We start from the raw sequence: 72,089 nt of genomic DNA, 5'->3' as shown, positions 1-72,089 counted from the left end.
AGGGAAACAACCTCTAAGCCCTGGGCAAATTTTGGGCCTTAACACCCAGGACATTCTTTTCTTTCAATGGTCTGATAAGGGTGGGCTCCATATCTACTTACCAGTAGGAGCTAGAAAAAAACCTTTGAGCTTTAATTGACACAGGAACTCAGCTGTCTTTGATCATCCTCAGAAATGCTAAGAAATTAAACTTCAGTTTTAAAAGAAAGAGAACCTAAAAGGGTTCAATGAACAAATTACCACGTTATACTGTCAAAGTCTGTTCATGGTTGCCTGAGGAAAAATGAATGACCTCATACACTTCTGCAATTGCAGTTCATGAAGAAAACATTTTAGGATATAATATCCTTAAAGGAAAAGTTTAGCAATTGCCCAACAGGAATGTCTGTTCATTTGGGCCCACAAAAGCTCCATATAGTACATTTTCTGGAAGAAAAAGAAAAATGAATCTATTAAAAATTGCTCCAGTTTTACCTGCTTCTGCTGTCACTAATATCAAGCAAAACCCTATTGTTCCTGCAGCCAAAAAAGGGGTAAATGAATAAATTAAAAATTTAGAACAAAGGGGTAATATATTTAGGACACATTCCCCATATAATAACCCTGTTTGGCTGCTAAGAAAACCAGATGGGAGCTGGCGCTTAACAACTCGTCATCAACAGCTCAATGCTAACACAGAAACACTCAGTGCAGCTGCCCCAAATATTGCAAATCTCACTGCTGCCCTGCAAGCAGCTGCACACAAACGGATGGCAGTTTTCAATGTAAAAGACATGTTCTTCATGGTTCTCCTTCAGGAAGAAGGCAAACCCAAATTTGCATTCACTTGGGAGGGAACACAATACACCTTTAATTGCCGGCCCCACTGGGTAAGTATTTACCTACCATAGCACTCAATGCTTTAGTTGAACTCCTTCAACAAATAAAAATCCTGGAAGGAGTACAAATATATCAATACACTGATGATGTGTTGATAGCAGGTGGAGAGGAAGATGCAGTAAGAACAACAGCACAGGATATATAGAATAAATCAAATGACAAGGGATGGAAATGCCTCTCCTAAATGCCAAGACCCTTCTAAAGAGGTAAAATTCTCAGGAACCTGGTGGGTTGCTGGTCAGGCTGCAATCCCATGTGGAACCATTACAAGATTGGATGCTATACCCACTCCTACTACTAAAAAGAAACTTCAAAAGATCATGGGTACTTTAGGATACTGAAGAAACGTTCCTGGATTTTTTATAATAGCAAGATGTTAATGAGGAAAAAACAGACCTGGGAGTGGCTTGATAGTCACAAACGGGCTTTGCAAACACTGATAGAAGAGTTAAAAACATATCAATGACTAGGTCCTGTTCATCCCAGTGGTCCTATAATAGTTGAATGGGGTTTTGCTGAACATGGGACTTATTGTAGTATGTTCCAGGAAAGTCCACATGGACCCAACCAGCCACTAAGGTTGAGCTCCACAGCATTGTAGGATACTGATAAGAGACATATTGATTGGGAAAAGGGATTGTTATCTCTGATCTGAGCTCTTAAACAAGTAGAAAAAGTCAACAGCATCAACCTTTGCAAGTCCAAGGACCTTTTAACCTGTTAGTATTAAGAAGGGCAGTGCTTCACCAGATGGGATTGCACTAAGACCAACAGTACACAAATGGTTTGCATGTCTCAGGACCCATGGATCAGATGGATATAACTGAAGGGACAACAAAACCTACAGAATTAAATAGCTGTGACCCCAGATATGCTGGCTTTGCAACAGCCATATAAACCTAGTCCTATACTTGGTGTTCCTGCATTGACATCAGACTCTGAAGTTAAAGATGTCTGTTTTGTTGATGTCTCAGCCAAATGCATTGATGGTAAATGGAAGTACAGAGCAGTTGCTTCTAACATTTAGACAGGAATGGAAGTAGTAGAAGAAAGAATGGGAAGTGCACTGGTGGGAATGTTAAAAGCTGTATTGCTGGCAGTAAGAGAGAAAGAAAGATAATATATGTTGACTCTTATGCAGTTTGGGCTGGTGCCAGTGGTTGTGTCAATGGAAAACATTAGTTTGGCAGGTAAATGGAAAAGAGGTGTGGCAGAAGGAAGATTGGAAATGGTCATTTTCACAGGTTCAGTCCCAACCAATACACATAAGATGGGTCAAAGCTCATGCCAATGGTCAAGCCTTCCAGGACAACCTAAAGGTGTTCCAACCAGTCAAGATCAAACTACCCCAAACTGGGACTGTACCTATGACTCTAGTGGACACTTGAGGACTGTTAGCCTGGGTGGCTACAGACTCTGATGGCCACTAGCACAGAATCAGTGAATGGATAATTCCCCCATTCTGAACTGACGAAATTAACCTATCCCATCTGGCACATCTGCCAAGATATATATTGTTTTATTTTACAGATCAATGGCTGCTCCTGGTCATCATCCTGATGGTAACACCTGGAACACTACAGTGGATAATATCCTTGGAGGCTGCTGAAGTGTGGACTTGCAAACACAACAGATCTCATGGGACAGTAGGTACCTGCCTACAAGGGTCCCTCTACAGCTTGAAGGTGGTGTTGTCATGCATCAGCACCTATGGGAATGGATGTTACCCTGGTTAAAAACTGTTGGAACATTCTGGTCTACACAAACTGGTACAGCTGAAAAAGGATAATCAAAAAACATTAATCACTGTCCATCATGATGTGGAAAATTCACTGTTGTCCTAGAGAGGGTGAAAAGGGATAGAGAACGTCACTGTGGGAGGACTTGTTTGGATGATCCCAAACCATGATGGGCATTCTGAATTTATTGTTACACCCTGTTATTATAATATTGTTATTAATCAGAATCTGGATTTTATATGTAATCATTTTATATATGTTTTATATATGAATGCGGTACCTAATCCAACAAATGAGGATACTAATGATTCCAGAAGTACATAAATTGAAATAATAACAGGGTTTCTGCCAGAATCAATAGCTAATTCTATAGTAGGCTCCATTTAATATTATTAACTAAATTCTAACATGTTTTTAATAATAATTTTGTATGTAAAAGTATAAGGTATGATTATAATATTGCTAACACTTTTTCAAACTATGTAAGTTAGGATAAAATAGTAAAACCTAGGAGATTGATTAATCTCAACATATTTAACAGTAATGTACACATAAGCAGTGGACACTTATAGCACGGAGGCAAGAGGTACCTGCATTACCACTTCATGAGGTAAAGATGATTGACTTCAGTCATGGGGTAGAGTGTAGCAGGATGCTCTGCCCTGGAACATGGTCAAGCAACTTGAACAATGCCCTATTTGCAAGGCTATCACTGGTGGACTGTGAGGAGGCTGCTTTTGGTGTTGAATTATGCTAAAACCAGTCTGACTCACCCTGATGCTGAAGTAAAAACCTGGCAGATATGGTAAAGCATCTTTATCTAAAAATGCTAAGCTGACACAGCTGACCTGGAGACATATGACTTGCAGTCTATCACTTTATACTATGAAAGTCTAGTCCCACTTGCAAAAAGGCAGGTTCTTCTAACATATTCCTCCTTGGAGTGTGTGGAGGTTCCTCCCTTGGGTTTTGGGGATGCCCACCAAGGATTCTCCTTGAGGTCCAGAGAAAGAGGTCTGCCTGTCAATATTGGTGAGTTACATCAATCTCTACTTAGTAGTTCTTTCTTTTTGCCAGCTTTAATATAATTGCTTTGACATAGTCCACCGTTATACTGTACACTACTAGTAGTTTTGGCTTTTATACTGTATATAATCCCAATTAACATCTTTTTTCTAATATTTTTTCATAACAATAATTAATTTTATGTAATGTATCTGATTTGACATCTTTCAATCCTGCGGGGGGAAAAAGTTACTTAAACTGTTGACAAACTCTGAGGCTGAGATTGGATCCAGCTGACCCCAGGCTCCTCTCTGAGAAGGAGTTAAGAAGGCAAGGGAGTCCTCTCTACATGTAGTGGCTCAGCAGTGGTACTGTGGGTGAGAGCAGCACAGGCCCCCCAAACTGGTTGCAGGTGGGTGTCAACATGGGCTAGCCCTTTTGGGTGGCCTGGGTTCAGGTTTTTCCCATTCATACAACACCAAATATCAGCTCTAGCTCACAGCTGAGTCTGGGCTGTAATGTGGGCACAAAATTGGGAACTAGAGGGTGGTTGTGTGTTTGTTCAAATTGCAGTGTGGATTCTGCTGCTGAGTAGCAGCTAGCATTTAAACTGTTGGTCTCGGTATTTCAGAAAGAGTCCATTGCTGTGCTTCTTCCTTTTCCTAATTTAGATGGCTGGAGGGTGCTAAAGAACAGCTCATTGGTGTCCCTGCAGCTCACCAGCTCCAGCCTGCCCAGCATCCTCAGCTTTTGCGCTTCAGGCACTGGCATGGGTGCAAGATCAATCAATCACCACAGCGCTGCAGAAAACAAAGGAGATCTCAGCACAGCAGGAGCCAAAGATGCCTGAAAAACAGTTGCTCCTTGTTCAAACATGCAGGCTGCATCCATGCAAGGAGTCAGACCAGCCAAGAACAAAGTCTTGAGAATGGGACAGGATCTGCATTAATCTTTATCTGATAGTAAGAGTGCCTGTTTCCTACAAGCTTAAACTCAGCATTAATTAAAATTGCTCACCTTCCTCCACAGAAATAAGTACACTGATACACAGCATGGGATTTGAGTGCAAGTTGACAGGCTGTGGTGTCTTGGGTGAAAGGTGGAGAGGCCTGTGGTGACAGGCAGCCTCTGCATCCAGGACGAAGCTCTGGGTAACTCTGGGGTGCCACAACAGCCAAAATGATGTGTGAAACCCCAGCTTCTATCCTGCCCTCAGTTCTCTTGGCTTCAACAGAAATACTCCAGTACTAGTGGGCACCAAGTCTTGTGGGAATTCACTGCTCTTCTTCCAGCTCTGAAGCTGGGTTGATAAGAGATTACCTTCAATAGAGGCCATCAAAATACCTCAATATGTGACTGTTCCACCACTGTGGGCTAAGAGTGGAGACACCATAACGTCCCTGGGCAACCTATGCCAGTGTTCAGTCAACCCCACAGTAAAAAAGTGTTTCCTAATATTCAGAGGGACCCTTCTGTGTTTCAGTTTGTCCCTATTGTCTCTTGTCCTGTCACTGGGAACCACCAAAAAGAGCCTGGCTCTGACATTGCAGCCTCCCTTCAGGTATTTATGTGCATTGATAAGATTCCCCTTGAGCCTTCTCTCCCCACTGAAAAGTCCCAGCTTTTCCTTATAGGAGAGATACTCCAACCCTTGATCTTTTTCATGAGCTTTTTTCAATCTCTCCAGTATGTCCACATCTCTCTCGCACTGGGAAGCCCACAACTGGACCCAACACTCCAGCTGTGACCTCACAAGTGCTGAGTAGAGTGGAAGGACCTTGACCTGCTGGCAATTCTTTGTCTAATGCAAGACCATTTGCCTTCTTTGCCATAAAAGTACACTCCTGGCTCATGTTCAACTTGGTGTCCAGCAGGACCTCCAGATCCTTTTCTGACAAGGTGCTTTCCAATGGGGTTGCCCCCAGCATATCCTGGTGCATGGGGCTGTCTCTCCTCAGGTGCAGGACTTCACACTTCTTGTTGAACTTCATGAGGTTCCTGTTGGTCCATTTCTCCAGCCTGTTGAGGTCTCTGGATGGCAGTGTGGCCTAGTGGTATCAGCCTCTCCTCACAGTTTTGTATCATCTGCAAAGTTGCTGAGGGTACACACTTCTCCCTCATCCAGACCAACAGTGAAAATGTCAAACAGGACTGGACCCAGTATAGACCCTATACTCCCAGTCACTGGCTGCCAACTAAACTTTGTCACCATCACCACCCTCTGGGCCCAGCCATTCAGCCAGTTTTCCATCCCCCTTACTGTCTGCTCCACTCACCCACACATCAACAGCTTGTCTATGGGCATCTAATGTAAGACAGCGTTGAAGTCCTCAGAGACATCCAGGTAGAAACTATCCACTCCTCTTCCCCCATGTCCACGCCAGTCATTTCTTCATAGCAGTTTGTAAAGTTGGTCAAGCATGGCTTCCCCTCAGTGGAAGTGTGCTGACTGCTCCTGGTGGCTTTCCTGTCATTCGTGTACCTGGAAATGATTTCCATGGATAAAGCTGAGGCTGGTCAGCTTGTAGTTCCTTGGGTCCTCCTTCCTGAAGATAGGAGCGACATTTGTTTCCTCCAGGCTTTGGGCACTTACTCATTTTATGGGAAATTGTGTCAGTCCTTAAAAGATGTGGTAAAACAGCATCATCACTGAAAAGTCTGCGTGTGAGAGAGACTTTCCTGGCCTGGCTGTGCTGGCAAACACTTCAGAGATGGAGGGTGCCTTGGAAACCAGAGGATTATTTTTGACACTAACCTGTGTTTCAACTCCATCCATGGATTCACAAATAACACCTGGCATGCTTCTGCTTAGGTGATCTTGTGGGCTATAACAAATTTGTGAGTGCAAAGACAGGGAAAAAGAAGTCCAAGTCCCTGTGGGCATCTCTCCCTAACGATTCACTCCTGGCATGACATGGAGCTTGCAGCACTCTCCATGACTGATCTGTGCTCAGGAGTCCCAGCTCTGCAGTGAACTGTGTCAACCATTCCCTAAATGGCAGAGGAAATGCCTTAATACTCACCTATATGGTAAAGGAAGTAAGAACATCAACAGCAAAAAGATAATTAGGGAAAGATATCCAATAGAGATGCAAATTAAGCTCTCTCCACAAAACCCTTTATAGATCCTGGGATTTTGTGCACATATTGCTTCTATTAAATGTGACATATTTAAAGCTTCCCTTTGCCAGAAGTGCTCTTTCACTCTTTCTCTCTGACCTCACTTAGCTAGTTCATGAACAAAAAGGCAGATTAAAGGGGAGATAAATACGATTTATTAAACACTTGGGACCACTGGAAAAAATGCCATGTATAAAACCTTCATGAAACATACAGTATTCTTTAACATTTTATTTTACTGAAGGTTTTGAACTATTAATTACCAGTAATGTTCCAAAGTTCAATGTTTCTCTACCAACCATTCCCTTGCTTGCAAGAAGCTTAACCAGCTACCTCCACACCACCCCTGCTGCTTCTCCTGTTTCCTCTTTGCATCCAAGCTTGTATCCACCACTGTTTGATCTAGGAGGAAAAAAAGCACTAAATATACCTCTGCTCTAGGTTACAGCTCAACAAAAAAGGGCTGTTATTTGAAAGAGGATAGGGTGTTTGCCTAAAATGGAAGGTCCCTGGCAAGCCAGCACACAGCCAGTGCAGTTTTTTGGACTGCAACACCAACATGCAAGCTGAGGCTCTGGGTGGAGGTCACTTGGGGCTGGGTCAGCTACTGGGAAAAAGATTTTGCAGAGTAAAAGTGGTGGGCTAAGCCCATGGGACAACAGCTGATTTCTGACTGACTTCTAATAGGGGTGCAATCTCTTCCCTCCTTCCCTCTGTGGCTTTGTCCCATTTTCAAAAATTGTCATTTGCTGCTGCAGGACCCCTGGGTTCCAGCAGGAACATCTCATCCTTATTCACAGCTGGAGCCGGGTAAAGACTGTGGTGGTGGAGATCTCTGGGGAGGCAGTGCCACCACATGGTGCACCTCCAGCAGGTGCAGTGATCCCACGTTCCAGCCCATGTGTCAAACAGCTCTGATGGCTGCAGACCAACATCCTCAGCCGGTGTGGAGTTACTGACACAGCTGAATGGCAGGAGACCTTGGTGATCACTGGCCAGCATAAGGCTCCAGTACTTGGCGTATCCATGGCAGGACACGGAGCTTGGCTGGATCCAGCATTGCTGGATGTGAGTGGAGACAACACCCTAAAATAGCCAGGGGCAATCATGGAAAGCATATTCTGCACGGAAGATAGTCAGACACGTTTGCTCCCACGTGCAGTGGGAGTTATGATGGCTGGCTGGACCAACATTTCAGCCTTCAGGAGATGTGAGGCAATCCAGTGCAGCTGTATCTTCTCTCCCTGCGAGCTACATGATGTCATACCCAACCTCTGCTGCCAGAGCCTCGCATCACGCTTGGGCACTTGCTGCTGCTGAGGAGCTGTGTGATAACCTGCCAATCTGCAGTCACGTGTCAGAGCATCTTAATGGGTGCAAATCGTGAGCAACTCCATAAAAGCTAATTACACTGGTGGAAAACATGGGCAGTGAGCCTTTTGTGCACTTATCAGTGAGGCTGGGCCTATTAGTCATGAATTACTCAAAACTGTACAGAGAAAAACAAATGCCTGGCTGGCACTATTGAAGTAACTGCTTCAAGTTAACATTTTTGGGAAATGGTCTGTGTAATGGGAAACAGCTCTTTCCTTCTGAGCTTACGTGCCACTAAAGAGTTTACTTTCTTCTGCATGTCCTCAACAGTCATCTTTTGTCATGTTGAGAATGTGTTGGTGTTATTAACATCCTTTGGGAAGTTATGGTTACTTTGGGAATTAGTTTATTTCAAAAGCATCCTCCTTGGGACTGAATCTGCGCAAAAAACTCATGTAGCATAGCAAGAAAAGAGGGAGTTCTGAGAACTGCCATGCTCTTCCCTCCCATTGTAACTTCCAGTAAATGCCCCAGAAAAGCTGCAGTCTCCAGGCTTGGCTTGGACCTTTGGGGAAGTCAACTTGCACCAGCCCTGGGTGCCAGGCACCAGCAGGACTTTTCCTGTGATGCTGTAATGGTCCTTTTTAGTAGATCCCTTGGGGTGGATTAGACTCAAATCACACTGAATGACCTGTATATACATACCTATTTTTTTGGTTGCAATGGAAAGGATGTATGTAGCCATTTTCATTATCATCTATAGAAATATAACAATCTACAAGTATAAAAGTATCATCTAAGAAAAGGAAAAGTAAGAAAGAGAAAGAAAGGACAAGAGTGGACAGTGGAGTGAAAGCTACCATCATCCATGGATTCAGAGATGAGATTTGATTGTTGCAACTGAGATGTCCATTGGTCAAAGTGATGGTTGCAGTCTTGATCTGTCAAGGGGTGGATCTGCTTCTTATCAGTCTTTTATCTGGCTCAAAAATCATCAAGTTGCTAGGCAAAGTTTGGTTTGTTATGGTCATCCTCCAGTGGTGGGCATGCACCCCCTCTGTACCTGGGCTGTGCTTATGCAGATCAGAAGTTTCAGTACCACGCACCCAACACCGTTCCTCCTCCCCTTCAGCTGGGCGTGCAAACCTGGGGTCAGCAAAGCACACCCTGCTGCTTTTGCAATGGTCTATTGTTTGAGCCATTAACCCTTAACATTTCAGTCTCTCACAGATGCCAAGGTGGTTGGTGGTCCTCGGCACACATCTGGCCCTGACGGTGTCCCCTGGTCTGGGGGCCAGCTCACACCATGGACCACTCCTACAACAGTGTGAGCCCTGTGCCAACTGGTCTTAGTGCTGGAGGTCCTTCAGGGAATCAGCTACCGGTAGGGTTGTCAGGTGCTTTTTAATAAACACCTGAGTATGTCCTGGGCCAGCAGAGAAAGGATGTGAGTAGTCTGTGACAAGAAGAGGTTAGGCAGCACTGCTGGGGGCCAAGAGGGATCGTTCCTCTCATGGCAAGAGGTACCTTCCACACCATGTCTGAGCCTTCCAGTGCCGTGTCAGGCTTTCCTCAACTGAGGCTTAGATTTCACCATCCCAGGTGGGAGTTCTGGAAAACGTATTGTTGAAATTATGTTCCCTGGGAGAGGGCAACCAGACCTGCTGAAGAAGATGTCCATGAAAAAGTGGCAGGAAGCAGCAGCCACAGCAGAGATGTTGACGGAGAAAACTCTTATTAGGTGGTGCCCTGCTCTGTGCCAGCACCTCTGCTGGGACACCTATTGCCATGGTCCCCAGGACACGGCAGCAGTGGCATTTGCTATCCCAGGGATGTGCTGATGCACCCTGGCTGTTCAGTGCTCCCCACCTCTGGACTGACATGTGTCCCAGGCCAGTCATGGAGCCAAGGGTTTTGTTAGCATCAGGAGAGACCACATTCATCTCAGCCTGACCTTTTCTCTTTTAAATCCCAGTGGTGGAGGAGTTACTCAGATTAGGGACAAAACTGGCAGATTGCAGCAAAGGTTTCTGAAAGGTTTCATTATCAACAGAAATTTCAGCTTATTGAAGCAATTTCCTGAGTCTTTTAACCTGAGTCTAAACCCAGCAGTTTTACCCTGAAGGGCAGGGAAACATTTGGAAACCTATTAGACTCTCTACTCTTAGCTGTTCTTATGGGAAAACGAGAGTTGGCTATAGGAGCAAATGAACAATAGTAATACCCAGCAAGTCATTCCTTGCCATTTTTACTGCACAACAGTACAGATCACACCTATTGTGTCTGTTCTATGTGGAACTCGGCACTGGACTCTGGCATTCCCCCAGCTTCTGTAATGAACAATATCTCAACACTCCCAAATACTTCAATTAAATTAAATGCCAATCCTTCCTATATGACATGAAAGCAATGTCAAATAATCACTCGAGGTACAAAAGCCCCAGGGTAGTAATCCCTTTAAGACCAAAATATCTGTGGAATTTTTTTTAAACCAGGCACAGGTTTCAGGTTCCTGTGACGATTCTGCTCCCATTTGCTGAATTTATTTCACTGTGGTGTCAGAAAGGCAGTAATCAAGTATCTGTGCGCCAGCTCATGTTTATGTGTGTTTAACTAGAGAGGGCAAGAAGGTCCTGCTGCCCACAGCCCAGCCCAGCACAGCATCACAAGGCCACATCTGCCCCACTGACCACACAAGCAGCTGCTTATTTCTGGTCAGTGGAACAAATTGTATTTAAAACATATCTGGGGAGGATATGTCCAGAGCTGTGCTTTATGTTCCAGGTCAGCAGTTAGGCAGCTGCTGGGGGAAATGTGCACAGCTGTGCCTCACTTAGGGGAGACAGACCTGTGCCTCCCTCTTAACAGGTAGATGCTCTAAGTGTCCACCCCAACACTTCTACAGCCCTCCCAGGGTTAGCATTTATGAAGCAATTTTCAAAGACTCCCTGTAAAAATGTACTTTTGCCAAAAGGCCAGCACCCAGAAGAAAGGGACAGAGCTCTGCTCCACAGTGAAATGAACCTTCATGGCCTGAGAGGAGCCAAGTCCCACCTGGGACAAGCCACTGCCTCTCCACTTTCCCTCATATACCCGCTGCCAGAGCATGCTTTGGCTGGCTTGTCTGTTAACAAGTGACCCCCAGCACATGTGCAGAAACAGGGCCAAAATCATGCCCGTGGCACGACTCCAGCTCATGGGTGCCAGCCTGGAATAGCCTCCCGACAGCCGGCTGCCTCCTCCGCTTACCGCCCAGGGACACCCCGCATGACTCTTGGGAGAAAGGCTCCTTGGGCTGGATCCCTTTCACCTAAGTTTAGATGCTCCCAGCCTGCAGCTGAGCGAGCTGGCCATGGTCCCTTGGAGAGGAGATCAGGCACTTTCCAGAGGGCGTGTCACCTCAGCCTGGGTTAGATGAAGGTCAGATGAAGCAGCCTGGAAACACCAGTTGTTTCATTGACTATAAAAGGGTTCTCAGCTGCCAGCTCTGGGATGGGATACACCATCCTCAAGGTTTTGGTCCTTTGCCTAAGCACAGATGTCCAATATCTGCTTGGCCTGCAGCTGCTGGCCCCCAAGTCTTTCTTGTCCCCAGCTCCAGGCTGAACACCACGTGCCACAGCCTGTGGCAGCAGGACACTGGCAGCCAAGAGATGTTCAGGTCTTGCTCAGCGTCCTCCTGCACTGGGCTTTTGGAGGAGAGATGTTGTGCCCACTAACTGGCTGCAGATGGGCACTGACAGGGGAGACTGCGTTCATGGCAAAATGTACAGAATTGCCCACAACATTCCAGTACTGGCAGTCTATACATTAGGGTTTTTTTCCTTTTTATTCTTGTTTTCTATTTTTTTGTCTTTTATCGTACAGATGAATTTCAGAAGATGTAGGCTTTATTTGTCTGCTTCTAATTAATAAACCAAAAGGAACAACTCTGATATCTGATTCCTCTGCTGATTCCCAAACCATTCTTTCAAGCTTTGAGACCATAAAGCCTTTTCACCCACGGTTTTAAGAAAAAATATAAGAAGAACTTTCTACAACTTCTTCATATGAAGACTGATGAGCTGGTTGAGTTGAAGTGTTCTTAATATCTGAATTTTTAATATCTCAACTGGAGCCAAATAATGGGGCATGTGAAATGTTATCCTGAACAATTAAAAGCTGGCAAAGTTTAAGGAACTAAAAACAGGAAAGAAAAACATAAAGGAAATCACTAGACATATTTATCTGCAGCAGGAATAACTTGCCACTTAATACTAATAAGAATCATGTTCATATTGATTTAGCCAGGTGCCAAATGGGATTATTGTCTCATTTGTGACATGTAATCAATAGGGAAATAATAGCAGGAAGTCTCCAGTGATTAGAAACAACTCAGATCCCAGGAGAGTACACTTTTATTCCTACTCCAGGGCCTCACTTCTCTCTCTGCCTGCCAGTCCCCTGTCCCTCCCACACGTAACAAGGTGTGGTGATGCCAGAAGCACCCATCGCCACCAGTGACCTGAAAGCTGCTGGGTTCAGTCCCTTCCCTGGCTTTCCCTTTTGGAGAAGTGCACAGTCACAGTGCCCCGCACTGTCTCGTTAGTCAGCATTCCCTCCCGCTGCAGGCATTCCCTCGGCCGTGTTTCCAAGAAGCAGGGCTGTCGTCACTGCGTGGCTTTCAGGCTGCAACAAGAGGACGCTCGCTCGGCTGATGCCATTTCCATTTCAGGCTCGGCTCCACCCTGCCCGGGCTGGAGGGGCAGCAGCTCTGCTCTGCTCTGCAGCTCCTGCAAAACCGCAGGAAAAGGGGCCTGTCCCAGATCTATACCCAGTACCTATTTTTTAAAGAGACCACAAAGTCTGTAGTGCTTCATCCTGGGGAAAGCCACTCAGGCAGCTTTCTAGTGTCTGTGCCTCTGAAGGCATCTCTGGGTTTTGCTGTCACAAGCTGACTATGAGTTTGAAAAAAAGTTTCCCTAAAAAGTTTTGTCTTACGGTGTTCTGACACCAATCCAGTAAAAGCTTTATTCACCTCGATTCTGAGCAGGCTGTGGTGTCTGAACAGTGACCAGTTCAGGGACTGGAGACTGATAGGGGAAAGAAGGGTGGTTTTAAAAGGAATTTAGAGTTTAGACCTGTTTTTCTGACATAATAAAGAAAACACTTAAGCTTTTCCTCTTTCATTTTTAAACATCAGTCATTTCCTTCTTATATTTTATTGGAAAAAAATAGGAGGAAACCCAGATTCTCACACCCTTAGTGTCAGGAAAATTCATTAGCAATTGTAACAAACATTGTTTTTCTCACAAATATTGTTCCATATTTAAAGTGAAATAGGAAATCAACTGGAAAAGAAATTAAAACCTGTAATACCAAAACAGATAGTTTTCCCTCCTTTTATCTGTCACAATGTGACCAGTTCTCTGTCTGTCATATGCCAACAAAGCATATTCCTGAATTTCTAACAAAACAGAAAAATGGCAGGCAAAAGTTTTTTCAGAGGGTGAATATTTCAGGTCATCCTTATGCACATCACAAAAATGTGAAAACAAATCAGAAAATCCCTTAACCCACAGGATTGTTTGGTTTATATTTTTAGTTTAGCCTTGAGGTTCATGGCCAAGACATGAAACCAGACAAATCTTTTGCTGGCTCTGCTACAGAGTCCCTCTTTAACTGTGGGAAGATTAATGAGCCTCTCTGATTTTTCCATGTTCTCATATGTACTATATACATCCATATTGTCAGACAGAGAGGAACACAGGGTCTATAAGTGACTCCAAAGTCTGAAATCCCAGTCTCTACTGAAGTGTCAAAAATAACTGAGTTGTTTTCATGAAATGGCTGTTATTAAAATAGCCACAGGAAAAGGGAGGCAGCAGGTCTCTGACAGTCACATGGGTGAATACCCCAACCCCAGGGCAGGGACATAGCGTCGTCACCTGTCCCCAGCACCTTTTGAAGTGTCCCTACCAAGCAGCACAGTCTGCACAGCAAGGCGAGACAGCAGACAGCAGTGGTACCTGCCACGCCCCAGGATCTCTTACTGGATTCTAATGCTGCCCTGTGTAACTCCCTGTGTGGATCTCTTGTAGAATTACATGGCATTCGTTATTCAAACATGGCTCTAGGGAAACTTTTCCTTTTTCCACTAAACACCCAATTTTTTCTTTCTCCTCTTATCCTCTGGCTGAACAAAAGAAACCCCATGATTTTCTTTTACACAGCTGGCAAATCAGCAGGTCAAATGGAAAAAAGAAATAGAAGAAGAAAAAAAAGGAAAATAAACAAAGAAACAGTAAAAGAAATGGGAATAAAAGCTGTGGTAAATGAAGACGTTGCAGATTTCACCTGCAGTAATTAGGGGAGGAGCCACTGAAGGTCAGTACCTTGCAGGGGAAGGCAGTCAGTCTGCTAATTACTGCACTAAATGGAAGTGGGTCAGCTCATGGCTACCCTACAAAACCCAGTCGTCAATGCACACACTTGCAAATAGGGGAAAACGGGAGCTGGTACTTCAGCAAGTGCAGCACTACTCAGAACAGCCTTTGCTTGTCAGCCTTAGCTGAAAACACACCTCTGGGCAGAGCCCCTGTCACCCCATTCAACCTGTGTGGTGCCAGCTTGGAAACAGCAGAAAGCAGCAGCATCTCCTAGTGACCCCCAGTGACCAGTTTTTAAGCCAGGCCTGGGACTGAGACTCCTGTCTTGTTACTTAAGAAAATTTTTATTTCTTCTAACTTTTTTCCTGATGAACTGGCCACTCACCCAGGAGGACAGACATGCAGGCCTTTTGCCTTTCTCAGCCACAGGGACTTTTGAGCTTCCATTTTCCATTTCTCCAGCAAACATGAATCAAGGCAGTGCCAAAACCATGCATTACCTTCCCAGCTGAAACTGGAAAGAAATAGGATTCCTAGAAGAAGAAACAGGGATTTTATAGCAAGTAGGACATCTATTTGAGAGCAGGAGATGTGGGAGTTTGTTTTCTTTCCTGTCATCTCCACACAATACAATTTTTTCCCTTAGTTGAGCCAATGTTTGCTTAATGCAACACTCATGAGCAGCCTGGAGAGCAGAGACAGATGAACAGAGACCAAACTGTTACAGAAGGGGACCTGGCTGTGTACTGTGAAACCCATTCCAGCACCTGCAGACCAGGGAACACCTGAACCTCCCTATGATTTTGTCCCTCCCTCCCTTTGCTCCCTCAGTACAATCCCTTACTGCAGAGGTGGCATGAAACTGGCTGAGTTCAGGTGGATTTGGGGCTCAATTTACCACCAAACATGAGCTGATGACACCAGCAAGTGCAGCAGCACAGTGGGAGAGGATGTGCAGAGTGAAACAACTGGTGGTGAGTCCCCACTGCACACTGTACACACCTGGGGGAGGTTATTTCTGTTTCTGGGTGGGTCCTCTGGACCCAAGTGTCCGGTTTGCTGCCATGGCTGCCATGCATTGACCCATAACCCAGAGTATGGTTAGGTGAGCCAACCAGAGGTGCTATGAAAATGCTCCCTTGAGCTAAACTAAACCACTTATGAAGACAACCTCATACTTCTTTTATCATTCCTCATGAAAAGGATGAGTTTTCCACATAATTTACATAAATGTAAATTAGTTTTGTTTCTTTGGGGTTTTTTTAGGTAGGCATTGCAGCTATAATTAGACAGTAGTTCTGGACATAAAAAATCCTTTTGGGGTCTGTACACAAGATTAAATATGTAAGCTATGAAAGGTTGAGACAGGGGAAGACATAAGTGGGGAAAAAAATCATAGTAGCCTGCAGATTTGATTGCTTAAGATGGGAGGGAAGCACTAGGTAGTTTTGATTGTCAGCATTCAGGATAAATAAATGATTGCTTTTATTCACAGTAAAAACTTGTTAACATACCCAGACATTACCAAATGGACTATTTCTGTAAGCTCTTCTGAAGTAAAATCAGTATCATTAAATCATTATTGCAAAAAAAAAAAAAATCGGAGAAGTTTGTGATCATTAGACAAAATCTCTGGGTGAACTTAAAAAGCATATAGATTAGCAGAGAAGTAAGAAAAGTGCTCAGTAATTACCCCAGGAATTTTATAATTTTGTTTTGTTTGCTTTTATGTTCATTTGAAAAACCACGGAGCTCCTGTCACCAAAGAACCTCTAAATGAATTGCTGATTTCAGCCCTACAGCTGTGATATTTCAGGGGAATTGAATGGCTCTGGAACTGTGTGTATAAATCAGGCAGATGCCTTCTTTCATTCTGTCCTGTCTCTCCTGTTTCTCAGTGGTGCTCTCCAAGCCCGTCAGGCTTGTCAGTGGTGTCACATCCTATTCCTTTACCTCCTCTTTCCAGCATCAGCACGACCAGGCTTCCACTGATCTGCATGAGGTTTTGACAGCTTAGATTGAGAGCATGACCCTCACAGCAGCCACAGGAAGCAACCTTTCAATGACATCAATGGCACAGAAACATTGCCTTTGGCAGAAAATAGCTAAACTGCATTCTGACAGTATTTAATGAATTCAATGAGAGACTGGTTTGCATTTCTTTTACCAAAACCCAGGAAAATGATGGGGTTTCATACATTGTTATGATTTTTGGGTGACTGAAGGACCACAAGGAAGATGCCACAGTGACCATAATGCTACCCCATGGCAGGAGCACCTTCCACTGGACCAGGCTGCCCAAAGCCCCATCCAGCCTAGCCTTGAACACTTCCAGGGATGGGGCACCCACAGCTTCTCTAGGGAACCTGTTCCAGTGTCTGAGCACCATCACAGTAAATAATTTCTTCCTAATATCTAATCTAACCCTACCTCTACTTTGAAGCCACTTCCCCATGTCCTATTACTACAGTTCCTGAAGATTCCCTCTCCATCTTCTCTGTAGCCCCCTTCAGATACTGGAATGTTGCTATGAGGTCTCAATGCAACCTTCTCTTCTCCGGGCTGAACAGCCCCAACTCTCTCAGCCTGTCTTCACAGGGGAGGTGCTCCAGTCCCCTCATCAATTTCATGGCATCCTCTGGAGTTGCTCCAACAGCTCCATGTCTTCCTTATATCAGGGGGACCAGAACTGTGTGTTGTATTCCTGATGAGGTCTCAGTAGAGCAGAGGATCTGGATCTGGAAGAGCATTCAAGAATCATTGAAATCTTCCTCTCATACAATCTGGACTTTTACTGCTCACTATATGTCAAAAGCAGCTTTTGAAAAAGTACACATTGCAAATCAAAATTTGCACTGACTCCAGGAATCTCTCCTGAGCAAATAGGAGAAACTGCTTTGTTGTTGTAAGGCCAGTGGAGGGATCTTATGGAGGGTACTAGGAACCAGGGTGATAAAGCACTGAGTATGTTCTGTTCTCTCAGTCACCAAATCCTCCCTGAGTGACTCATTCTGTGTGAGTTTTGGGTTAGCCCAGAACAGGATTCCTCACAACAGCCAAAAGAAAATCACTCTAGAGAAATATGACAATACTTGGCTGTTGAGTATTTCCCTTGTTTCCAGTAACTTGTAGCTCAAGGACTTTCCAAGCTCTAAGTGGCATAACCATCGATTGATTTCTCTTCAATGAATCTAACTGGTGTGTCCTTGAACCCATATCAATTTTAAGCATCCATAACATCTTGGTATGAATAAAGCTTAGTCCCTAAATATCTAGAACTAATCAATCCTTTAAGCAGCTTCACTGACTTCTCAACTCTCACAGCAGCATTTAATTTGACAATTAATTTAATTTACCACCTTCCAGTGCTAGTATCTTCACTCAAAGCAGTGCAAACCATTTTTCCATCACGTGAATTCATTAGGTTCAACACATGACATGAAATAACAATACACAGGAGGCTGTAAAAGAAGATCAGTGATACGGTGAGGGCTGAAAATAATTGGATTGGGGGGTTTAAAGATAAATTAAGGAGAGGGCACAGTACAGAAAGTGAGTGACTTAATTTACTCCAGTTGTTGATGTTGAGATGAAAAGTAAGAATACAGATATAAGAAGTAAGAATATAGATAAAACTTTACAGTAAAAGCCTTCTCTCTTCTTGACCCACAGAGGTTTAAACTCTCACAAATGTGTGATCAAGTCCCTGCTTTCTGGTACTCTGTATTAAATCTAACAGCCTCAGGGATTGCTCATTTAGTACCTCATTTAGGCACTAGGTAATGCCTTAGTGCCCCATGAGCGTGCTGGATTTTCATGACCTTGCTGGATTTTCATGACCTTCAATCAGAGGTTGACTTGTGTATTCTGCTGCAGGAAACTTGGCTTCTTTGCAGAAGCTAACATCTGGGCAAAAATTAGCAAAAATATCAGTTTCAATTAATATATTGTTTTACGACTCAACCCAGATTGTCACTGACAGAACTAGGCCTTAAGTGCTCTGTGGGAATTAGTTTACCTAAAACTTCAGCAACTGAGCAGACCTGAGCAGACGACCCACAACTCATCTGTGAAATACTCGGCTTGGTGAAATAATTTGTTAAACTGTGACCCAAATAATGAAGTATACAGTCTTAGTTGTCAATTAGTGCTGTACCACAGAGCAAGCAGAATGTTACACAAAACAAGAAGCTGCTTGTAAAGCAACAGAGATACCTATTATGAGTTCTAATCACTAACCTCCCCATCTCTTTTAAGGGTTTAAATATAACTCTTGCTTTTCAAATCTTTTGATGAACTCTATTACTAATGCTGGAAGGTGATGACTGTCAGCCAAGAACTACATTAGAGTCCACAACTGAATTTCAAGGGTTGTCAAGAGCAGGCTAATCAAATAGCTGCTACTAGAAGTGATATATGAAAGGAAGTAAAAAAAGAAAATTCTCTTCTGGCAGGATGAAAACCATGTTGTATAGTTTCCCTATGTCATTTCTAATAGTATGTTCAATTTTTCTGGGCTACATTTGTCTGACATTCTTCTCTTGTGTAATAATGATTCATTAAATAGAATGTATTCAAGGGCTGTAACTCACCTCTTATGACTGCAGCTAGACCATGTGCATTGTAAAACAAAAGCCTAACACCAGGGTTTATGAGAGATCCTTTTCTATTAGTTTCTTGACAGGAATGCTAGATTTTTTTTTCTGAAGTAAAATACTGACCTCAAAATAATCTTAAAAATCTAGCACAGAAACAATTAACAGCACTTCCTTCCCTGTGCTTAGGTAATTTGACAATTTTAGGGAGAGCTAGGGGGCAAAATATTCCTTGGCCATTCCAGGCAGGTGAAGAACTGCACTCGGTCTACTGATCATTAAATCCATGGCCTGCAGTTTGGAAGTTTTAGCAGTGTTCAGGCTGTGTGATGGGCTGTAGTCCAAAAATAGAGAAATGCAAGCAGTGTCTCCAAACAGGGCTGAGTAAAATAGAGATGCTGCTCCCTGAGCCCTCAGTTAAATATACAGTGGTTGTTCATGACAGCAGGGAGTGCAACAGGAAGGCTGCCCTGAATTAATTTCTCCTGCCTCTATTCCCTGCCTGCTCCTGGGCAAGGCATTTATCTCCTCACTGCTTATTCCCCTTTTGCAGGATGGGATAAACAAGACTCCTAATTGCACCAGGACACTGTGGGGACAGGACCAGGTAGTACCTCTGGTTCTCCCTTTAGCTGCTCTCAAAGGAAATGTGAGCATAGCTACATTTTTGGTTTCATACTTATTTACATTTTAACACCATGTAACACTCCTCATGGGCTGAATGGAATTGATTCTTTGCTGCCAATGTACAACCTAGAGAACAACAGTAATAACAGTAACACCTGTGGGTTAGCAAAATGTTTTATTATAGTAAAACATACCATATACAGAGGAGAACCAATGATTGTATTTTATCTGTCCCATCAAAGCAAAATACCTTTATAATATTTTCCATTGGCTTAAAAAGGAAATGCTAATAGAAATAATTTCATTATTAAAATATATATAATGCTTTCTATTTAATTTGTTCTATGTTAGACAGGCAAATATTGGGATGATGATATGGCTGAAATATATTAAAATTTTCCCTCTGGGGAGCTTGTCTTCTTCATCTCTGGCTAGACCACACATGGAATGAATTCAGGAATCTCTTTCTGCATGACAGCAGGTATCAACTCACATTAGGTGTAAATTCAGTATCTTCAATCAGAGTGTCTTGGATGCCTATTTTATCATGTTTTTCTTTTCCCACATATTAAAATTTCTCCAGTATATTTTTTTTCCTATTTTTTTCCTCTAGATAATGCCAAGTTTGACCTCCCTTGTTTTAGCCATTGCATGGTAAAGAACAGACCACTCTCTTACCACACAAACTCATTTTAGCTTAGTGGAACTAATCACAATGGCTGGTTCTTAAAATTCTTGGAGAAGTGAAGGAATAGGAGAGAAAGAGTGAGTCCAGAGAGCAATTCAGAGTTCCTCCATTAACACACCTGCACTGAATCACCTCCTGAAGAAATCTCTCTCTCTACTAATTACAGCGGAAGCCCAGGAAGACTTGGCTAGAAAAAATCAGGTCTTGTGGATCTGGGGTTCACAGGAGTTCTAAAGAATCCAAACCTCCTATGCACTGCAACCTCCATCTATGTCTGGAGAGTGTTCTTAGCCACCCTCAGTCATCTGCTATTCTCCCCAGGAGTCAGAGATGCACAGTGTGGTCTCTGCAGGCCTGAAGTTCTCCTACAAGTTGGCATTTGTGCAGTTGAGGCACAACAATTAAGGCAGCAGATTGTCAGGCTTAGCTGGGATTTCAGTGTTCCACTGAAAGACAGAGGAACTGTTAAATTATATTTAGCAGTTCCTGTTAAAATGTACCAAAATACCAGTCAGGGAGGAAAAGGCTGCTACAAAAATGCACTGGATGAAAGGAAAATGGCCTTTCCGTTGAGCTGAAATACACTATCTAAAAATGACAGGAACAGCATCCTATCCTGCCTCAGACCATTTGTTGGACATCATTCACAGCTGCCATGTGTACAACATCCTCACCATTTTCAATCAACTGGCCAAAACTGTACTATGTTGATACTAAAATAGCAGTAGATGATCTGTAGTGCTACATCCCTGTCCACATTCCCTGTAAAACCCTGAAAATCTAAGGCAACATTATATCACAGCTGCACTGTTTTGAAAACGTCAAACAGAGGTTCTGCTACTTAGGCTTGCTGCTCTCTCTATCCTGGTACAGAAATGAGCACTGTGACAGTAGGAACACCTGGTCAGTTCTTGCTGCCATCACTTGAGCTCACTGGGAGTTGGGGCCAAGAAGGCATCATCACATTTTAAAAATACATATGTTCAAAAAAGACTGGTATCCTGGTTGTTGATAGATTCATTTTCCTGGATATACTGGAGAATGTCCACTTCATTCATTGTCTGAATCCTGTTTTCCTTTTGCTTTGCCAGTGAAGGTGAATTAGTGCTCCTGGGGGCAACTGCTGGCTTCTGAGGCAGTGGTGGTTTTGGTGGGACCTTAGGTTTTGGTTTGGAGGTAACCTCTAAGAGTTTCTCAAAACTATCTTCAACTCTGGAATGGAAAGAAAACATCAGTAACATCCTGGGAATTTGTGAATTGCTTTTTGTTTTGTAAGAAAATGCAATCTTTCAAAACAAAACCTTCTGTAGGAAAAGGATCTACTCTGATGAATTTCTCTCTCTGTAGAAGTTTCTGTAAGAACCATCTTTTTTATAATGTGGCTTTTCAATTCACTATACAAGTTAATTTTACAGCATGTTTTCAAATGTCTAAAATAAAGGCAAATTGCAATTACTAAAAACACCAAACTTTATTTTAGTTTGGGAAACAAATGGGTTTTTTTGTGACAGGATGGTTTGCTTCCCCATAAATTTTCATGAGAAAGTAAAATTTTCCACATTCAGCTCTGTTTCTTCTTCATCCCCATCACCCAAAACTGAGATTAAACATCCCCATGCTCAATCATGAGAAACTGGAAACACTAATGGATTTTAAAATTCTATGTTCACATTTGGTCCTGGCAAACTGAAGAAGTTTTGCAATCTGTGACCATATACAACAACTCTTTTTGGTGATAATTTCCCTCTGATTCCTACTGAAATAACCCAGAACACCTCAAACAGTTCAGGTATTTTCCACTTGCCTTGTTTGACCTTATCAGAGATGTAGCATGCTGTGTATGCCCAACTCTGTTCCCACATGAGCTGTTGAAATCTTTTAAGAGAGCCCTTATCATAGATTATCTTGTGACTCCAAGAGCTGTGTGCCTTTGGAAAGTCAAAATGTGGAGGAAAGAAAAAGAAAGATCCTCTCCAGTGGCTCCACTCACTGGAACAGCATAAGGTACAGGAGTCTAAGGAAGATGCCTTTTTAGTTCCTCCTCCTCCATGACCTGTAGGGAGGCCATCCCTGGAACATGAATGAATCATTTCATGTCATGTATTTTTTGGCTCTTCCACTCATTTGCCTTTTGTAGTTAGAATCATGGGATCATAGAATATCCTGAGCTGGAGGGGATCCATCAGGGTCATCAAGTCCAACTCCTGGCCCTGTACAGGACATCCCAAGAGTCACACCATGTGCCTGAGAGCATTGTTCAAAAGCTTCTTGAGCTCCATCAGGTTTGGTGCTGTTACCACTGCCCTGGGGGCCTGTACAGTGCCCAACCACCCTCTGGGTGAAAAACCTTTTCCTGATATCCAGTTTATAACTTCCTCACTGCCAGGCAATGAGGCATCTTGGGGGATTACCCAGACTCCTGTGAAACCACTGGGATAATTTGTTTCCTAAATGAGACAGTGATTCCTCCCTTTCTCTCTTTGTTCACCAGTACCAGTAGCCTTAGGAAAGATACTGTAAATGCCTCTACCAGGCAGCAGTACAACTGGTGGGGCTTTCTGCAGACAGTTAAAAGTAAAGCTGAGCTTTTCCATAATTTGGGAAGCAACTGATAAGGCAACTGTCCCAGACCACAGGGAACACGATCAATTGAAGAACCAACCTCTCTGAGACACTTTATTCCTCCATCCATAGTAAATATTGTTTGAATGTTAAAACCATAGGTACTTCAAGATTTACAGCTCCCTCAAACTAAGGATCCCACTATTACTAAGATAAATTGCATGATTTCAAGGGTTTCTTTTTTGTGTTCACCCTCATTAAAAGCTGTGAGGAACTCACTACTGTACTGCCCAGGCTGAGACAAACTACACCCACCATGAACCGGCCATTAAGTCAATAAGGATTAGCCTAAATTTTCTGGTGTACAGGCAGTCGGAACCCTTTAAGGTAAAACCATTCCTGAACTCAGACAGATCTTCTTGTGACTCCCAAAGAAAATCTAAAAAGAATCATTTTTAACCAAAGCTACTTTTGTAAAACCAATAGCATGAACACTGATATCTAAAACAAGGGAACACCTGAACAGACCAACTGATGGGCAGAGCCATTCCCGGAGTTCTGCACCTTGAACTCTACCTGTGGTATTCCAGCAGGCAGCGCCTCAGATTTCATCCTCCAAGTAACTCTGGAGATTATATCCTCTTTTATTTAGATAAGATTTCTGATGTCTTTTATTTTCCATGATTCCTTGTGGGTGACATATCCTACTTACAAAACACGCTCAATATATTTCTGAATTCCTCATCTACAAAGAAATTAATTTCATTTAAGCCCAGGCCTTCCTGTTTGTTGTGAACTCTGATATCCAAGAGATATCACACCTCTGATCACATTGCCAAGACATGTTCTTGTTCTCTTTGCTGTGTAAAAAACAAAACTTGTTAGGGCTGGTATTTCTGAAGCCTCCCTTCTTGGCATAAACAAACAAGTGAATGAATCAGTGTCCATGTCATAAAGTTTTGGTCTTAAATAACAGAAAACATAATAACCAGAGGAACAATACACAATATACACAGAGACCATATGGAGGAAGCAGGATTTTGAACTGGGTGCCCCAGAAAGGGGAGCAGTAAATCCAGCTCACTAACCTGGTATGATGGTACAACTTCCCAAATTCTCTACTCCAGCTTCTGTGCTAATCACAGCAACAAAACCACTCAGCACAGCCAAAAAAATACCCCCAAAAGATCCAGTCCAGTAGGTTGTGGGGGTCTTTAGGGGATGGGGGTTTGGTATTCTGCTTTTAAGCCAAAGATTCTGCAGGAGAAAGTCTGAAAGCTGATGATGTAATTTTCTATTTCTGTCCTGGATTTTTTCAAGACCTTGGTTAGACAGAATTCTCTTAGAGAGAACATAGCAGATAATATGTGGTCTTTGTCTCAAAACCTGCTTTTCAGGGCTGCAGTGCTAGGCAAGCTGTTTGATCCACTGCTGTTTGATCATGTGACACACAACCGTCTTTGCAAAACTAAAGAGGTAAAATGCAAAATGCCTCAGGCAGAGATAGAAACAAGGACTTCTATTTCTTGAAAGCAAAGGAATTGTTACAGTGCATAACTACCACCATATTTAACTCCAGGCCAGGAGGAAAAAGAAAAAATCAAGCAACTATTCTGAAACAAGATTAAAGGAAGAACCTTCCCACCCCATCTTTTTATAGACAATCAGGCAGAGAATCCATGTAATTAATCATTCTTTAATTAGTCTTTCTTTTTCTGTAAAAGAAAAGCAGCACCTCACTGTTTAAAATTCCTGCCATATTGTTGTGCTGATTCACAGACTATTGGTGGAAATTCTCTCTGACACAGAAAGCAATCAAAGCCCTTCCTGAAGAAAGGCTGTCACAAAGCCTTTCATGACTGCTGGCATGTGGACATCCAGTCAGTAAACGAGTTCTGACTTGGAGGCAGATGCAGCTGCCACAAGAACATCAACATTTTAGATGCCACTTCTCTGAACTTTGTCCCATCTCTCTGGACCAGATCTTTGGGACAGGAATGACTGTATGTACAACGTGATGGGGACAGTGACCTCTGCTTGCTGGGAATGCTTTAGTGATGAGAATCTGTAATGAAAGCAAGAGACAAAGACTCCCATAATTTGCTAAAGTATCCAAAAGGCTCGTGCTAGAAGCTCAGTTGTGCAACTAACTGCAGTTCTTGCAGAACAGACTTTCATCTTACTAACTTTATTTTGTCTGGTGTTAATTCCAAGTACAAGAGATACCTTAGTGAAGCCTTGGAGAATGCTGTTATATCACATCTACAATTTAGGAAAAGACTTGTGCCCAAAAATAGGCAAGAGACTTCAAAGTATCTGTTGTTGCCTATCATGTCTGCTGTGGTCAGGAGAGACAGTGTGATGTCCATCAAGGCCCATGGACAGATACAGGCTGGAGTTAACCCCAGGAATGCCAAGCACTGGGGCTGTGAAGGAGGTATCTCTCCTCCTGCTTCAGCTTTCCCCTACAATCCATTACAGGTAAATTCACAGTGGTATTTCAACCAGGGCCAGGAAATACTTCCGGACACTGGAATGTGACAGTCTGTATTGGAACCACTGGCATGGTTTTGGTCTGGGAGGGATTAGCCCTCCTCCAAAATACTCTCCAGCACAACTGGAAGCTTGTGTGGGACAGGGACCATTCCCCAGAGGCAGCTGCACACAGTCCCCTTGCTCTGCAGCTGCAGAGAGTCCAACAGCACGGATGCAGCCCGGTGGTGCTGCCCGGCCGAGTGCCAGAGAACAGGCTCAGTAGTGCAGGTCAGTCCCACAAGAAGCCCTCTAAGGAAATCAGCCTGTTGGTTACATTGCTCACGTAGGAAATGAGACAAGTCCATTTTTCCAGTCTGAAGAAGTTCAAACCTCTCTCTCCTGCCTCTTTAGAAAGTTCCCCAATCCCCAGCCAAAGGCACAGCTGGGGCAGGGGAGAGCAGGCAACTTTTGCTCCTTGAGCTGATGATATCTGTCAAAAATGCAAACAACCTGGGGCAAGATGGTTGAAATTTGGTGGGTCCCAAGCCCAGCAAAAGCATCTCTTGCTACACTAGGACTCCACGTTGCCTCTCTAAATTATTCTACACAACCTGTACATGTTCCTAGGAGTGGGGCAAGGATTAATGTTTCCAGTCTAGCAAAAAACTTTTCATTTTGTTGGCAAGTTTACTTCATAGCTTTTCTAATGCTTGTAAGTAGCATCCCAACACATCACAGGAATGAAAAAAATAAATGCCTGAAAAACATCACAGAAAAATTTGTTTTTCTATAACCTACTGCAGCCAAATCAAGGACCTTTCCCCACAGTTTGGTCATAGCAAGCAAGAGAAACTGCCCTGGAGTGGTCAGGAGATTTCTGACTCAGTTATTGCAACCTTCTCTTCCACCTGCACATTGCCCAAATAACCCTCTCCCAAGGGATCTACGTTTAAACCCTCTGGAGTTTCTCAAAGTTTTTTTCCCAACTATAGTGTTCTCATATTCTCAGGACAGTGAGCATTTGTGCTGGAGACGGCGCCCCACATGACTCCTGCATAGGTTGAAGAGGTGTTACTCTCTGAATTCAGCATCTGCTAATGCCTGCTGAAAGAAGAACACACAAACTTTTTGTGCTTCAAGAGTGGCAACAGTTCCTTGGAAACCAGAAGCTGACAAACCTGCTCAAGAAGCTCTATGGACTGAACAGTGTTTGGGGTGCAGTTTCACAAACAACCTCAGTCTCAAAAAATGTAATGCTCCTGAAAGGGTTATCCGTGCAATCCTAAGAAGGAACACACCAGATCTGCCATCACAGGGCAGCAGAACTGGGATCCTGCTGCTGACACTTTTTTTCAGCACTGGAAAAAGACAAATGTTGTGCTGACAGCTGCTTCCTTCCATCTCAGCTCCCTATTCATTACCAAAGGTGAAGCTAATTAAATCTCTCTGAAAAGGCTGCTCAGACAGCTGTGATAATTATTTCAGGCTAGGATGTGTGATAATTTATGTAATTCTGTGGGCCCACAGAGCTGCTGCAACATTCACAGGATCAATTCCAGCATTAGTTTTCCACAAAAACCTGATCCATTACACCAGGCAGGCATGATTGAGATTAATGAGACAGAAATGTGCATGCCTGCAGGGCTATGATCTCACTGGCATCATGGAGACATGGTGGGATGGCTCCTGAGACTGCAGCGCCGGAATGGAAGGATACAGGCTCTTTACGAAGGACAGGCAGGGGATGTGAGGAGGGACTCTCACCCCCTATGCCAGTGACCAGTTGGAGTGCACAGAGCTCAGTCAGGAGCCTCAGATGAGGAGCCAGCCAAGAACTCGGGGGTCAGGATTAAAGGGAAGGCAGGGACAGGTGACATTGCAGTGGGGGTCTGCTACAGGCCACCTGACCAGGAAGAGTGAGGAGATAAGGTACTCTACAGAGGAGAAGTAGCTTCACATTCACAAACCTTGGTCCTCATGGAGGACTTCAACCACCCCAGTATCTGTTGGAAGGACAACCAGCAGGGCTTAAGCAATCCAGGAGGTTCCTGGAATGCATTGAGGCCAATTTACTTCTCCAAGTGACAAAGGAGCCAACAAAGAGAGGTGCTAGGCTTGACCTCGTTCTCACCAACAAGGAGGGGAATGTGAAGCTCAAGAGCAGCTGGGCTGCAGTGACCATGAAATGGTGGAATTTGAATCTCTCAGGACAGTGAAGTGGGTGCTCAGCAAAGTAACTGCCCTGGATTTCAGGAGAGCAGACTTTGGCCTCTTCAGGGATCTACTTTGTAGAGTCCCATGGGATAAAGCCCATGAAATCTTACACAGCAATTGGTTCTCAACACTCAACACTTGTTAATGTAAAGTTGGTGATTCTATTTAAAACAGTAATTCTCATTTCATATGAGCAGGTATCCACAGTGAGCACAGTCTTCACTTTGCAATGAGAACATTTATCAGATTCTCTTCTTCCTCATGTTGTGACAAGCACAGCCCATGCATATTTTGCAGACTCATTTGCCTCCTTAACAGCCTCTGCCTCATGAGTTATAGTCACTGCTGAGGATTCACTGCTGTGCTGACACTGCTGTGGTGCTGCTGCTGCTGCTACAACCACTCAGGTACCATAAAGATCACAAAGGATTCGGTTGCTCCTGTGTTCTGCTCTGAACATTATGTTTCTCCCATCCCCCTTTGGAAGAAGGTTCTGCCCTCCTCTGCCTTAGGCAGCTCTCTCCTATTCTGCCCATGATTCACAGTGAGTCAGACACTTCTCAGATCTACCACACACATGTGAGCAGACCCTGAGGTACCTGTGAATGTTCAATACACCAGTGAAGAGCTCCCACATCTTCATTATTCAGCTGCTCCATTGGAGTGCAGTGAACATGTCCAGGTTTCTGGACCTGCTGGTGCATCATACCTCAGGACAGTCCGAGATCTTAGCAAAATGTGCCCAGGTAAACTTTTGGTATGATACAACTGGTATGACTATGTCCAAGAGACCAAGATGTTTCCATTTCCCTCTCATAGCATATCCAGCTCTAGCCCACTAAAGGAACAGGTTGCCACAGCTCCTGCTCTGATCTGAGGGCAGGGGAGAGATTTCTTCAGTCCTTTTTGGGAAAGTAATTGTCAACATGTACAGGGCAAAGGCAGGACTTATTCTTAGGCCTCAAAATAAGCTCCTATGCCAGGAGATTGCAGAGTTCAGCTTATGTTGAACATTTTCTCACCACAAAGGGTCACTGCCTGGAAGAGAGACTGTGGCACTGCCCTGCAAGAACATTCCACACCATTTTCGTGGTAAGGGAAGGTGGGAGATGATGATTCAATTGCTGCCTCTATATTAGTGAGATCTGATTGTTCTGCTGAGGCTTCCAGCTGCACAGCAAATGAAGTGCATTTTGCACAACCACTGGAGAAAATTCCACTATGGGATTTCAGGGGACTGCAGTGAATTTGCATAGAGGGGAGGTGAAGTGTTGCATTAGGTTAAAACAGCACTGCCACTCCTCCTCCCCTCTTTGCCAGCAGCTTCTCCTTTACACTCAACTGCCTTGCATTCAGTTCATCAGCCCTCCACGATGTGCAGGTAACACCATGAACTGGGTTTACCAGGGGAATTTCAGAGGGTGTTAGGCAACTGAACATGTCAACAGATCCTGACCTATCTGCCTATACCTCTTGCACAGCCAGGAGTTGCCTCTGGATTCCCATAGCAACTTTCCCATTGGACCACTGGCATGATTTTCTGCTTCATTACATGTATTCATTTCCAACTGGATCTTGATGACTTACCAGCTATTGAAAGCACTGGGACAAATCAGGAATAAATGAAAACTACTGGAATTTAAAAGAAATGAAATCTTTTCTCATGGGTTCCCATAACCATCTGGGTGTGCTACTGCTGTTGATGATCTCAAACTGATCTGAAAGCATGATCTGCTGGTCTCAGAGCAGACTTCAGAGACCTTTCTCTGAACATATATAATCCAAAAGAGATTAACACGACAGATGGAGAAGTTCTCTCTGGTGGATAAAAATGCAAGGACTGCACTGCAACAGGCCCTTCTCCTGTAGTCATATGAACACTCTGGATGAGGTGCTGTATGCTGAGTTCACTAGCAGAGAAGAAAATATTGCAAGCACACATGTATTTGCTCCTAATGTACCACAGCATAAAATCAGGTCATGTCCTGCCCCATCAGGTTCTGTAAACATCAGGTGAGCTGTCAGGATGTCATGCAAGATGGCACCCAGCCCAATTTAACCTTTGTTTAAAGTAAGTCAGGTATTACTGCTCAGAGAGCCAGCACTTTTCCATGCATAGAAAGCAGCAGCTGCAAAATTATCTGCTTCACGAGAGCTTTGAAACCACACACAGAGTCTCTCTCCAGGGTTTAGTACCTACTATGGAAATCATACATCCTAACAGGAACTGGTTGACACAAATTAGCACTGGAAGCAGGCTGGCCTCATCATTCAGATGCCAGCTTGAGACCCAGAAGGAATGAATTTGACTCATTACTGCAGCACAGATTCCCTGTGTCTCTCCAAGCATTGGTTCCCTGCTTGATCTCTGGAGGATTATCAGCACAGGCGAACCAGCCCTGTGAGAGAGATGTCAGGGATAAATGCATTATGTGCTGATGTGTTCCAGTGCTACACTATCAAGGGAGAAGCAATAAATTATACCCTCCTACAACTCTGAGCTCTAGCCCTCCTTTCCACTAGATTAAAAATTAAATGCAGGGTGATAAAGAGATCTTTACTGCTGTAGAGGTATGCACAGGATCCCTCCTAGAAGCATGCACGGAAGTCTGTGAGCCATCAGCATGAAAATCATTCCTCTTGTGGCAAGAGCTCCTGATTTCACATCCCTGAAGCTGAACTGCTCTTCATCTCTGGGCTTTGTCCCTCACTTTTCACAATGGAGGTCAGGTTCCCTGTGGATCGTTTGCAGAAAGCAGAAGTGTCATGTAGAAAACGAGCAAGATAGCACAGCTTGGGCCTTCAAGACCCTTCCTTTGGAGTCACAGAATAATACCTTGCACCCCACCTTTCCCAAAGGGTCTTCCTAATTTCCTTTTTAATGTGTTTATCTCCAAGCTCCATGGCACACATCTTACATTTTACTTGTCAATACAAGTATTGATTCACAGTTTGCATTCTGAGTATTTAAGCTTTGCTCCCGAATTAATCTCTTTCAAGATCTAAATAACATCTCAGACCACCTTCATCCCACATGACAGATTTGAGATGAGTACCTCAGCAGTTCCTCAGTGTCCTCCTCAGGAGCCCTGCTCAGCACATAATTGCTGTGCTCACAGGCAGCTGGCAGCAGGAGTGAGTCACCCAGTCTCACCACCCCACCGAGGTCTGGGTCTTCAAATAACTTCAGATCTAGAAAGGGGAATCAGAAGCTGCTGTAGTTAAATCATGCTATGTAACACAATGCCTGCACTAACTAGTAAATCTGGCTGGTTGGGTTGAAAAAACAGATCATGTAGACAATTATTTTTTTTCCAAAGACTTCCAGCCCACAAAGTGCAGTAATATTCTGCACTCTAGGGACTTGATCAATCTGCTTTTTCCTTGCACTCAAAAATAGGTCACATTACTCTTGCTAGTGTGGCATGAGTGACTGTGGGACAGCACAGACCTTAATATCCCAGTTCCAAATGTGAGAACAGCTATGGGAGCTACAGGTTTCATTTGTTCTTTCTGAATGATTCTACATGATTCTGCTCAGTTGAAGATTTGCCTCAACATTTCCAAGTCATTATTTAGTCTGTATACTATGCATCACTGTAATTTAAAGGCTCAGTTATACACATGATTTAGATAAAATAATCTGTGCATATACAAATACAGAACAACTTTACTCTCTTTCATCTTTCTTCTGGGACCAACTGATGAGAAATCCTTTTCTGGGCCAAAGAGTCCTTCATCTGGATCCACCTCCTCTTCAAAAATGGTTAATTTGGGCTTCTCTTCCTTGGCTGGAGGAGCAGGTGCCTTCTTTGCTTTTTTAGTTCTAAAACATAAGAGAAAAGAAAGCCAGCTGCAACTCTTCATTTAACAAGCAAGATTTATGGCTAGAAAGTCTCATAAGCTGAAAATACATGGTGGGAGGCTATGAAAGGTTTAGACAAAGGTACACAGGCATCTGTTAATTGCTGGCAGGAATGGGATACTGAGCTGGAGGGACTGTTGGTCAGACCTTCTCTACCTGTAGCCATGTTGTATATTCTTAGTATCTGTCAAGGAGCCCAACGGGAATGGGAAAAGCAGAGCTAACAATGCTGTACTGTGCAAACTACCACTCAGAAACACTGAAGCAGTTTTACTCCTCCCACACAGAAAGCTTAAAATAAGAAAGAAGATCAGTTCCAGCAACACTGTTCGAGACAGACAGAAAGGGATGGATTGAAATACAAAGTGCAAGTTGGTCCATTGCACTGATCCCTTTGGACGGGTATTTAAAAATCCCTTTGGCTCCATTTCCTTGCCAGCTCCTGCTGCTGCTTACGATTGCTGCATACTCTTTTCATGAAGGTATTAGACAATCCCCTCATTTCCACATGGTTTAAACAAGGAGAGTTGACTCCCCTTCCAAGAGCAGAGTGAAAAGCACCTGCCTCTTGCTCTCATACCCAGGACTCACATTCCAGCAGCTGAAGCTACAAGGCAGCTCTCTCAAAAAGGCAGCTTGAGTTATTAAGCAAACCAGATGGCACAGAAAAGAAAATTTAGAGGACAAAAATCTTTGGGTGAAAAGTCCAATTCAAACTGGGCTGAAAGAGAAGCAGTCCCTACGACAGCATGTCCTTCCAAAGTAATTGCCATATTTCAGAGATCTTCACTCTCAGCAGCCCTGGCCCTGCAATTTCTAACATAGCCCCTTTGAGTGCCTCTTCCAATAGAAGATCTGATCTCCTTTGCAGAGAGCAGGTCAGGTTTCAGCCTAGAACAAACCCAATTATCAGCACTTAACATGCCACAGTCATCAAAAACTAAGAACAAGGTCAAAAGATTATGCACACATTCCAACTACATTAAAGGGTCTTGTAGAATCCTCTTCCAGTTACAGCTGCACACGGAAGTGGAGTCCAGTTACTTCCAGTTATTTTCACAAGTTTATTATCAACAAACTGTAACTCATGATATTATCTTGCTACCACCATTTTGCAGCAAATGCAGCCTAAGAGCAAGCCCCATGCAGAATTAAATATTGCTTTATTCGGAAATATACCCTATGTGATACACTAAAGGTATATGAAGGTGAAGCAACTAGTTTGCTGAACTATTTACGACAAAAACCTTCATTTTAAAGCAGAAGAAACTTTAATGAATTTCCCTTTTTTTTGCATTCATATTCATCAGGGATATGCCTCGAGTAACTTCTGAATTTGAGCTACTCTTTTGAGCTTTGAAAGCTCAGCTCCAAGGAACTGCTTCAAACTGAAATATTTGTGAAAGACCCTTCTTTCAAAACCTGCCAAAATCTGAAGTTATAATATGTACAGGCAGCTTTCACCCAGGATTTCTACAAAAACCCAAATTCATTGTTTTATTAACTGTAGTAAGGGATCTATCATTCAAATGAACCTAAGTATTAAAGGAAAAGGTAAAACAAACAACAACAAAACCAGAAGAACAGTAGGACTGAGTCTTTCAGAGCTGACAAACTGATTAAAAAAAATAATTAGTAAATACAAATAAATCTGATCTACTAGGGAAGAAGCAACATTTATTTGCATAATTCATACCTCACAAAGTAGTCTTTGAGATGTGAATGACAATATAGGTGAGGATTTGCCAACCTGGAGAATGCCAAAAGTCTTTGACAAGACTCGTTGTCCATTCAGAGAGTTACAACAGCTCTCCTGATGCATAAGAAGAGCCCATCATGGCACAGGTCATTATATAAAGGAGCCAGTACATTGCCAAGCAACAGGTCTCCACCCCCATGAAGTTAGCAAGGAGTTTACTATTAGTTAGCTCAAATATTTGCAGTAAACAATACCAGAATGGTGGGAAATACCAAAGAAAGGGAAGAGAATCATAAAGAGCATCATAAAGAACAGCATGTAAAACAAAAATAATGGAACTGAAAGGTCCTGGTAACAAGCCTCTGTGGAGTCTGGCCACCAAACCAGCCCACTGACACGGGCTCACTTTCTGTTTGGCCAGGGGACTACACTGGCAGCTACGGGGCACAGGGCCAGACCTGCTGGGCCTGTCTGGTACTGGTATGAACAGGAGGAAGTTGTTTTTCTGCCTTCAAGTTGTTTCCCCTGACTACTCTTCTAAGGAAGCCACTGCTGAACTGCCAAGTAATTCCAGCATATCCACACAGGGACTCTGTTGAGGTCAGTCCCTAAGCGGGAAACAGGATTCCCACGGTTCTGTATTTAGCTGTGCCAGTCCAGACTGTACTGCTGAGCAGAGGTTAATGGATGAGAAGGGGGGTGTGAGAAGTTTCAGAGCCTGTCTGAGGTTCTGCAGCTGGCCTGAGTGTGCATCTTGCCTGCCCACCTATCCTCTCTCTGTATATTGGTGCTACCTCCCCATGAGAGGGCCCAGGGACTCAGCTGGAGCTGAGCTGATCGTGAAATCCCAAGCTGGCAGCCAGGCAGAGAAGAAGCTGCAAGGACAGGTAATTAGATGACAATGATGTACCAGGGTGCAGTAAACTTGTGTAGGAATGCAGAGTCTTTGGGGAAGACAGAAATGAAGGAACATTGAGTCTTCCAAAGTATTACTGTACTCAAACCCTGCACTTCATTAGCACCTTCTTCATACATCATGCTCACAACCTTGGCATCTGACATTTTGAAACTATCAGCATCCAGCTGGCAGAAGATGACCCGTGTTATTGCTATTTCTTCATTTATGAAACAAGTGAACTTTGGGAACATCACTCTAGTGACTTTTAAAACCTTAACAAAAACCAAACCAGCCCTAAAGATGATGTATCCTTTGTTCAGCAGAAACTATTTACTCAGTTGAGCCTTACTGACGTCTGTGGTGGCCGGTGAGCCTACGTTACAAGGGATAAAGAGTGTCTGCTGGTGGGACAAGTCCCTAGTACCAAAAGATTCTCCTCAGGTTAGGGTGACCAGAAAAGCTTCTCCCAGGGTCCAGTGTTCTGGTATGTTAATCTACCCCAGTTCTGCTTCCCTGGTTGGCCCGTGGCCCCTCCACCCCCTTGCTACCTTATATATTTCATATCCCAGAAAGTTCTCCACTCCAGGTTCTCCCCACTGGCCTTTGCCCCTCACCACTCCCCCAGAGCTTCACCATTGGTCCCTGGTGCTTGCCCCACTCCCGTACTTAAACCTGAGCTTTCCACTGCTCTCGTCTTTGCCTCTGGGATCCTTCACAGTGTGGAAGCAATAAACTGCTCCTGTGGAACTCTGTGCAGAGCCCCTTCCTGCCTCTTTGCCTCTGACCATATTACTGAAGCTGTGCGTGCGTTTGTGCGTGCACGCCTGGGTGAGTGTGTGGCCTGTCCTGCTGAGCGGCTTCGCTTTGGAGACGCTTTTGAGAGATCGCTGCACCTCACGCTCCAGCACAGAAACTGCAGAGCCCACGGAGCCCGAGAGAGCGATAGATGTCTACACAGGAAGCACTATGAGAATACCTCAAATAACACTCCTGTCTCCTGCTCTGACTAAAAAGGAGCCAGACTGCCTCCTCAGTGACTGTACAGAAAGACTGGCCTCCTAACTGACATGGACCAAAACTGGACGATCAGAAATTAGAGTATACAAATCCACCTAGGCAGGCTGCTGGAACACTTTAAAGTCCAGCTGAGACTCCTGGCTCCCAAATGCTGCTCAAATCACCCATGAAAATGTCAACAAAACCCTGTATGCAGACAGTTTCAAACCTCACTCACTTTGTGAGCACAGTTCTCCTGTTTACTGACACAATGTAGGTCACTCATTTGGCAGCCTCCAGGTCTCACTGGCACAGCCACAATGCACAAAAGCTTTCTGTGGAAAATGGCAACGAGGATGGCTAAGAGACTCCAAAGTCAGAAGATTTCCAGACCTGTGTGTGTGATAGCGTTTGTGAAACACTGGAACCCCGGATCCAAAGCTGGGTAACACTGCTTTAAGTCACAGAGCATGTCTACTGTGCTCCATACAGAGAGGAGTCCCTGCCCCATGCTCACTGCTGGGTTAAAACAATGAGTGTCGTTATCAAGAGCACATGTAACCTCAGCACACAGGCAGAAGTTTTCAGATTTTATTATTCTGAAAATATGACCATCTCTTTTTTATAGAAATAAGATTATGCTCCAGAAAAAGAGTGTAACAGTAACATTAAAAAAGACTTATTCAGAATATACATACTCATATATTAGGTATCCATGGAATTTTACAAGGCAAGAGCTCACTAATATAAATGGACGTCCCAATTCCCACAAATCTACGTTCAGGCTTGAACAAAACAGCTACAGCTAAAATAGCAGCAATATTAGCACATCTTGAAAACCACGTCTGAAAAACAAAGATCCTATACACTAGTTTGTGCAGAAAACAAAATGTCATCTGCTGCTTTCTTTTCACTCAACAGTGCTCATTTTCCAGAGCTGCCTGATAACAACAGACAGGACAAAAGGAGTCATTCTCATCCGCTTTGGCCAAGGGATGACCAATAGAAATTCAAAGCCCATCACTCACACAGCCTCACTCCTAAGCATTAAGCCACCACGACAAGTGCTGGCTGCAGGGATACTTTACCTCACACAGAAATATTTTCCTTGTGGACAACACGCTAATTTACAGTATTTTAAATGGCTTTGGCATGTCTCAAAATAAGATCATGTGTAACTGATGAAATAAATCTCCAATTAGAAATCATTTGGAACAAGAGCATTCAGTTGCAAAGTTTGTCTGCTGCAGCTCCCAGATTAGGTCAGCCTTGGATTATTGTTCCAGCAGAGCAGCAGATGGAAAGAGAGCCTGAAGGAACAGATTTTTCTCAAGGGTTCAGAACTCGAGAGTACCTGTTCTTCCTAAACAAAGGCAAGCTGTGTTTATAACCTCTCCCCAAGTTTTCTGATTATATCCTTTTCCAATGTAATTTGAAAGCAGATGAGAAGACCACAGATGGACAACTTTTGCTTAATACACAGATCATTAGCAATAATCATAATACAGAAAACATTTCCTAAAATGTTTTCAACTAAATAATTAATAAAGCACTCAGGCACTCATAAGCCTGGCAAGGGAATTAAGGTTACAGAGTAGACTGCAAAGAAAGAAAATTAACATAAAGGAGATTTCTTTATCATTTTCCTCAGATTTTCTAGACTAAACCAGAGTGTAAGACTTGCTGAGGGAGAACAGTTTGGACTTAACAAATTCTGAAAGACATTATTCCTTGGTTTATTTCCTTTAAAGTCACTACTCAAGATAAAGGAATTACTTTCAGGAATAGTTACATTTCAGGAATTACTTCTCAGGAAACTCTTTTTAACCCTATAACAATTACATGCTAAGAAAAAAAATTCATTCTCTTACATTAATTAATGATTGTTACAGGTCTGTCGCTCCAAAACGAACAAATTCTTGAGTGAGTACTGTGTTGCATGCCTGTAAAGTGATGTCTATATGGAGTATAACTCAGCAATAAAATGTGCCACAGGAATCTAAATTTGACCACTGTAATTAAATCAACCTGCCAACATCATCCCTTCACGAGACATTCTTCACAAAACATCCTGAGCAGCCTCACAATCCAAGTCACCCAAGCTGAAACTGTGTGTGAAAAAAACTTGCTAGTGAGCATGTTTTCTGCCACACTCTCAACAGATTTGGGAGCACTTAAAAAGAAGGCCTCACAAAGAGGAAATTAAAGGTACTGAACGTATGCAATGTCATGCTGAGACTTCTTAAAAGTAGCAACTAGAAGTGATGAATGCAAATAGCAACCATTTTGGCGAAGTGATTGGTTTCTTCAATGCTGAAACCCCCTCCCCTCCCCACATGAACACACTACTGTAGCTTCTTGTTAGAGCTATTTCCTGAAAAAGCACTGAACATGTGAACAGTTGATACCTCATCTACACACATTCACACACTCATTTTCAGATGTGTTGGGCACTCACACCTCATGCAACAGTATCATCAGAAAATGGTTTGGGTTGGAAAGGACATCAAAGTTCACCTATTCCAACCCCCCCTGCTGTGTACAGGGACACCTGTCATTAGGTTGCTCAGAGCCCTGTCCAACCTGGCCTTGAACACTTCCAGGGGTGGGGCATCATCCACTGCTTCTCTTGGCCAGTGTCTCACCACCTTTATTGTATTTATATCTCATCTAAACCTACCCTTTTTCAGCTTAAAACTAAAAGTTTTAAGGTGTTGTCTCACTACAGGCCTTGGCAAGATCAAATCAGCAGGATCTGCAACTGTCTGGTGCCTCCTTCCAGGACAGGCAGCCTGACTGTAACCGCTACCTCTACTTAATAAAGTTTTAATTTTAGGTTATTTAATCTTTCACTCCTCACAACAGAATGCTGCCAGCCCCCTGGCCTCACACTGTGCTCCTCAAGAGGAGACCATTTCCACTCTGCTACTGCCTCACCTGAATTGCCTCCTCACCACATTCTAAAGCAAAACGGCTACAGGAGCCCAGACTGCAGACCTAACTCTATTTTTTCTCTGTCTGTCAACAGAAAAGCTTCAAATAGGATAGAGGATGTTTGCATAAAAAATGTCTGGCCTCTCTAATCCCTGACGCTCCACATAAAGCTCAGTCTGAAGGGTACCTTTCCTTCTCTTTGCCTGGTACCTGCACAGACCAACCCCCAGCCTACAGAAAACCTCTAGCAACCTGCACATGATGTTCCAGTCTTAAATTTTGTCTGACATACGTGTCACACCACATCTAAAGAGCTTAAGAAAAGCTTGAGAAGGGCCAGTTACCAAGGCAGTGAGCAGATTCCAGCAGTAGCCAAGCAGGATTTGCATCAACTGGAGGAGGGATGATGGGGCTGAGCCTGGTTCCCCACTGCCTTCCCTGCCTCCCATCTTACTGTTCACAGAGGTCACTTTTTCCTCTTGGCTGTGCCATGGGTAAAACAGACCTCTCACCACAACTCAGAGATGGCTCCATAGGAACTACAAGAGAGGAGGACACAGTGAGACATTGTCAGAGCTAAATGACACTGCTGTTGCAGACACAGCGCCGTGCTCCGGCTGCTGCCTCTCCTGCTGATCATGAGATCAAAACATCTTCCATGAAAAGAGAACACAGCTTTCCTGCCTACAGGTTTCTTGTGATGATTTTTTTTTTAACAGAGGTAAGATAAAATTGCTCTGGGTGAAATATTCCCTAGGCCATGGATATACCTATTGCACAAAGCAATTCCACTTGTGATGTTGCAGACACTGCTGGAGGTCAGACTGTAGGGACAGTCACACCAGGGAACACCCCAGATGCAAACTCTCCCTCCTAGGCAAGACACTGAGGCTCTGCAGTGGCAGCTGCCTAGGGGCTGCTGTCTGCTGTAAGCAGAAAAATGCCTGACATAATTCTGCATTTTTTAAATTGGATTCCTATTTATGATTTTGTCGCTAACTAGCCTGAGCTCTTAGCAGAGAAGCTTTTGCAAGGTCAGTAATTCCAGGAGCTGGGCACTGAGCTTGATGTGCCAGCACTTGGCTGTCAGGCTGGAGGGGAGTCCAGTGGGGAAGCACCATGAGCCCCTTGGGGAGCACAGGGGGGCTGGGCACTGAATCACTGGAACCTGCTGCCAGCAAGCCACAACACGTGCCTGAAAGAAAACAGAATGAGCAGCCTTCACAAGTGTTCTGGCTTATGCACATGATCCAACTCACTGCTGGTGTTATTTGGCAGCCATGATAATATTCCAAAATCGTAACAAAATTCCCCTCCTACCGGCAAAAAATCTCTGAGCTCAGCCCAGCCACAGTGACACACTATTCCCACAGCACCCTTCAGAGCTGGCAGATAGATGATCTCAGGCCTCCAGCTAGCATCTCTGAGGATTATGACTTGACACAAGCAACATGAGCCTGTAGATCCACACAACTCCTTTCAGAGCCCACTCCTTGCTCTCCTGCTCAGCCACCCAATGATCTGCTCCTGCCTGCCAGCCCCTTGGGATGGCTGCATTAAACACTGAAGGCTCCTGTGCTGCAAGGAAAATGGATCAGGGAAAACAGACTGTGGGCAGAAATGCTGGTAAACATCTCAGGCTCTCATACCCCAGATGATGTGAGACCTCAGGCTTGTGTGGGGACAAAAAGCAACAAACATAGTGCTCCATCAGCCAAGGAGAGCCTTTTCCAGGCTTAGCTACTGGTCACTCACAGTGTGAGCCTGATCCTTGGGGTCAGTTTGCTGACTCACAAATCCTAAATGCACTCAAAGAACATTAAAGCTCTACACTGTGAAGAATCTTGTACCATTTAATAAGTTGGAGACGTGAAAAATTACCTGAGGTTTGGTAAGGAGAATCTTTGGTTGAATACACAGAACAGAAACTGTATCACTGATCTGTGTCAGTAAGAGGGACTAGTGGAAAAGTGCTGAAATGATGCAGGGGAGTAGCAATTACAAGTAACTGCACAATGTTTTAAGCTTTTATTCCCTGGTGTTACAGTGGCTATGGCAATGTTGGAGGAAGAATGATGATTTCAGACAGAAAACACAGACCCAGGGCATTTCAGGATTTGGATCCATAGGCAGAAATACTACAGCAGACCTTTCACACACCATGTGGCCAGGACAGAGAACAAACACCAGAGAGTCAGTGTGGTTGTAAAAATACAGTACGTCAAACATGGTCAAAATGCTGATTCATAGGGCTGACTTGTTCCTGTAGCCGAGCCCCTTCATGCTGCCCACCCAGCTTCTGGCCTCACTCCTGTCTCACTTCATCTTCCTTTGCTCTTCCAAAGGGGACACTGGTACCTGCTGTACTGGGTTTGCATGACAAGGTTTTGGTAGCGGGCAGGGGCTACAGGGGTGGCTTCTGTGAGAAACTGCTAGAAGCTTCCCCACGTCTGACAGTCAATGCCAGCCAGCTCCAAGAGGGACTCCTCACTGGCCAAGGCTGAGCCCACCAGCCACTGTGGTAGTGCCTCTATGATCGCATAGATAAGGGAGAAAAATTATTCTGCAACTGCAGCCAGGAGAGAATGAGAATGTGAAAGAGTCCTGCAGATGCCCAGGGCAGCGAAGAAGGCAGAGAAGATGCTCCAGGTGCCAGAGCAGAGAGTCCCCTGCAGCCCCTGGTGCAGCCCATGGTGGGGCAGCTGTGCCCCGGCAGCCCCTGGAGGCCCATGGGGGAGCAGAGATCCACCTTCAGCCTGTGGGGTATCCCAGTCTGGAGCAGATAGATGTCTGAAGGAGGCTGTGACCTGTGGAGATCCTACACTGGAGCAGGCTCCTGGGAGGACCTGCGGCCCATGAAGAGACAAGCCCACACTGGAACAGGTTTGCTGGTGGGACTTGTGACCCCATGGGGGAAGAGTGTGAGGAGTCCTCCCCCGGAGGACAAGGAGCAGCAGAGATGACACGTGATGCATGACCCCATCCTCCATTCCCCATCCCCCTGCACTGCTGGAGGGGAGGTAGAGAAAATCAGGAGTGAAGTTGAGTGCAGGAAGAAGGGAGGGGTTGGGGGAAGGTATTTTATAATTCAATTTTATTTCTCATTATCCTACTCTGATTTGACTGGTAATAAATTCAGTTAATTTCCCCAAGCGGAGCCTGTTTTGCCTGTGACGGTCACTGGTGAATGATCTCCCTCTGTCCTTATCTCAACCCATGAGTCTGTCATAATTTCTCTCCCATGCCCAGCTGAGGAGGGCAGTTGACACAGTGGCTTTGGTGGGCCACTGGTGGTCTCTCTGAAGAAGGGAAAGATTTTGACAGTGAATTCCACAGCAAAGGTGCCATGAGCACAGGAGGCAGCACACACACCTACCCTGTGAAACAAGAGGGCTGGTGCAGGACTGTATCCATCCTTTAAAACACTTGGCCTTGGTCTTCCCTTGTTCTGTGTGGTGTCCTGGAACGAATGTTTATTCTGCATCTGTTTTTAAGTTCAAAGTGCTTGAAATAACATGAGGGTTGTGCTAGAGCTCTGCAAAGTCATAGCCTGAACTGGTGCTAATGACATGCTTTGGGCACAGAACAAAGTGGGGGTGTTTGAAGGAACAAAGACTGGTGTGATACTGCCAGAAGACTGTATATGGAGGGAAGCTTGATGTCCATGTCACCTTCTAGAAATGGTCCTTGTGAGGGGTCCTGGATACCAGCCCCTTCCAGGAAGAAGTGATAAGCAGAGCACAGAAAGGAGACTGCTGTCCTTTGCCGTCTCGTCCATTTGGCTGTAGGGTTTAAGGACAACTTCGCATCTTTCGTAATATCCACCAGCAGCACACAGTGGCACCATGACGGCATCCCTCCTATGAGCAATGGTGCTGTGCTGCCAACAGCTGGAAAAGGACTGGCAGACCAGCTCCTCCGTGAGAGTAAGGGCTACAACAGGCTCCACCTCCAATTAAACCAATGCTTACTGTCAACAAACCACAATGTTTGGATAGCCCCAAAACACCTCACAACCTTTCAGAATTCACTCTCACAGCACCTCTGAACATCAGAGCATGCCAGCACTGTTCCTTTACAGGTCAGGAACAAAATGTGGTCCTGAAAACCAGAAGTGAGCTATCTGCAGCCTAAACAGGATGTCTTTGAAATGAAGAATTGAAACTAATTCTCCTGAGACTTTGGCACACAGTTCTGGACCATGTGCTTCTCCTTCCTGTTCCAGCATCCTGCATTGTGTGGCACTGCCCTTGTCTCTTGGCAGCACCACTGAACAAATAAAAACAACTCCAATGAGGTCAGGGTTTGGTGTAACGGCCCCTGAGGGAGGAAGTGTGGGTTTATCCCTCAGGAGTCTCTTGAGAACACATTTGCTTTTTTTCATATTACAGGAACAGTTGGGGCCATGGTTCTGTCACTCACAGTCAAGAGGAGAAAGATGGATGATTCAGGAACAAGTTCCAGGCCAAGACTGTTACACACAACAACAGCCTATGCTGGCAGATAAGCCATCACACAGATGAAAATTGAGATGTCTGTTGCAAACAGGTCTAGGTAATGTTATCAGATAGTTTTGAGGGCATGACATCATGTTCTGTGTTTAATGATGCCATCAAGTATGCCTCAGATGCTATTACAGACAAAAACCAATAAAGCAAGGAAGAGAGAAGCTTAGAAGCCTTCCATTCATGCCACTCCAATCCATTTGTGTATCGTGACAAAGAGCAGTTACTACAGAAAATCGTGGTTCATAGAGCAGACTTCAGAAAATAATCTATACTAGTGAAAATCGAAGTCAAGATCTTTTCCAAGCCACCTGATACACCACAGCTCACACCCACATGGGTGAACTCTGTTACAGCCCAAAAGAGGCAGGCTGCACCTCTCCAGCCCCGGGGTTGCTCCTGAGCTATGCCACCACCCAACAGAGTGCCAGTTGAGAAGAGCCACAGCAGCCAGACCACCCTTGCTGCAAAATGCCCCTGGGGGTTTATGGCCATGGAGCATCCTCAGGTGCCAGGCATACACTCAGCACTGCCTGTACCTCGTTACAGGGCCCCAACTGCTCCAATCCTAACTCCTAAAAATGCACCTTCCTCAGGCTTCCCTGAGGGCAACAAAAGGTCAACAGCAAATAAATGTGGTGAGTGCTTGGGCTGGGATAATTGGGGCACAGTAAATGCCTTGTGAGTTTTTAGCATGCTCCCCGGTATGAATTAGGCCCAGGCTAATTATTGCTTTCCCAAATGATGCCTAGACAAAGTTTAGGGATCAGTACAAGCTTAGGGGCCCTTCCTGTTTTGGACACAGCCAGCTTGCTCTGGGGAGCAGAAGGATTTAGCTGTTGGACAGAAGCTACTTTATTCTAGTTGGCAAAAGCAACGCTACAGTTCCTCTCTGCTTTTATTTACTAGTTTAGCCACAGCCAAACCACCTACCAGAGCTGTGTATTTCACTGTTGTAATAAATTTTACTCCCCCTGTGATCTGGATATGACTGGGCATCTCAGGCAATATGGAAAGAAAGGGTTTGACTCTTACCCAAAATGTACAGAAGGTAATGGAAAGCATTTCTTTTGCTTCAATGACAATGGTCATTAAGAACTATCTGAATGCCACATTTCTGTGCAAAGGGAAATTTTTCCCCAGGCAGATCTATAAAATCAGTTTTATTCCTTTTACTAAAGGGATAATGGAGAAACCTAACTTTTAAGTAGTGTGATATGATCCAAGAAATTCAAGTGCAGAATGAAGAGCTGCTGAGTCCCAGATGCATCTGTCCTTAGGACTGTTCCTTTTTAATTGATTCTTCAGATGATTCTAGACCTGGCCAAATGCTGCAAGGCGCAAGTAGTAAGAGATATGACCCCCCAGGTGTGTTAATTAGTACCAGCCTATAGTTATATAGCTAAATCATGCATTTTTGGCAAAGTTTTACAGATGGCTTTCAAAAATGGTATTCCAAAAGCTGATTCTTTGATCCTTTGAAATGAAGACAGAAATGTCTGCAGCAGGTCGAGGGGGAAAATGGAACAATGGTTTTAGTAAGTCTGCTGAATTAGGAACCTGACAGCATTAGATGAAAGGAAAAGCAAGTCTCCCATCTCGACTTAAACTGAGCACACATTCACCCCACAGCTTGTATGGCCAGAAATTCTGTTTTACTCAGTGAACAGTAAAGCAATAGGGCAGCTCTGAATCCATCCTCATTAGCAGTCTGTCTCATCTATGAGCAGTTCCCTGCATCTGTCGATTAAAGATTTGTCCTGCCTTGGTGAAAGGAGCAGGCTCATCGATGAGGTAATGCTTTTTTATTCTAATTAAGGACTTGAGTCATCCTATTATTGTAAAGTCCATGAAACAAAACACGTTTAAATCTGCCCAATTACATCATGTTCAATCCTCTTCCAAAGGAGAAGTAAAAAAAAAAAGAACTTTTGATTCTGTGTAGTTATAAATTTATCCTGTAGCCTCTCTAAAGGATCTCCTGCCTACTACTCCTCCTGTCTCAGTTAAGTAATGCTGGATACACCTGCAGAGCGGCTCACAGTAGCTCCTGCACACCTTCAGTGCTGCCCAGCTCTGCTGCAAATGCCTGTGCGTCGCTGCCATACGGGAGGGGGAAACCAAAAGCCATGAGTTCACTCAGAGGACTATGGAAATTATTTGAAAGCTGGTGCCAGCTAGTGGCAATGGCATTTTATTCCAGTTCCCTGGTATTACTTGGCTCTACAGTCCTGTATACAGAAAAGTCCATGTTAAGTTTTATCCCTTTAGTACATTGTAAACAATGAACCAGGTCTGTTACAAATCCTGTGAAATCTTTCTTAAAAGCAGACAATCTGCTTTAGCAATCTGGTCAAATTCCAAGCTGGGTATTTGCATTTACATGGGTGCAATTCCCTCTGCATTTCCAGTTGAATTAAGTGTTCTTCACTTACGGCCTGATGCTGCAATGAAGTGTTGCATGAAGAAATTAAGTCCTTGCTGCATTTTACCCCAGGTGTAGTTACATTTGTGTTCTGCTTGAAAACACCACCGGATGGTACACACAGCTGCAACACTACACAGACAAGAGAGCTATTTTCAGCCCTTTGGGCTTAGGATGATGGCATAAACACAAATTAACTATTTATAAAACCCATTAAAGTATATTCTGTGTTCTAATCAGAAAGAAAATGAAGCACATTAAAATAATTACTTAAACTCTTTCCCAAAGGATCCTCATGTTCCACCTATGTATGCACTGGAATCACTCAAGCCAGTCATGACAGAAACTCACCACTGAACTTTAAGCCAGGCGATTGCTTAAAAACCTGCGGAAATAATGACTGCATATTCTCGTGGGACCAAAAATCCAACACTAGACAGGGAAATATGAATGCAGATAAGGACAATGCTGGCAGAGGGAGGACTCTCACAAGTTTTCCTTAGGCCAGGGAAATGCCTATTTCCAAAATAAAAGAAAACACAGAGCAGCCAGCTTTAGAGCTGTGAGTTGTGTATCTACTCCAAACCCCACCAACAGTGCGAGTTCCCTAGCTCTGATCCCAAGGTACAGTTCTTTCTGATTGCCAGGAGCAGACATAGCAGCAATTACCTGTGCAATATAGAGCTCTTATGCACAGAACATATGTCAACTACAGGCCCGGGGGTACCCAAAGATCTGTTTTCCTGAGCATAATTCTATTCAGTCTGCCCTCCCAAAGAAAGCCATGAGAGAAGAGGGCCGAGACCTTCACATGTCCAACTCAACTCCCCTGGCTGGACAGTACAGCCAGGAAAGGGTCTCAGGTCCACTGCCTGGAGCCACACAAGCCTTGGTAGAGTTATGCCAAGAGATCAGGCTTCTCCCACTCAAAAGACGTAACACAGGATTAATATGGATGATTCCGTGAGATCCAGCAGCTAAACGTGGCTTAATTTTCCATCGTTTTCTTTCAATCACCCTCAACCTTCCATTTGTGGGGGAACAGCAAGATTTGCATTAAACAAACACATTGGAAGCTGTTCTCAGGAGATGGGATTGGCGGCAGAAGAGAAAGGAAAGCCCACTGCATGGGAAAATACCACTCACAAAGCATCTATCAAAACAAAAAGGTTCAGGAGAGACAAACTGGAGGGACTGAATTCCTGCCGACCTGCTTTACTCCCTAGTCATTCACTTAAAAACAACCCCAAGGAGAGGCTACAAAGTTGCCCCTAAAAAAGGTTGAGACCAGACAATTTATGAAAAGTGAGGCTTTTCCTTTAACTGGGTAGGTATTACAGAATTTTTGCTCCCTTTTCTTCTTTCTCCTCTCTTTGATGGAGAAGAACACTATACCAGACTATTATCCTTGGTTTTCAGAAAAATTTCATCTGTCAGTAGAAGACCAATGGGGTTGTTTACTGGGATGTTGTGAACTGCCAATCTGACAGCAGCTGGATGGGAATTGTGACAAATACTTGTGTCACTTGGCAAAGTGATGGTCAAACATGCCTTGCAACCTAAGCTTGTGACTCAACAACTGACAGAAAATAAAGATTTGCCTGTTTAAATCTCTGAAGGCTTCACAGCTGTGAGCACGAATACACACACTGCTAGGAAAACAAAGCCCTATTTTCTCGTTCATTGTTTTGACTATCTGAATTTTATTAAAGAAAAAATAACCAGTATCTTCTCTCTTCTTTGATGTTTTGACACCTTCACTCTCTCTTAGCTGACCAGGACAAAAAGACAAGTTGTTTTAATGCTGTGTATAAATCCTACTGAATTCAGAGGGGAAGGCAAACACGTACCTGGCTGGACCAAAAGGCAGCTGTGAATTTGCGAGTGGCTGAGGAGTAGGATGCCTGAGGAGTGGCAGGAATACAACCCTGCCAGCCAAGGACCAGAAGGCACAGCAGCTGAACACAAATTTTGACGAGTTTGCTCCAGACCATCTGTCCAGCAGACAGCAGCTGTGCTACAACACCATTCCAGCCTGCAGAAATTTTCTTCCTTGGAGGGGAAAATCCATAAGAAAGTACACTGCCCTCACCTATTACAGCTCTGGGCACTCCACCAATAAAACCACTTGGAAAGATGCTAAATGTAGGATTCCCCTTAAGCTGACTTCTGCCTCTTCAACAGCCACTCTCAGCTGCCCAAGGTTTCTGGCAGAGGAAGCGAGATCAAATGTTGCCACTTTGAGGCATTTCGTCCCTGAAGACAAAAGGCTGAGGCCATTCCAGGGTCTTCTACCACAACAGGGAAGAGCAAAGGAAAGGGAGCACTGGGATCAACAACTGAGGAGTCAAACTCTAGCCTGGCTGCCATTAAGGGGCTGGGAAACACGAAGGTGTAGGATGCAACCCAGAAACAACTGCTGGCTTGTGTGCCAAGGTATCTCCTCCTGCAGCCTGCCTGGCTCCGCAGGCTCTAGCAAGGCCAGGGCTGGCTCCTGGCTGCTCATTCCCTGCCAATCTGCTGCTCCAAGCCATCACTCATTTCATCTGCAGCCAGGAAAAGCACTGAGTGCTTTAATAATCTCCTCACCAACTAAACCCAGCAACAGCAAACCTCTAGCACTGGAGGTGCTTGAGCTTGACCCCAGCAATAAACAGCTACACAGATTGAAAAAACCTCTGGCAGAAGACACCCAAAAGGTCAGCCCTAACCAGCCCCATCCCTTCCTAACTATTGTCAGGACTTAGCTGTAGCTGTGTTTAAACACAACAGATGCAAAGCTTCCACCTACCCACGTGTCTGTATTCCTCAGGAGAGGCACAAATCTGGATGAGGAGAAGCCACCAGGGGAAATCCTGTGAAACAACAGTAAAGGCACAGAGTCGAAACTCTCCAGGACTCACGAGGAGATAGAAGAACTCTTTCCTAGGGAATACTCACCTCTGTGCAGTTTGCCAGGAAAAACCTATGCCTGAGGAAATATATGCTGACACTGAAAGATTTAGGGAGGCAAAGGAAAAAGGACAGAAGGGAAGGAACTGTGTGTGGAGGAGAGCCTCCTGTGAGAGCTGCAGAGAGCTGATGAAGACAGGAAAAGAAAGCTCAGGAAAAGGTGGGTTCTCCCAAAGTGGTGAACAAATATTACCTCAGAAGTTAATTGCAGCTGAAAAAATGCATGCACTGAAAGGGCTGCTGCATCTTTTAACCCATGAGGCAGCCACACTCCTTTTCCAGAGTTGCTGCTACTTTGTTCAGAGGAGCTGGTTTGCAGTCATTTTAATCAGCTGCTGTCTGATGTTTTTTGGAACGAACTGAATACAAGTATTAAATTCAGTTGTTGTTAACTCCAAAGTGGGAGGAGAGGGATGCTAAAGCTCTTGGCTTCAACATACAAACAGTAAAACTCTGTATTTCACCCACAGAGGAAGAAGAAAAACCCAATTCAGTTACTGTGATGTGTTTTTTAACTTGCTTTAAGATTAAGACCTAGAAATGTGAACTTGATCTTGCTTGAATTAAGTAAAAAATCCACAACTGGATGCCTGAATTCCCTACAGAAAGCCAAGCCCTAGAGAACCTTGAGGGCAGAGTGGAGCAAAGATGGCAGCAGGCAGAAAGCTCTGTGGGTAGAGGAACATAGGGCCATACTGGCTTTTTTAGTAATGCCTTCACAGCCTGGGCCTGAGCACAGGAGCTCAGTTCAACAATTCAAGCTGTTAGATCAGTCCCTGGTACCCCCCTGGCATGGGACAACCTGCCTTCTGCCAAACCATCCCAACCACAGCCCAGGAGGCAGCACAGGCCAGCAGCCACTTCCAGTGGGCATTCTGGACACAGCCAACCTCACTGAGAGGACAGGAGAATGCCATGGTACAGCCACGGCCAGACACAGCTCAGTCAGCCCTGGCCAAGGCACCCTGGCACGGCCGAGCTGGCTGAGCACTGCTGCTGCTCTCGATCCCTGCTTCACACAGCTCCCCTCTCTCCATGCCAACCTCCCTCAAACCACTGGCAAATCACACCTTTTTCCATTGCAGAATTTTCAACAGTACCATCAAGTTCAGGTGAATAGCTAATCCAACTTGTGTCTCTCTTCCATGCCTTGCCCTTCAGAGGATTAGCCTCTTTCAGATCCATCGCTCTTGTTCCTTTCATTCCTAAAGGCATTCCAGTTGGAGAACTCCCTGCAACTGAGACTAGCCACACAGTACTATTTTGCAATTTATGAGGAAAATCCTTTAAAACACTGTTAAAAGATACTGCAAGCTCTAAAAACCCAGATACCAAAGCACCATGGTAGCCTACTAAGGTTTTAAAAATATGTATCTGCAATGGATTTAAAGAAGATTTAAAGAAGAGTGATAAAGAGTGATAAAGAGCAGTGACAAAGCTAAGTCAATATACCTAATATTGCCCCTACAATGGGGAGTTAAATATGTATCTGATTTCCTACTTATAAGGGAATTAAAACATTTTAACAAAGGAAAATTATAATGATTGTGGCTTGAGAAAAAAAATGAAAAATGACCCAAATCCAAGAGATGCTAACTTTAAAAGAATGCTATGAGATCCTTACAGCAACTTACAAGTCACTGTATACTTACAGTGCTAAGAAAAGTGAAATAGAGCTAAAAGTGTGCCACTGCTACAAAAGTGAGTATACTGTAATTCATTCCCTTATGCACAGCTGATATCAAGGGATCATCTTACTCTGTATTAGGAGTGATTTTTCTTACAGGACATGTAGATTCTATCCGAAGCTGAAAAGATTTCTACAAATGTCCAGGAAAACTTGCAGAGTAATTGGTGACAATACACTGGAATACCAATATTCCAAACTATCAAGAAAGGCAGAGGGTGAAGAGAACATATTTAAATGAATTTCAACACTGCATCCCACAAATGTAATTTAATTTTGAGCACCTTTTATTCTAGGAAGAACCAGGTTTCTGGGGCAAAAAAAAAAAAAAAAGGAGGAGTGTTAAACGATGAAAATTTAATCAGAAATATGTATTGTTTTTGACATGTTCCTGATCTGGACAGCAAAAACCCCTGTCTTTCTGTGGTTAAGAATCCCAGAACCACCCTGCTAACACAGAGAGAAAGCTTTGAGGCATAAGAACCATCAAGCAGAGAAACACGAAGCTTGTAGATCATCATTAATACCAACAAAAGATGAAGAGCTGAATTGGCAAGTGAGTTTGCCCACCTGCCATCAGAACAACTCAGACACAGCCTTGAACGCGAGGCAGAGAATCAACAACACTGGGATGTCTCTTCCAGGCAAAAGGAACCAGACCATTATGAGCTTCCACCTAGATGATCACCAGCAGTACAAAACTAGAAAAAAAAAGGCCCTAGTTTAGCATCTTACCCCTAAGGCCAGATATTTAAGTGGATATTGGGTGGTTCAGCAGCACAGCAGCACTGCTGGGCCAAATCCAATTCACAGCCTTCTGGCCCAGGAGGAGAAGTTGTTACCAAATGAAGCGTGCTGACAGCATATGGAGGCCTGTGCTACTGGAGCAGTTTCATCCTCATCCAGAAAGCAAAAAACCTGTAAGATTATGCCAAACACATGATTCAATTTAGGTCAGAGCTCTGCTGCTCAAAGCACTCTGGCCACCACTACTGTATGAAATGCACTGGCTTGTTTCAGTGCTCATCCTACATCTTTTCAATGGTTTTTCAGAGAGGAAAGGAACATGGATTTTTTTTTTTTTTAATTTTTAACCTGAATTTACTAGGCACTAGGGGACAATTTACTACTAAACACATTTCTCTATCTGCATCATCTCCTGTTTATTCATTCCCATGCTAAAGTAACTTAAAGCACATCTGAAGCACTAAAGCTGTGAGGCTGCAGCTACCTCTTCAAAGCATGTAAGCACCAAACATTTTAACAGGCATAGAAGACACCCTAAAATGGTCCCCTGAGAGCTGCCCATCCACTGACCACTAAGCTCCTGCCTTTGGCCTTTCACCCAGACACTTCTTAATAGATGGCACAGAGCTGGGATACAGTGCTGATGTCCAATCTGTTCTCCATTGATGTGAGATGAAAATACCTTCCATGGAAGCAGGATGAGTTACAAGAGAACAGAAACAATGTGAAGTCCAACCCAGGATTCTCGTTTCCACTTTCATGTTTCTGCCCCAACACTGTACATGTGAGAGTTAAAAAATAACAATAAAGAGATATGGAAGTTTCTTTTATAGATAGCCAGCCACTCCTTCAGAGTGAAAAACATCTGACTGCATAACATGTCATGCTGCAGCTCTGTCCCAGTGAAGACCATACTTCTTATATAAATGAAGTTATTTTGATTCAGTAAGAATTCTGTACTCAGAAGGAATGGAAGCAATAAACTAAATGAGGATTAAATACCAGATTTTGTCATTCTTCAATGCATTAGAAGACCAAAATAATCAAGACTTTCAAATGCTATGTCAGACCGTGCAGAGCAGAAAAGCAAACTTCTTGCTTTTTTTGGCATAGCAAGCTCTTTGCAGCTTCTATTTGTTGTAAGTTGGAAAATATAGCATTGCATTTGCTAACCCAATAGATCATTTTCCTATCCAAAAATGGACAGCTGCTTTCGTAAACATACAAACTAAGGACCATTTTGTGGAAAGTATTGCTTTATCTAACTGTTCATTGTGAATAGTTATTTAAATTTTTAAACTCTCCTTTAACATAAGAATAACTTTGATGCTGGGTAATTCAGCATGTTTTGTCAAAAGAGTAATATCCAATGTTTTCTGGTGATATTTAAAGGATTAAATATTTCAAGTATAAAGGGACAATATCTGGACATCTACAGTTAAATAGTATTATAATGGCAGGAGCAAAGTCCAAACAGTGCTTCCAGTGTTAATCATCCTATTTGACCAAACTTAGTGTAGGCGACTCCAGCTTAGAACCAAGAGTGAATGATCCCCTGGAAATTATTTAATGTCACTGGGAAGCACCTAAGAGGGGTCTGGCTTGTTACTATCAGTTACTGCCTATTGCTATGCAGAAGCATTTTGAAAGCACAGGCTAGAGCCAAGACAAAGAACATTCTGTAGTGGCTGGTGACTCTGGGTGGCTGAAACAATCCAGTTGGGTCAGTCAGTGCTTACTGAAGATCAAGAACAGCTACACCTTCTCTACTTGGACATCTAAAGCCTGAGACACCCTAAAAAGTGAAGAAAACTGTCTGAAAATTACTGGACAGGTAAACAAACCCAGATACTGATATCAGGAAGCTCTGATTCAATTACTGTTTCTCAAGCTGTTACTGCTTATGCCTTAAATGTCATTTAGCATGTGACACCTTCAGACAAAGGAAAAAGGAAAGAAAAGCGCTCAAAAGCGGCTCCAGACAGTGTAAACAGAGTCCAGTGTACTCCAGAACAGCACATCCAGTGGATGCTGGAGGGTTGATGTTTTGTGGTAGAAGCCTGCAGTGCCCAGCAAAGAACCTTCTGTAGCTGGGACTGTTATCAAGGCATTCACGATGTCCCTGTCACTTGGATGTCCTGAGGAATGCACTGAAAAGGCACTACAATGTTTCTTCCCTCTACCAAGGCACCTCATTCATGAAATGCAGAGGCCTCTCCTCCTCTGTGAAATTTAGCTGAAAGTGGTCAATGTAATAAAAGGCCCAGATGAGGGGACAGTGACATACAACAACTTTATTAGAAAGGCTAAAATTTAAATACCTAATTTATAGGATTTTAGCCATACCTGATTACACCAAGAGGGTCTAAAATTTCCTCTTCTTCCTCATCTCCCTCTTCTTTTTTCTCCTCTTTTTTGACATTTTCCACTGTTAAAAGCTGTGAGATTAAGTCAGGTGTCTTCTCCTCTTTGAAAAAATCCAATGCCTCATTTTCTTCATCTTCTTTCTCCCTGTCATCAAGCATGTTTTTACCCTTGAAGTCGACGGCACTGGAAGATTTTGTTCCTGCAAAACACAGTAATGGAGGCAAAACTGAGTACATGGTGTAACAACTACAGGTTTTTTTATACCTTGCACCTGTTCCTGGTGGTTTTGTTCTGAGGAATGAAGGACATGATCAGCTTCTGTGAATCTCTTTCAAAACACTTCCACTGTTCCCTTTATGCACTGTCATTATGCGTCTGATCTGTTTACTGGTTTAAAGTAGTTAAGTAGAGAAAGATAGAGGAAATTAACTTTATCTGAGACACAGCAGCACATTTATTATTATTTATGTTCCTTCTACAGTCAACAGAAACAATAGAATTTCCACATGGTGATTCATCCCATCCAAATAAAGTCATGTGAGAAGTTTCTCTCTGAAGTGACTTTTTCTCTCCACTAGCTACAGAGAGACTGTAAAAACTCTGCTTAGATGTAGGTAGCTAACTTTCACATAGCTAGTTGAGATAAAATCCACTTTTTGATACTATTTAATTAACTTGGGCTAAAATTAGAGCACTGGACAGCATGTTTCTAGAACAGCTCTTCAGTTTACACTGAAGAATGACGCCTGGAGTTCTAACACCCTTCAGTATGCAAGATGCATCCAACTCAGCAAATTCACCCAACTGAAACATAAAACTGTCTTCTCACTGTACTTGTTACATGCAAAGGCCAGCAGAATGAGGAGAGAACGGTTCCTTGCTGCAGAGTTTCTGGATGTCCAGATGTCTGGAAGCAATTTAAAATAACGAGACTAGCTAAAAAAAAGGCTAATGAAAACTGTTGTGGATAAAATTTATGGTTACACCATTTTGACTACTGAAGTAACATGGCACGGGAGACTCATCTCACCCAGCTTTTCATGTCTGCATCTGCCAAATCAGGGGGAGACTTACATTATTCTAGGGCAAATTCTGATGAACAGGTCGCATTACTTGCACCCAGTCTGCCCACAGAATGCAGCCCAGCCTAGTTTACCTGCAGATGTACACCATGGTTAGGTTAACCAGCAGGCAAAGATCAATCAACATAAACTCTGAATTCTCAGTGCAAGGGGTCTGCTTTCAAGAGAACACTGCCAGGGTAAAAAAGCCCCAAACCGAAAACCAAACAAAAACCACTTGAAAACCTTACTACCTGGATCTTTCCAGGCATTAAGCAGCTTTGCCCCCTTTGACTTTAGGAAGCTGCCAATTTCACAGAACTAATCTGGCCACACTTGACACTTCTGCAAAATGGGCTGTTCACACTTGTTAGCACGTTGCAACTGCACTTACTTAAAACTAACCGTCCACTAAGAATCCTGCACAGCACCAGGCTGGAGCATTCCCTGCTTGGCAGCTCTCAGCTGAATTAAAAGCAGAGAACTCGTATGTTCCATTCATTCAGTAACTCCCTACTACACCCAAGGGACGTAAGAACGGAGCTATACGAATCACTAGAAAAAACAAGAGCTGGACATAAGGCTAAGGAAAACTAAGAAAAAAAATTTAAAAAAATTAAAGAGAAAAAAAGCTAACCAGAGAATGCATTTAACTAATAAAGAATCTGTCTCCTATTTAAATCTTTCTCAGAGTCAATAATTTGCACAAAAACCAGACAAAACATGGAAGAGTCGCTCACTAAAAGGGAGACCCTGCACTGTCCCTTTAGGGTCCACCTCCCCACTGACAACATATGACTATTTAGCTTTCTAAACTTATATGTTCTGAAGCACAGCAGGACATCAGAGACAGGACAGTACATTGCTTGCTTTGGAGGTATCTATCAACAGCTCTGAATGAGGCGTGTGTCCACTGAGAGGAGGGAAAAACACTAGCAAACATGACTGTGCAGCACTGTAAATGCACATGAGGATATTTTCAGTGACAGCCTTTATTCTGGCATTCTATAGTTTTTGGCTACCTATGGAACTTAACACTTCCATAAAGCACATTCATGGGAGACGGGACACTCACATCTCTTAGTTACCTAAAAATTCCAGTAACTCCGGACTCGTTGCTAGACCCTCATCCTTGGAAATGAATTTCATTATATCATTGAACATAGCTCTTCGTTCAGAGATGTCAGATTCCCCCACAAAGAGAACTTTTCTAGGCAGGAGTGGAAGAGAAACCTGTGGATACCGTGCTGCCAGTCTCTGGTAGAGTTCTTCGATCTCGCTGTACTTCTTAGAAACCTGCAATGAAAATGTGTTGCCTGGGTTAATTTCTTTGCAGGAGAAACAGGAGCAGCAAAGAAGCAGTTTAAGTGCTGTGAAACATTAACTGTGGAAACTGAAGTGGAAAACCATGCATTAGCAAGGAGCTTTATATATGGCCTAGCAAAAGCCTGTTATGTACCCAGCGAATCCTCAAGCATTGCTGCTGGTCTTCTAATTGTGTTATTAAAATCCACTGCTTAATGAAATTAAAGTTCATTGCCAGAATCCATTTGTCTGACTCATCAGCTAATGAAATACTGGGAAGGTCACTGCTCCAGATACTTTTCTGACAGCAGGAATCCTTGTCCACTAGAAGTGATGCCCAGTCCTGAGACAGGAGGGAAGAAAAGCCCTGCCTGGTAGGTATATATTGGAGAAGGCTGCCTATGTCTTTGCACTATTGTCCCATTCCTCACTCCTGGTGGCTTCAGTGCCCTTTGGCTGCTTAGGCCTAAAAAACTGTCGTGTTTGCTGCCCTGCAGAGCACATAACACAAAAAACCTAAGGGGAAAGACCTCAGCTGACCCCTATCTATTCAGTTCATCCATGAGAAAATAAAAATCAACAACTTGGCCATGGCCTAAAAGGTTCTTATACAGGGAGATGCCAACAGTGAATGGAGTAACTCCTTCTGCAGACAAAGACAGGAGAAATAAGGCTCAAGATATTACAAGAAAAGCAACAGCTATGGGAATGTTGGTTAGAAAAGGTGTGGCTTCTATGCCACATTAAGTACTGAATTCAGTAGCTTAAACCAATACACAAAACCCGCACACAAAACTCTGATATTACAGATGCAATGAGGGTGACTGTCATGTTCTGCAGTATTATACAGATAATATATTTGCCAAGGCCCCACATGGCCTCATAATCTACTAATGTGTTTCAATTAATACAGACATTAAAAAAACAACCCAAGAAATTGTGCTAGTGGAGTGCATAGGACACAGATATTCTTTTAGGGTCCAGCTCTTATCCTCCTATAACACGTGTTTCTGAACTCTAGTGGAGTGAATCCTGATTAACACTGCAGTATGTGCAGTATTGCACATACTGAGATGGATAAAAAAGATGGAGACACACAAGCACCACATCTTGGAATGCAGAAATGCAGAGTTTTCCCATCAACACAGTGATAAAAGAAAGTCAACCTAACAAAATGCACAGAAGGGAGATGAGCTACAGATTAAAGCAGAATCCCTACACTGCACCTATACAAGCAAACTAAACAGCATCAGGCACATTCCCAGGCACTGGAACCTGAGACCATCTACTAGAAACCTCATTTATAGTGTCTACTAGAACCTGACAATGTCTGGCACAGTTCCCACACTCTGGGCAGCTATCATGCACCCAGGTAACTCTTCAGCCCAAGATCTGGCCCAGTGGAGAGACCTCTCAGCAGCCAGTTTGAGTTCTGATGCACACTGCAGATGGTAAGAAAGTTTAATCCTGCACATGCAGCCAGACTGTGCGAGCTGCTCTCCAGGCCAGGGAACAGGCCCTAACAATAACAGGCACACCTCGACCAGTTCACTGATTCAGATCTGGGCACAAACAGCAATAACCACCTCAGCTTTTACGCTTCCCTGCCTTTTGCAGTAATTATCAACCTAGCCAGATGATTTGGAAAAGCATTTGCATTTCAGCTGTACAATGTTCACTGTGGGTTCAGTGTCCAGTCACAAAAGGCAAGCAACTCTGTAACAAACATCTGAAACACAACACCCAACCTGAGTTGACAGGGGAATGAAAAACAAGAATTTTAGACTTGTAAAAGCAACGAAGGTTAAGTGTGAGCAACACTGTACTCCACATGCGGGATCTGAAATGCCATTCAGCAACCAAGTATTAAAGTTAAGGGCAATAGAGATGTTCCAGAATATCGGAATCTTCCCATCTGAAGACACCCAAAAAAAAAGAGGGGAAAGCAACTCCAGAGTTTCTGAATTGCTGTACATTTCTAGTTTGATAGATCCCAGTAGCACTCTGAACAGGGTATGATGCCTGAGCACCTCCCAACAATACTTTGTAAGGTCAAATGTAAGGGCAGTAAGGAATTCACTGGTGCTCTTTCAAAAGAATAAACACCACTACCCTCCACCCAGGAAAAAAAAAAATTAAGTCTGATTTGTGAAAAACATTTAACATCTAATTAATTTCAATAGTAACTACCAAATTAATTTCTGAAAGCATTACAAGACAGCAGCAAATCAAGGTTATGCCAAAACAGTTTTTTAAAATACTCTAACACTGAACTGAGATACACAAACTTATTTCTTTCCCCACTTAATTTTCATTCCTTCTCTATCAAAGTCTGTAAATTATTCATAAATCTCAATTTATGTCTAATTACACCACTGAACCTAAAGCAAACGCACACCCTCGCATCCCATCACTAATTGCGCCTTTGTGGATCTGCGTGGGCTTTGAACAACGCCGGGAATGCACACGCGACATGGAATACCAAGTGCGACAGCACTGTCTCCAAAGCATACTAATGTGCTTCCCAAAGCCTGCAGCACACCGTGCAGGCCAATATCCAGCAGTGCCGCGATGCCCTCTGCTGGAACACCCCGCTGCACCAGTGAGGTGTCAGACCTACAGCCAAAACCATTCCCCTAAGCTTACCTAAGCTCAGAGGGGGCCCCTGCAAGCCCCTGCCAGCTGGGGGCTCCTCACCCACTGTCCCTGTGCCTCAAGCCCAGGCAGCCACAGGCTCCTTGACACCCTTGCTCAGCTGTGCTGCCAGATATACCTTGGGTTTGGTGCTGGGAATGCTGTGGTAAGGCTGGCTGAGCCCAGACTGGTGCACTGAGAATCACAGAATGGTTTGGGTTGGAAGGAACCTTAAAGATTATCCAGTTCAATATGGGAGGGACACTTTCCACTAGACCGGGCTGCCCAAAGCCCCATACAACCTGGCCTTGAACACTTCCAAGGATGGAGCAGTCACAACTTCTCTGGGCAACCTGTTCCTGTAACACACCACCCTCACAGTAAAGAATATTTTCCTTATATCTACTCTAAAAAACCTTCCCTTCTTCAGCTTATGGTCATTCCCCCTTGTCAATTCCAGGCCCTTGCAACCAGTCCCTCTCCTTCTTTCTTTCAGCCCCTTTAGGTACTGGAAAGGGGCTCTAAGGTCAGCCTGGAGCCTTCTCTTCTCCAGGCTGCACAGCCCCAGCTCTCTCAGACTCCTCACAGGAGAGGTGTCCCAGCTCTATGACTACCTTTGTACCCTTCCTCTGGATCTGCTCCAACAGGTCCATGTCTTTCCTGTACTTGGGACCCCAGAGCTGGATGCAGCAGCACAGGGGCCTTACACAAGTGCCAGCCAGGTTCCAGAGAGTGTATTTTCTCAGGTCAAATCCCAGACATCACACAGAGCATTCTCACACCTTTCCAGTCAGAAAGCACTGCTCTGCCGTGACAATTCTGGACCTTTTCAATTTGACATCCTCTGTCAGTTTTCCAGGAGAAAGGTGTACCAGCATGGAATAAAATTAAACCTTGCTTTTTCCTGGTTATCACTTACAGCCCTTTGAAAATCCTTGATGGATCCTATGGCCCAAAATGTCAGGATGACAACTAAGCGCTACTCTAAACCCCATTTTATCAATCCTATTAAGTAAACAAAGTTCCATTTGATTAACATCCAAATATTTTTCTTCTGCTGCCTGTAATTCCTCCAGGTCTTGATCCTGCAGCTATCCTCTCCCCCTCCATGCCTCTAACTGAACTCTGTGAACACCACCTGTAAGTCAGCCTGAGTGCACACACTTCAAGGAGCTCTGTCAAGTCACAATATCAAAGGCTCAATCTGTTTCACTTCAAAAGAGTTAATCATGCAAATACAGCAAAGCATGTGCACATTTGCCAGGTCAAGACCCTATTTGCCTGTAACAATTAACATCCAACACAGAACTTAAAAGAGAGACAGAGATGGGTTGGATATTTTTTTTTTCACTAGGAACAAATAAATAAGTTGAATGTGATCAAGTATCGCTAGAAGGTTAAGAAAACCAACGGGAAGTTCAAAGTGAAAGCCTGAAGTTTGCTGCTAATCCCTCAAATCTCATGCATGTGCCTTGCCCCCCTCTTCCCAAGGGCCTCACGCATGAAAGTACACACCGGAATGGCTGCAGGATACGAGCCTGGGACTCGCAGTTGTGCGCAGAATTTGATCCCACTCAGTATTAATGTGACTTAATGCCTCCTTTCCCTTTAAAGCTCCTTTTACTGCCCCATTTCTGACCTCAAACTTGTCACCATATGCTTTGTATCTACTGCAAAGATTTCAACAAAATGGAGGTCTTAGAGCTAACTCAAACCCTTTGCCAGCCAGTGCACACCAGCAAAGAGCACTCTTGATTTTACAGTATTTCATGAAAAACAGGGCTACTGTGACTTTCTTCTTACAAAGCCCACTTCTTAACACTGTCAGAAAATGGAGATCCAGCAGCTCTGTCCTTTAAAAGAACTAGCTTTGGGTACAGGAATCAAAAGCATCCCTTCTTCCAGGCAGCACAACCCAAGCTTTCGCTTGGAAACTCCCAATTCAAGCCGTACCAGAATTAATGCTGCTCGGTGACCCCGTGGGTATGCATTACGGTAGATTTTAATTACATGACCACATGCTGTTCTCCCCATCTGTTTTGCCCAGCAGAAGAGCAAAAACTCTAATATTTCTTTTTAATCAACATGAATCCTTAGTGGCTCCTGAACCTATTGCTACACTGAGCATGGATTTCTCCCCCCCCCCCACATCACAGAAGTCATAAAGTGGAGGAATTTATCTTCACAACACACCTGTATGGTCACGAAAAAGCAACTCCAATGCACAGATTTTGAGGCCCAGAAAGAGAAGGCCAACATATGCAAAAAGGCAATGATGAAAACATAAATGAAGATACACCCATGTACTCATACATCCCCACATTTTATGAGAGGAAGACAGTTCTATAGTAAATGCCTCCCTCAATTGTGCTATGCCTGTCAAACACCAGTAGTTATTTGTTCAGCTTTGAAAAAGAAAAAACTTGACTAACAAATAACTTGTACAGAAGAATCAAACTGGATGCAGACACAAAGAGAAGGCACTAAAGGCTGGGTGGATTTTTAATAAGGCTGGGAAGGGAGAAGTTAATTGCTAAAAAAGCTGAGGTGTGGCTAAAAGAAATGCTTCTAAGAAAAGTAAAGCCTTTTCTTTTTATCACAGAAAATGGCAATTCTACAGGCAATAATTAAGTATCACCTTGGCAGCAGTACCAAAGAGAAAACCAATTTCCCTCTTTCGATAGTACAAGAGTATTGTGACCTTTGAAAGAAATGCAGCTGACTTTTCCTTTAATTACCAAATATAACCTTAAGGTTAAGCAGTTCTACAACCTTAATTTAGCATTTTTTAAAATTAAAGAATCCCTCCAGTTTCTAAGAATTTAGATTTGAATGTCATCACAGAAGTGAATTTCTTCTTCTGTTAATGCTTCACAAACATTTTAATTAAACATGCCTGCCGTGATGCTGATTTTGCATAGTCCTATTAAGGCTGGGGAATAGGGCACTCTGGATTGCTCAGACCCACAGTAAAGGCTCCACAGGTCAGATCTGGGATCTCTTTTTCATGTTCATCTGTTTTTTGACAAAGGGCTTTAATACACCTCTCAGTCTTGACAAGATGGGAGGACAGAGCCTCACACTGCGCCAGGGCAGGTTCAGGTTGGACATCAGAAGGAATTTCTTCTTGGAACAAGTTGTTAGACATTGGAATGGACTACCCAGCGAGGTGGTGGAGTCAAGAAATGTCAGGACACGGCATCTGGTGCCTGGTTTAATTGACAAGGTGGAGATCGGTCAAAGGCTGGATCAATGACCTTAAAGGCCATTTCCCACCCAAATGATCCTGTGATTCGACCCAGTGTGGTTTACATCGCATCCCAGAGATCACAGCTAGCTTAGAGGACGCTTTTGCCGTGCTCACCATCATTTTCCAGGGAGAAGAGGAGCCGCTGGAGCCGCTGGAGCCGCTGGAGCCGCACACGCCGCTGACCCCGCTCCCGGCGCGCTCGCCGCTGCCGCCCAGCGCCCGCCGCGCGCGGTGCAGGCCCTGAGGGCAGGGCGGGAGCGGCGGCGCCTCCGAGGCCTCAGGGACCGGGCAAGGAGGAGCCACAACACACGCACCTGGCTCCTCCCCAGGTGGCCAAAACAGAGACAATCCGAAAATCCGTATCCAGAGACAATGAAAACCCTACCATGCCTGCCTGCCTTCTCTAACCTACCCATCACCTCAGCGCTGTGACATTGGCTCCTTCCTCCAACTTGACAGTTTCAACAAAAGCAAAAAAGATGTCCCGTCTCCCATTCTGCTCCAGAACAGGCACACAGTAGTTTCTTCTTCTTCCTTCAGATGTCTCATCTCACTCTGCTTTTTGATACAAATCTGATGTGTTAGATCTGCTGCCCAGTGTAACCTCATCATTCTCTGCTGTTCCCCAGGTAGTGGGGAAGGGTCACAGCTCTTGTTTGTGCTGCTCCGGCATCCAGCAGAACAGGGCACTGCACAGACAGTCCAGGTGCAACCCACATTCCCTGGCAGCCACAAGACTGGGACTTCTCTCCAGGTTAAGCTGTCTGTCTCAGCTCCCATGACTGTGAGAATCTTTTGGTAAAATGTGACTGAAGCTCAACTCACCCGAACATAGGGTAGCCAGTGGTACCTTGGATGCTGTACTGTATTCTCCTCACTGTTTCAGGGCAGTGCCAATGCCTTCATGTCCTCTGTCACACCTGCCAGCCCTGTGGACACACCTACTGTAATTTAGGGTTTCTCAAATGGTACCACACATTTATGTTATGCAAAGTGAGCTCCCTCACTCCACAGATGCTCAGCTACGTCCTTTTCTGCACCGACTGGGATGGGAATTTAGAAAAGCAAATGCAGACATCTAATCATAGAGAACAGATTATTCTGCCCAGAAACAGGCATCCCATGCCATCTGAGAGGCTTTGGGGTATCCAACAAGCTTGTGTGGGGCAGGCAAATACCACACAAAAATCTATGGGAGACCCACAAACTTCTGAAGGCCAAGTGAAAAATCCCAGGGCACCGCCAAGTGCATACAGTGACTTGTGTGCAACTCTATTGACCCTCAAGCATTTTAGCCTGTATTTGAAGCCCCCCACTGCAGCTGTCTAAAATGCAGATGCTTTCCCTCTATGGTCAAAGAAGAGAGACATTTCCAGAGGATGAGTCACATCATTCCCCTTCTCCCCACTGACCATACAAGCAGGGACAGACTCAGATTAAAATATCCAACTTAGAGAGAGCTAAGTTAGGACAGGTGAATCCCTCTGTTCCTTCCAGTAATACATACAGACAGGACTCATCGGAATGAATCGATGGAAAACATCCATTCTCAACCTCCCAGCTCATGGTTTTAAATTACTCTCACACAACAAACTATATAATATATCATATTTAGTCAGCTGAAAAAAATGTAACTGATGAGATAAATGTTATTCTCGTCAGGCTCCACCAGTTTTCTTCTTCATGAAGAATGAAATGTCAGGAGGCCTCACAAGAGGAGAAATCAGGAAGGTTCATTTCACTTGAGAAGAGCAACTGAATGCTGAAAATCCTCCCAGAGAGAGCAGACATGGGAACACACAACCCCAGCAAGCAGGGGGGCCTCAGTACTAAGTCTGTTTCTCCTCTTTTATGGACAATCTGATTTTATCAACTTATTCTTAAATGACACAAAATGAAGTTAGATGATAACAGCCCAGTTTAACACCTCAGCTGTAGTCAGATTCTATCTTCCACATAACTGTGTGGGAATATTACATAATATAAGCAGGCATTGCTGCATGAAAAAAAAACAACTGCACATCCCCTTCTCCTATCTGCCCATGTCTGGCCCTTCCTTGTCCTAAAACAAATTTTAATGAGGCTGTGCAACTCACAGGCTCAAGGAACAGGTGTAAATCAGTACTGAATAACAACCCCCAAAATACCCATTTTTAGCTGGGAGCAGTTCCTCAGCTGACGTTATGGAATAGCCACATGACACTGGCACACAAAGGGAAACGCTGTGGGAGCAAGAACAAGCAGCCAGGGATGAGGAGGGAGACTCCTATGCCATCACTGCTGCTTTATATATAGCATAAGGTGTGGGATAAATGCAGGAGATCTCATCAAGCATCTCTTTACAACACTGACAGATGTTTATCTGCAAATCAGACGTAAGTTTAAATAAGCTTTTATCAATCATCTTTCATGGAGTGTGAGTTACACTACAGGTCATGGTCTACCAGGTAACCACACACTCACATCACTCTGACATTACAGTTATTGCAAAGACATCTGAAAAGAGCAGATGTTCACAGGATGCAAGAGGGTGTGTCCTTTTACAGTCAATGGACAGAGAAATGCACTTCTTGGGAGTGGTTCAGCAGGCAGCTAAAAGAAGATCAAATAAAACACCCTAAAAGCATCTTTTCCCATCAGGTTGATAGACAGTCCCAGGTGAAACAGCTTAAAGTGGATGTGCACATGCCATAGATGACATTAATTTCACCTGTTTTAAGTCATGTGCTGTGTTCTCAAACCTTTACTCTGCAGGTATATTGGAAAAGACAATCCAGCTCAGTAATATTCTATATGGACACTTCCTTGTAAAACTCTCTTACCACGGATTTTAAAAGCCATGTCAAGGTAACGGGTCCTTTCAAATAAGCTGTTATATATTTATTTCATGCTTATGGACCATGGTCTAGTATTGATACATACATTAGAGAAACTAATTAGTAGCAGAACTTACAAAAAGCTTAATTGGTTTCTATTTGTTGATCCATACTGAAAAATGCATTAAAGGCAACAACAGTCATTGCCACTTTTAGCTCCTGGAATAAAAAGTGCAATTACTGTATGTATAATGGAATATACATAATGGAATAGGAATTGGAGAAATGGTACAGACTGTGTTGTCCTACCAAGGACCTTGACCCAGAGAGGCTGTGATTGATGACAAATCATCTGCTACATCACGACAGAAATAATCAAAGCTGATTAAGAAAGTGATCACTAACACAGGTCTGATTAAATATTTACCATAAATTGAACCACATCTTCAGGCTTGTGCTTTGCTGATTTGAAGGCAGCCAACCAGGTAACAACGACAATGTGATACTCGACATGGCCAGACATCATCTTCCCATGGATTTCCTGGTATTCTGGCACTGACAAATCCAGCCCTGTGTGTGTATTCTGAATTTGCCTAGGGAAGAAAATACACAGAGTTCAGGCATTGGCACAAAGATTTTTAACTGTCCCTCTCCCAGGATCCGATTAAAAGCCCAAGAAAATCAGTGCAAAGGTTCTCATTGGAACAGCACATCAGATAGACCCAATACTGTTCCTACTCTACAACAAGACAAATTTGGACACGGCCTGTATTCCATGACAAAGCACCTGCCACAAGCCACTCCAGGCAACATGCCAGGAACACAGCATTTCTCTGAAGAGATGCAGATTCATTCAGAACAGGACTTTACTCACAAGAATTGAAAGTGCTCTTACCCAGCATGGCAGGGAGAAGATCCCATGATCTCTCATCAGGTTTCTTTTGAGAAAAAGGTCTGCTCATTGTGACTCATGCCAAGCCCTATCCACCTCTCCTTTATCTAAGGACATTCCCAGGAATGACAGAGACAATAGCTGAAAGGGGCCATGAAAGGAAGAAGCAGCTCCCTGGAGCACATGGACAACTTGAGGTCAACACCTTTGTGAAGAGCCAACCAGGGAACTTGTTGTCAAACAGTCTAAATGGCACACTAGCCAAAACATCTTGGCTTTCCCACAAAAATCCTACTGGAAACAGAACTACCTGTCCTTTCATACCCAGTTAAAGAAGACAATCACAGCATTAACCTCTGAGAGTTGCCAGCAGTCAAAACCACCCACAGCTCCTCTTGAAGGAAAATGCAACAGGGGACCTGCTGCTGCAGTTTACTCAATGCATTTTTTTCCTCCTGCCAGCTTTAGATCCACAGAACTGTGGTGTTACCCTCCCCCTGAATTGCCATCCAAGGAAATATTTATGATGTTTTTGCAAGAGGAATGCCAGGATCGTATTGGAGTGCTCACACATCAATAGGAAGACCAAGCAGCTGCTGTTGGAGCATTAAACAGTATGTTTAATGAACTAAACAGTCTGTTTCAATAGCCTGAAAAACAAAACTGATCAGAGATCCATCCCTTCCCCAAAGTTACCCTATGCCAAGCCACAGCACACTTGCTATCACTGGAACCGAATACTCTGCCAGAATCAGAAGTTTATCATCCAGAGGACTGAATACCCTCTGAACAATCTCTGAATACATCCTTCCTATGTGTGAGTGAGTGTTTTTTACTGAAATCAGAAGAGACTGATTAAAAGAAAACCAAACTAGGATCACTAAAGATTTTTTCTGCCTTTTTAAACCTTAACCATGAGGATTATCAAGTCCCACCTACCCTGGATTTTCTGTGGATTGCAGAGGTGGCTTGTGGAATTATTACCTCCTCCTTTAGGAAGTTTAGCTACATTAACACAGGTGCCTTTTCACCTAAGGATACACAATGCATAGAACTTAATATACACTTCAAGAGGCTCAAACAATCTAGTTTCAAACGAAGTTTCAAAAGACTCCTCCTGTCATGTCAAAACTCAATCAGTTCTTATGAAACCTGAGCTTCCCCAAGAAGGCAAGCTCTGAATCTCTAATGCAAAGTTTGAATAAAAATCCTTTTAAAGAGAGTATCTTGGGAGTTCTTGATAAATAGGACAACAATAAACAAGGGCACAGACCCAGTTTTGTACCCAATCCTCTTTGCAAGCCATGTTTAAAACATTAGGGTTTTAACAACAGCTCTACCGTCTCCAGTATTTTGACGATGCTACTCTGTCTGCTCCCATTCTGTTCTCATGTTCTGCCAGCCAAGAACTTGACTTTACACATCCAGACAAAATTTTGTTCTCAGTTACACACGGTTGGCTCTCACACAGGACCAACAGTGCCTATGTGTGAATACAGAGGTGCCTGGCTTTCACACAGCAGCCTGTGGTACCTGCAACTACAATCATCCGGAGTGCTGCCTCCTTCAGTGGCAGCCAAAATGCTGACTCAAAGGGCACCTACCAGTAAAAGCAGCTGGATCTGGAGTTTTTTAGAATATACCTGCAGCAGAGGATATGCTCTTATAAGAGACTTACAGATCACAACTGCCTTAAACACTGTTAAGATCACCAAAGGACTTTGCCCGCTATGGCAGACTGCATAAAGAAGCAACCCCACCCCAAATTTGCCCCTGTGAATTCCTGAAAATATGGAAAGTAAATTAAGCCACGTGATGGGGACTTGAGATAAGATAAAGGTGGTACTATTGATCAAATTATCTCAAGCCTAAGAGAGGCAAACAAGGCTGGGGGAGAAGAGTGTATCACTGCAAGGAGTCCACGGGGAAGACCAGCTCAGCAGCTGTGCTGAAGGTCAGCTCTGACTGGAGGAGACCATAGTCCACTGCCTCAAAAGAAGAGACATACTGAGCACAGGACATTCACACTCACATGTGGGCCTGAAGGTATTTATCCCTTCTGATGGGGCATAGCAAGCTCAACTAGAGGCAGCTGTCATGTCTTAAAAGGTCATAAACCATCAAAGACACCCAAAGCATCCCAGACTTACTTCTGGGGCCTTCCACCAGAGGACCATACATGATTCAAAGTGTAGCAAAAGACAGTGCAAAACTTCCCCCTGCAAGGGAGGTGCTTGGGCATTCCCACATATTCCTAAATGTATATTAAACTCTATGTTTTGTGGGACCTCTACCACCTAAAAGGATGAAGGACCAACAGAAGAACACTGCTGGATCCACAAGGTGAGTGATTATCTTTCTACTTAATTGTTCTCTCTACTTCTCCCCCCACCCTCTTTTCTGTGTCTTTGTCTCTCTCTCTCTCTCTCTCTCACATTTTACTGTTAAATCCGTATTATTGATTTTGGCATATGGTCTCATTTGCACATTAATTTGGGTAGAAACATCTCTGTCTAATAATCACAATAATTGGATCTTAACAGCTCTCCAGATGTGCAACCACTCAGAAGTTGTGACTGCAGCTAAGGCAGCTAAAAGGTCTGTCACTTGTACTCAGGACTTGTACTTACTAAACCAGGGAAGTGTGAGTTACCAGTCCTTGAAAGGATGTGTAGATGTGGCACCTGGGAACAGGGTTTAGTGGTGGACGTGGCAGTGCGGGGTTAATGCTTGGACTTGATGATCTTAAAGGTCTTTTCCATCTCAAGTGAGTCTGTGATTCTACTTCTGTTAACATAGTGTATAAATGACGAATTAACCTGCTTTTCACCTCTAATATAAATAAAAGGAGTAATGACCAGTGAACCATCCTCAATTGGCCTTGTTCAGCTGAAAAGACCAACCAAGTACAGAGACATTTTTTTTTTTCATTGTGAGATGACACAATAAAAACTTCACTGGAAGAGCTGCTGCATTAGAGAGTTCTAAAAATGTCATGAAGTTAGTAAGTACCTTATCTATACCCAGGGTTTTTCTTTTAAAGTTGTTAGAAGTCTGCACTGAAATGTCATGGAAAACGATTAGAGGGAGGGGGAATAGCTACATTTTTGTTTGTTTGCTTTAGGCCTTATGATCACTTTCATCATTATCTCCTACAGGAAACCTACCCCTATTATCTCTTCCATAGCAACAGGATTTCTTTTTAAATATAAAACTGAATCTAAATGAACAGAAATCAGCCGGGAGGCTGAGGCAGACAGAGCGTACTATCCAAAGTGCTCCCTACTTCTTCTAATGCCTTCAAAATAAGAAGCCTTAGTGATTGAATTAATTAAATATAGTTATTGTTATTGTAACAGAACCAGCATCTGCAAATCCCAAGACAAAGTATAGTTTCACTGCATTTTTCACATCAAACAAAATTATTTTTACACTTGTAGCTTTAAAAAAGTGCAGCAAAGGAGAAAACTGGTTGTTTAAATGGGACACACAGGTTTACTGCTTCTACTCTTTATTTGAATCTAGCTTATCTCCAGTTTACACTTTTGTCTACCATACAGACAGTTCACCAGAGACCTGGGCACATGGTTAACCTCCCTAACAGGAATCACTTCACCCAAGTACAAGGAGACCATTCATACCAGTAACACTGGTGTGAATCAGATCATTGCACAATCAGATCATGCAGGATTGGCCCGGGACAGAGGAAGTGGAGACAATAAAGGTCAGCTGAACAGAGCAGCTTCCACAGTTCACGGAAGAGCCAGTTTTTCATTCCTGGGTTTTTTATTTGCATATAATAATTAAATTGTATTTTAATTATTCTGCTTTCTGTGCTGAAAGGCCAACATAGAGGGGTTGGGGGAGGGGGGGGAACAGCCACCTCAAGCAAGAAAGTAAAGTTAGAGATGGAAGTACTGCGACCAGAGAAACATTTATTCCAGTGTCTGTGTGGCCAGGAGAGCAGGCTCTGTGCTTCCTGCCTTGATAAAGTCAGCCCTGCCAGCAGCACCCAGCTCCAACAACCTCTGTCCACAGGAGACCAAACTGTGACATCCCTGGTCATAACAGAAGGAGAAAGAAAATTATACAACTGGTTTTATTTATTAAGTGAAGGCAAAGTACTTACCAAACAATTTATTTCTCTGTATAGTCTAACTAGAAGCATACAGATTTTACAAGCTCTCCAGAGCAGTGGTCACAGCACCAAGCCTGGCAGAGTTCAAGAATTGTTTAGACAATGCTCTCAGGAACATGGTGAGTTCCTAGGGGTGTCCTGAGCAGGGCCAGGAGTTGGACTCAATGATCCTGATGGGTCTCTTCCAACTCAGCACATTCTATGATTCTACAATATATATTATCACAGCAACTAGGAATCCTATTCCCAAAACAAGTATGTATAAAGAGTGGAAAAGGTCACAACTACACACCTATTTTACCTCACAAGCTAGAAAATATGTTCACTTGCTACAGCCTGAATCCCTCACATACATATATACCCGATTTTATCACTGAAACCATTCCAGTTTCAGTGGGATAATTTGCAAGTGGGTCTTTTTACTGTCTAACAACTGTAAAATAAATCCAGGTGTCTGGATTTCCATTTCCAAGGCTAAACTTAATATAAAGTCTGCAAAACATCTTAGTCACATCAGATACATTTGAAGGTTCAAGACCACTGCTCCAAAGGAAGCCTGGCCCTGATACAGCCGAATATTTAAGGATTAAAATAATGGCTTTGAAGTTAAAGTGACAGAAATAGTCATTATTTATGTCCTAGGAGGTAAGGAGCTTGCTGAACCAACACTTTTGCTTCTCATGTCTCATCTGATACGAAACTGCTTTCCTGTGGTCTCAAATACCTTGTAGATTGAAAGAAAAAAAAAAAGAGAAATCTATCAATTTCCCTATAAAAGACTGCCAAAAGCATTTTCTTCTAGAGGCATTTCTCATGAGGGTTCCTTTACCACATCTAGGAAAAGATAGGATTTGAACATTTAATGCAACAGAAGACGGCACAGACTTCCAGACAGTAGGGCAGAAGAATAAACTCATTTTGCCCATCCCTGTGCTACCATCCAGAGCGGGCACGAGGACCGGGATGCAGGGCACGGCAGCAGGAATGGGCACCAGCCGAAGCACTGGTGACACCGCGCCTCGAAGAGGCCGCTGCACGCCCCACGATAAATCCTAATTCTTTCCGACCCACCTCGAAACACCGACAAGGAAAAGATGTGCCTGGAGGGCGAGAACACATGCTGCGCCAGTGTGGACGGGAAACGACCCGAAGTTATCACAAGAGGAAGGGGCACACAGGACGGGCCCGGGATCTCCCCCGGCTGTGAAATGCGGGAAAACTAGAGAAGATCTGAAGTGTCCCGGGGCAAGCCCACGTAGCACCACCCGGCTTCCCCTCCTCTCCGCCAATTCCTCAGCCTCCGCCGCCCCGCGCTCCTTCCTTTCCTTTCCCTTCCTCCCCTTCCCCCGCTCCCTTTCCCGGGCTGCCCCGCCGAGGCTGATGCGGGAGCGCGGCCGCTCCCCCGGCCCGTCCCCGGTACCTGGTGGTGACCAGCACGGCGGGCGCCGGGCCGCGCTGCTCCATGGCCGCGGGAGGAGGTCCCGCCTCCCTTCCCGGGGCTGGACCGGCCGCCCTGCCGGATGTCAGGCGGCGGCTCCGGTGCAAAATGAGGGAGGGGAAGAAAACGTCCGCCACGGGGAGGAAAAAAAACAGAATGTGGTTCGTAGTCGGCAGGATTCGAACCTGCGCGGGGAGACCCCAATGGATTTCTAGTCCATCGCCTTAACCACTCGGCCACGACTACACCGACGAGCGGCCCTTTTTCCGGGGGAACCCCACTAATTCATCCCCGCGCTTCCTCTTCCTCCCGGGACCGAAACTTCCCCCGAGCTTCGGTGCATCCCTGGGCTCTTCTCTTCCTCCTCCTCGCTGGAAACAGCTCGCACACATCTTCCTGCCTTAAAACAATGGGCACGGCGCTGCTTACCAACCCCATGTCGAGGCAGCGCCAGCAAAGCACGGCCACCGCACAGCCCTGGCCATACACCTCGGAGCGGCTTTGTGCCCTGAAGTTTTTATGAGGAAAGAAGAGGGAAGCAGCTGGTCCCTCTGCTGCCCCTCAGGCACCCGCGGCCGGGCTGGGCAGCCCTGGTTTGGTTGCAGGCTGCTGGGCGCATCTGGGCGCTTGATTATCCCAGGGCTTCTCTGCGCTGGTGTGCAGGGCTCCTGCAGGGAAGCACTTAGGAAAAAACTTCGCACCGGGCACAACTTTGTGGAATCACAGGCTTACAGGGTCGTTATTGTCGTAAAAGACCTCGAAGATCATGGGATCCAATCGTTAACACATCCACCATGCTCACCACTAAACCATAACTCTTAGTGCTACATCCACATGTTTTTTTAACACTTCCAGGGACAGCAGTTCCACCACTTCCCTGAGCCGCCTGTCCCAATGCCTGAACACCCTTTCAATGAAGAAACTTTTCCTGATATCCAATTTAAACCTCATTTGGTACAACTCGAGGCTATTTCTTCATCTGTCACTTGTTACCTGGGAGAAGAGACCAACCCCCACCTGGCTGCTCCCTCCTTTCAGGTGGTTGTAGAGAGCAATAAGGTGTCCCCGAGCCTCCTTTTCTCCAGGTTAAACACTCCCAGCTCCCTCAGCTGCTCCTCATTATATTTGTGCTCCAGAACCTTCTCACCAGCTCTGTTGTACTCCTCTGGACAGACAGAAACCACAGGAGATGCCAGGGAATATTATAAACGTGACAAAAACCAGATGCTGACGCTGTATCAATGCAGCCAGTCCCCAAACAGGCTCAGCACCCCAAGTGGGTGCGCAGCAGTGTCCCCAGAGAGGAGCAGCCCCTCAAAGAGGACCTAGTGAACAGATTAGGACTTTTCACCCCAGAAAGGAACAGCTGGAGGAGTTTGGGATGTGATGGAAATCTGTCAAAATCAAGAGAGGCCCAAAGTGGCAGATACAGAACAGTCTTTTAATGCTTGTGGTGAAACAAGAAATGTGGAGCATGAAACCCATGAGTCAAAACACAAAAAGGGAGACTTCATAGGTGGGGTTCCTTCCTAAATCCCCATTGTTTTCTCTCCTTGCCACTAAAAACCTTTTGTTAAGCAGAGTGTAAACACCACCACCCAGCTGCAGTCTTTCTGGCACAGGAGTTGCAGTTGCCAGAAGTGCTGCAAGCCACTGGCAAGTGCTTTTGGAACATGAATCATTCTCATGTGGACTCTGAAGGGTTAAAAGGCCCTGGGCTGCAGTTCCTGAAAGCATAATGAATTGCTTCTCTCATGGCATTTTTATCACCATTTGGCTTCCTGGATAGTCCAGTTTATTCAGATAGTAACAAGGAGTAAGCAGCTGGCAGTTTGCTGTCTGAGACAGCAAAAATAGAGCAGGACCTGAGCCATGAGTTCCCACTGAAGCTTGT

At 44.1% G+C, this 72,089-nt stretch overlaps 1 protein-coding gene and 1 non-coding gene across 2 annotated transcripts; both read right to left on the bottom strand.

Moving 5' to 3' along the window:
- Positions 1-19,805: 19,805 nt before the first annotated feature.
- HS1BP3 (HCLS1 binding protein 3) lies at positions 19,806-70,412 on the bottom strand. Its single transcript, XM_042032883.1, has 7 exons — positions 70,178-70,412; positions 64,155-64,320; positions 54,811-55,018; positions 52,641-52,860; positions 31,261-31,412; positions 30,643-30,778; positions 19,806-21,547 (listed from the first exon to the last, which is right to left on the bottom strand). The coding sequence occupies exons 1-7, from the start codon at positions 70,219-70,221 to the stop codon at positions 21,319-21,321; spliced, it is 1,155 nt and encodes a 384-aa protein (XP_041888817.1). The 5' UTR covers positions 70,222-70,412; the 3' UTR covers positions 19,806-21,318.
- On the bottom strand, positions 70,360-70,441 carry TRNAS-AGA. The gene has a single exon. It is a non-coding gene; the product is annotated as a tRNA-Ser (tRNA).
- Positions 70,442-72,089: the final 1,648 nt, after the last annotated feature.

This window comes from Corvus kubaryi, unplaced genomic scaffold (genome assembly GCF_017639235.1).
Source record: "Corvus kubaryi isolate FWS band 111438036 unplaced genomic scaffold, C.kubaryi_AGA036_p1.0 37354, whole genome shotgun sequence".
Classification (NCBI taxonomy): domain Eukaryota; kingdom Metazoa; phylum Chordata; class Aves; order Passeriformes; family Corvidae; genus Corvus; species Corvus kubaryi.
This window is presented reverse-complemented; position numbering and strand designations above follow the sequence as displayed.

Bases quoted from the DNA above. Each gene is read 5' to 3' on its own strand.
- HS1BP3 (XM_042032883.1), bottom strand. From the start codon at position 70,221: ATGGAGCAGCGCGGCCCGGCGCCCGCCGTGCTGGTCACCACCAG. The intron at 64,321-70,177 runs GTACCGGGGACG...TTTCTTCCCTAG, and splicing joins GCCGTGCTGGTCACCACCAG to GCAAATTCAGAATACACACA. The intron at 52,861-54,810 runs GTAACTAAGAGA...TGTGTTTTGCAG, and splicing joins GGAGTTACTGGAATTTTTAG to GAACAAAATCTTCCAGTGCC.